Below are 70,057 nucleotides of genomic sequence, written 5' to 3'. Positions count from 1 at the left end.
CGGGCAAGGTGGCGGGTGCCTGTAGTCCCAGTTACTTGGGAGGCTGAGGCAGGAGAATGGCGTAAACCCGGGAGGCAGAGCTTGCAGTGAGCTGAGATCCAGCCACTGCACTCCAGCCCGGGCAACAGAGTGAGACTCTGTCTCAAAAAAAAAAAAAAAAAAAAAAAGCCAAATTATGGCTCACGTCTGTAATTCTAGCACTTTGGGAGGCCGAGGCAGGGGGATCACGAGGTCAGGAGATGGAGACCTTTCTGGCAAGCAAGGTGAAACCCCATCTCTACTGAAAATACAAAAAATTAGCTGGACGAGGTGGCGGGCGCTTCTAGTCCCAGCTATTCGGGAGGCTGTGGCAGAAGAATGGTGTGAACCTGGGAAGCACAGCTTGCAATGACCCAAGATCGTGCCACTGCTCTCTAGCCTGGGTGACACAGCGAGACTCCGTCTCAAAAAACAAAACAAAACAAAAACAAACAAACAAAACACAAATAAGCCAAATTAGTGTAATATCTCTCTTTTTATAAGGAGAGAAAATAAATTATTTTGAGATATTCCAGAGGCCCTCTAGAAGCTCCCAAATTTAGATTGAGGTCAAAAAGATTTAATTTAGAATTTGATTTGGGAAAGTTTGTCAACAATATCAAAAGGTGTAAAACTATTGATTAAATCAGGTTATTTGTTATCTATTTAATGAAAGTGGCAATAAAATATTTTAAAGGCAAGTACAGAAGGTTACATAGTTTTAAAAACAAATCCTTAGTTCTTTTAATAGAGAGAACTCCATTTTCTTAAGTAATCAAAGACCTAGTAGAGCCCATGTGAAGCACCAAAAATTATTTTGATAGCTCACAAAACCTTTGTTTTCTATACCAATTACTTAAAAGGTAAAGAAAAAAACTTTTCATAGTCTCTTATCAAAAGCAAACCAATATACCCCCCATCAAAAAACTTTGTGTTTAACAGAGGAGACCAAATTCTGGTTTTGCATCAGTGTACTATTAATGCTAAGGCTAATTTTAAAAATTTCTTCTGAATACATCTATCCAGCCTCGGATAGCTTTGATCACACCAGATAAGACTCCTTTCCTAAGATTTCCTTCCTCAAACCCATTACAATCTTTTAAAAATATCCATCAAGCCGGCTGTGGTGGCTCATGCCTGTAATCCCAGCACTCTGGGAGGCTGAGGTGGGTAGATCACAAGGTCAGGAGTTTGAGACCAACCTGGCCAACATGGTGAAACCCCATCTGTACTAAAAAAACACAAAATGAGCCGGGTGTGGTGGCACACACCTGTAGTCCCAGCTACTTGGGAGGCTGAGGGAGGAGAATTGCTTGTACCCAGGAGGTGGAGGTTGCAGTGAACTGAGATCATGCCACTGCACTCCAGCCTGGATGACAGAGTGAGACTCCATCTCAAAAAAAAAAAAATGTATATATATAAGATATATATGTATATATCTTTTATATATATATATGTGTAAATATCCATCGACATTTCTTTCCCTACATTTTTCTCTTTCTCATTCTGGGAAGATCAGTTATTCTACTTTAGGACAGAATTAGTTACTCGTTTTTCCCCTAACAGAAAAACACATTCTCCTGCCTTATAATTTTCCTTACCAAAGATGTATCTTATTTTCCTTGCATTATTTGCATAGAGTTTTTACGCTTTTAATTTCCAATAGTTTTAATTCCATATATTAATTTGAATTTTAAATTTTAGTATCCTCAATTTCTAGTGAAAACTAAGAAGTAAGCAATTGTGAACTGTCACATACCAACATTGTGTAGATTAACACCATTTCATAATTTCTAGAAATATATGCATCTCCATAATACAATTTTTCAAAGTGGCACAGGACATTTTTACTGAGACCCAAATATATTTAGTTCTTTTGAAATAAGAAGCAAAAGTAGATAAACTCATGTTCAGTGATTAATGTTTCAGCATTATATCTTACATAGAAATGACCCGTTTGATAAATATTTGTTACTCAATTTAATTTAGTATAACTTTAAGCTTTGAAGTTGCCAAAAAAATTTTGGAACTATTTTTAACTGGAAATGTTTTATAAAACATAATTGTTGTTGGAAAAGATTGTTTATAAGCTTTTATCCCACTTATATCTCATTTAATTCACTTGTTCTTAACAATTATGCTTGAATTAAATTGCTCATGAAAATTTCATGAGACATTAAACAAAGCTGGCCACCATCTTAAGTTATTTTTCTTGTTGACAAATTAGGCAAGTATCAAAAATACCACAGAAGCAAAGAAACTAAAAGTTAAATATATAAGTGGAGATAACATAAGCTTGTTTGACTAGTAAACCCAAGTGGAAAAAAATGTATGTGTGCATTATATTTAATGCTAACAGTTCTGAAGACATTTCTGATTTTCTTTCTTTTTTTTTTTTCGAGACAGAGTCTCGCTCTGTAGCCCAGGCTGCTGGAGTGCAGTGGCGCGATCTCGGCTCACTACAAGCTCCACCTCCCAGGTTCACACCATTCTCCTGCCTCAGCCTCCAGAGTAGCGCCCGCCACCACGCCCGGCTAATTTTTTGTATTTTTAGTAGAGACGGGGTTTCACCGTGTTAGCCGGGATGGTCTCGATCTGCTGACTGTCGTGATCCACCGGCCTCGGCCTCCCAAAGTGCTGGGATTACAGGCGTGAGCCACCCCGCCCAGTCGACATTTCTGATTTTCTTTTACCAACAATTTAAAAACGAATCTTATTTCTTGAAAATTTACCCAAGTCGGCCGGGCGTGGTGGCTCACACCTGTAATCCCAGCACTTTGGGAGGCTGAGACAGGTGGATCACGAGGTCAGGAATTCAAGACCAGCCTGGCCAATATAGTGAAACCCTGTCTCTACTAAAAACACAAAAAATTAGCTGGGCTTGGTGGCAGGCACCTGTAATTCCAGCTACTTGGGAGGCCGAGGCAGAAGCATCGCTTGAACCCAGGAGGCAGAGGTTGCAGTGAGCTGAGATAGTACCATTGCACTCCAGCTCCGGCAGTAAGAGTGACACTCTGTCAAGAAAGAAAAGGGAAGGGAAGGGAAGGGAAGGGAGGGGAGGGGAGGGGAGGGGAAGGGAGGGCAGTAAGAGTGAAACTCTGTCAAGAAAGAAAAGGGAAGGGAAGGGAGGGGAGGGGAGGGGAGGGGAGGGAAGGGAAGGGAAGGGGAGAAAGAAAGAAAGGGAGAGAGAGAGAAAGAGAAAGAGAAAGAAAGAAAGAAAGAAAAAGAGAGAGAGAGAGGAAGGAAGGAAGGAAGGAAGAGAAAGAGAAAGAAAGAAAGAAAGAAAGAAAGAAAGAAAGAAAGAAAGAAAGAAAGAAAGAAAGAAAGAAAGAAAGAAAGAAAGAAAGGGAAAGGAAGGAGGGAAAGGAAGGAAGGAAGGAAGGAAGGAAGGAAGGGAGGGAAGGAAGAAAATTTACCCAAGTCACGTAAACTCAAAAAAGCTTGGGGTTAGTTTCTGTTTCTTTCTTTTTTTTTCCACACAGAGAGAGAGAGGGATGAGGTCACTTTGTTGCCCAGGCTAGTCTTGAACTATTGAACTCAAGGAATTCTCCAAGAGATTCTCCTGCCTTAGCTTCTGAAGTAGCTGAGACTGCAGGATCATGCCACTACACTTGACTTAGACTCTACATTTCTGAGAGTTTTAGGAATACTTCATATAAGCACTCATTTATTTCCAAACCAATTTGAATAGAATTCCTTTAAGGAATTTTATGAATAAATTTGATAATACTATCCAGAGGTAGGAAAAATACCAGCTATGCATAACATACAAATACACATACATATGTAAACATAACAGACAGACAGCAAAGATCTTACAGCTTTCAACATGTTAGCCATGTGCCAGGTACAACAATTCAAAACACACTAATTTATAAAATAAATGGCTAGATCTAAATTGCATTTTTGGCAGGTATAACAAGTTAAGATTACCTTCTCAGTTGTCTAAAGTTTTTTTTGTTTTTGTTTTTTTTGACACGGAGTCTCGCTCTGTCGCCCAGGCTGGAGTGCAGTGGCTGGATCTCGGCTCACTGCAAGCTCCGTCTCCCGGGTTTATGCCATTCTCCTGCCTCAGCCTCCTGAGAAGCTGCGACTACAGGCGCCCACCACCTCGCCTGGCTAGTTTTTTTGTATTTTTTAGTAGAGACGGGGTTTCACCATGTTAGCCAGGATGGTCTCGATCTCCTGACCTCATGATCCGCCCGTCTCGGCCTCCCAAAGTGCTGGGATTACAGGCTTGAGCCACCGCACTCAGCCTAAAGTTTTTTACTAATATTTGTGGAAAAGACTTTTAAGATTTTTTACTCAACTGGTTTCCAAGAGCTTTTTTTTTCTGATGACAATTCCCTCCCTGAAGTTTGTATTTCCAAAAGGTAACTATTAGGTTCTAAAGAAGACAGGGTAAAAATTTGCAACTCGATGGCACAGAAGAAGAATGCAAGTTTTGGAGGCATATTTGTCTATTATCAGAGGTCAATCTTATGGAGGCTGTGGACTAATTTTAGGTGAGTGACTGAGGAGACATCTAGTGGCTATCGGCCTCCCAAGCCCATCTAAATAGACAAACATCCATTTTTGTTTCCAAATAGTATTTTTCTTTCTCTCTTTTAGCCTCAAGTGATTACTTTCAGGAGGAGTCTCTGAGTCCCTTGAGAGCCAGAGACCTAAAGTTCAAGTAATCGAGGTTCTGGAGAGGGAAGGGAGAAAGGTGTCATATCAAGAATTCAAGGGAACTGAAAGGAAGACCAAAGTAAAAGGAGGAAGGAAAAGCAGAAGTAAATGGAAAGAAGAGGTCTTAGAGGAGCTCGTCTGAGGGGATCTTCAACTTCCCAAAGAGGCAATGAAGCTCAAGAAAGTGGGAGACAGAGAGAGTTGGCAAAAAATATAGTCAGAAGGAGTTTGGCAAGAGGGTGAAGGGTCAGTCAACTGAGATGTTCCCATGAGAAAAGCAGGGTTCAATAGAACAGAAATGCCTGTTCAGAATATATATATTCTGAGCCAGGCACAGTGGCTCATGCCTGTAATTCCAACACTTTGGGAGGCTGAGGCGGGCGGATCACGAGGTCAGGAGATAGAGACTATCCTGGCTAACACAAACCCCATCTCTTCTAAAAATACAAAAAAAAAATTAGCCGGGCGTGCTGGTGGGCACTTGTAGTCCCAGCTACTTGGGAGGCCGAGGCAGGAGAATGGCATGAACCCGGAAAGTGGAGCTTGTAGTGAGCCGAGATTGCCCCACTGCACTTCAGCCTGGGCAACAGAGTGAGACTCCATCACAAACAACAACAACAACAACAAAACATATATATATATATATTCTGGGTCGGGCATGGTGGCTCACACCTGTAATCCCAGCATTTTGGGAGACCAAAGCGGGTGAATCACTTGAGGTTACGAGTTCAAGACCAGCCTGGCCAACATGGTGAAACCCCGTCTCTACTAAAAATACAAAAATTAGCCAGGTGTGGTGGTGCACACCTGTAGTCCTAGCTACTCAGGAGGCTGAGGTATGAGAATCACTTGAACCCAGGAAGTGGAGGTTGCAGTGAGCCAAGATCACGCCACTGCACTGCAACCTGGGCGGCAGAGCAAGAACTTTTCTCGGCCGGGCACGGTGGCTCAAGCCTGTAATGCCAGCACTTTGGGAGGCCGAGACGGGCGGATCACGAGGTCAGGAGATCGAGACCATCCTGGCGAAAACGGTGAAACCCCGTCTCTACTAAAAAATACAAAAAACTAGCCGGGCGAGGCGGCGGGCGCCTGTAGTCCCAGCTACTCGGGAGGCTGAGGCAGGAGAATGGCGTAAACCCGGGGGGCGGAGCTTGCAGTGAGCTGAGATCCGGCCACTGCACTCCAGCCTGGGCGACAGAGCCAGACTCCGTCTCAAAAAAAAAAAAAAAAAGAACTTTTCTCAAAAAAAAGAATATATATATATATTCTGAATATCAAATATCAACTTTCTTTTTTTTTTTTTTTTTTTGTGAGACAGTCTCACTCTGTTGCCCAGGCTGGAGTGCGGTGGCGCAATCTCAGCTCACTGCAAGCTCCGCCTCCCAGGTTCACGTCATTCTCCTGCCTCAGCCTCCAGAGTAGCTGGGATTACAGGGGCCCGCCACCACCACGCTTGGCTAATTTTTTTTTTTTTTTTTTTTTGTATTTTTCGTAGACACGGGGTTTCACCATGTTAGCCAGGATGGTCTCGATCTCCTGACCTCGTTATCTGCCTGCATCAGCCTCCCAAAGTACTGGGATTATAGGCCTGAGCCACCACGCCAGCCTATCAACTTTCAATGAAACCAATTTCCTACCATAGAGCTCTTTAAAAAACAAAATAAAAGCTTTCGAATATCCTTTTTCTTATTTTAATCAAAGATAGCAATCAAGCGACTCAGAACCAAAACCAATAAGTCTTTCTTTTTTCTTTCTTTCTTTCTTTTTTTTCTGAGAGAGTCTTGCTGTGTTGCCCAGGCTGGAGTGCAGTGGCACCATCTTGGCTCACTGCAAACTCTGCCTCCTGGGTTCAAGCAATTCTCGTGCTGCTGCCTCCTAAGTAGCTGGTACGACAGACATGCGCCTCCATGCCTGGCTAATTTTTGTATTTTTAGTAGAGGTGAGCTTTCACCATGTTGGCCAGGATGGTCTCGATCTCCTGACCGCAAGTGATTCACCTGTCTTGGCCCCCCAAAGTGCTGAGATTACAGGCGTGAGCCACCGTGCCTGGCCCAAAACCAGTAAGTATTTTATGACTTAACCATGGATGAAAGAGATGTCCTCAAAAGAGGATACAAAAAGATTCAGTCCTCACAAGATCCAGAACCACTCCCAAAGATAGCCTAAAGAAAACAAAGGCCTTCAGTGCCACAGGTGGTAAAGGATAGTGTTTATGAAAATGGTTTCTCCAATTTCCCATGAAATGTAGAAATGTAGGACACTTCTAGTCACATACCCACTAATCTGTGACACCAAAATGGTGCTGCTGGGATGGAACTCTCCCAGCAGTAACCAAACAATGAAGATTAAAATGAGGAAAGCTGGGCCAGGTGCAGTGGCTCACATATCTATAATCCCAGCACTTTGGGAGGCTGAGGCAGGTGGATCACCTGAGGTCAAGAGTTCAAAACCAGCCTGGCCAACATGGTGAAACCCTGCCTCTACCAAAACAATACAAAAAATTAGCTAGGTGTGGTGATACGTGCCTATAAATCCCAGCTACTTGGGATGTTGAGGCAGGAGAATGACTTGAATCCAGGAGGTGGAGGTTGCAGTGAGCCAAGATCGTGCCACTGTACTCCAGCCTGGGTGACAGAGCAAGACTCCATCTCAAAAAAATAAATAAATAAATAAATTAGGGTTTTTTTTTTTTTTTATTTAGGAAACCCTGGAATTAGGGTTTTATGGTGTACCTCAGGAGAAAAGGAGGAAGACGGTCAGAGGTTTTATGGCCCACTTCCCGTAAGAAGGGAGAGGGACAGGTGAGAATGACCTTCCTGCTTCTGCTGTTTTCTCAAATGTCAAGTTGCCACATTTTGGTGTAGTGTATCCTGAACCCATTACCAGTATGGTGATAGGTAGGAGGCCAGTTAAGCAAACACAAAAATACATTATCATAAATCAGCTTCTCATACTAACAACCAGTAAGCATTCCCATTCAGAATATAACAAAGACATCCAAATTCATCAAATCATACATATTAAATATATGTAGTTCTTTGTATATCAGTTATATCTCAATAAAGCTGTTTAAAACAACAAACTCCAAAGAGAGAGAGGCAGGGACAGAGCAGATAAGTAGGCAGGCAAAGAAATAGACTTGTATTTCAAGAGCTTAAATAGAGGGGATAGAGAGGCAAACAAGCACACAGTTCAAACGTAGGAGTTTGGAAGTCAGCTATAGCGTTACCGTTGAATGTGAATTAATGTGTGTGTTCCTCAGACACACACACACACACACACACACATACACACATACACAGCATGACAGAATTCTCTTTCCTAGTTTGAAAATTCAGCTCTTTTTTTCACTGTGATGGCCCCAAATGGGATGAAGAATAATGTAGCAGGTAAAAAAATATATGTGTGTTAGGAGGATAAGAATCAAAGTGAAGCGATAAGACATCAGTGAAAGAAGGAAAAATGGAGTGGGAACAATGCAGGAAGAACCAGAAGCCGGTGGGAGGGTAAAATGAGAGTGAACTTAAGTTGGAAGGAAGGAAGGAGGTAAATGAAGGGTGTTTGAGGAACAAATAGGCAAGAAAGTCAACTTCCTCACTCCTGGATAACTTACTGTCTATTGTACAGTACCTGCGAAATAGTAGGCATTAGATAAACATTGAACAGAAGAACAAAGTCAAGGAGCCTGGGGGAGGCAGGATCACACAGGGTAAGGTATATGTGTAGTAATAACTACTAACATTTACTGAGTTTTACCATAAGCTGTACACCCTGCTAACCACTTTACATGATTTATCACTTTAAATCCTCACCAATGCTCTATGAGGTAATTCATAGTACCCCCATTTAATAGATGAAGAAACGGAGACTCAGTTCAAGTAACTCATCCAAGGTCACCTGAGTAGTAAGTGGCAGAGTCGAGATTTAAATGTTGACTTGTCCGACGTCCAAACCAGTGTTTCTCACCACTATATTAAATGTATTCCCAACCAGGCACAGTGGCTCATGCCTGTAATCCCTTGGGATGCTTCTGAAGCGAGTGGATTATTTGAGGTCAGGAGTTCGAGACCAGCCTGGCCAACATGGTGAAACCCGTCTCTAGTGAAATACAAAAAAATTAGCCGGGCGTGGAGGTGCGCAGCTGTAATCCTAGCTACTCAGGAGGCTAAGGCAGGAGAATCACTTCAACCCAAGAGGCAGAGGTTGCAGTGAGCTGAGACGGCACCACTGCACTCCAATCTGGGCGACAGAGTGAGACTCTGTCTCAAAAAAGAAAGAAAGAAAGAAAAAATCCATTTTGAGTAAAGGGTAGGTCTATGCCCCTCTCCCTTACCACCCCATACACATAAAAGTTTGGCGAGCACCACAAAAGACATGGTCCCAAACCTAGCCTATTAGTGAGGAGAGTACTAGGAAAGGAGGAATGGGGGCAGGCTCCCGGGCTGAGGAAGGACCACATTAAAGCCTCATCTTCAACAACACAAAGAAAAACAATTTGAAACTTAATCATCTCCCAGAATTATGATCCCTCCTCGCAGCGGGGAGCACATTAGCAGAGCTGAGAAATGATAATTCAGCAGCCAGCAACCCAGCAGGGAGGGAAAGAGGAGGAGGGAGGAGAGCCGGAGGAAAACAGAAACAGAGACATAGAGAAAGATGGGAAAAGCGGGCAGAGGCAAGGCCTGACCTCTCATGACTCTTCTTCCTGCCCAAGTCTGAGACAGGGTTCCAGGAGAGTGGTCTGGTGGCACTTGGCCCTTCAATTATGCCCTATCTAGGGCAGGGGTCAAGGTGCTCCCTAGGTCACTTCTCAGCACCGATGGATCCCCACGTCCGGAGCTGCATTCAAGCTCATCCGGGCCAGGCGTGGTTTAGTGGTCTTAGCCTGGATGGGGGAAAGCTCCCGAGCCACCAGGGCTGGCTCTGAGCGCCCGCTTGTCCGATGGCACCTAGGCGAATCAGCGGTCCGTCAGGACCCGAGGTGCTGGACAGCTCCCGGTCCCAGAAATGGTTCTCCGGAGTCCACCGGAGAGGTGGGGCGAAGTTGCCCCCGCGCCGCGGCAGTCCCCACCCTCCGGAGAAGCGCGAAGGCTGCTGGGAGCTCCTGGGGAAAGGGCTTGGGGTCGTGAAAGGGTCCCGATGGAGATCTGGTGCGGGCCTTGAGACTGGGGCCCCGGGGGCAACTTCTCCAGACGCATTCCTTCCTTCTGAGTCGAGACCCCTTCACTTACTCCCCACACCACCCCCCGCTGGGGACAATGGCGCCTTCAGCCCCCAGAGATGAATGGGGCCTTTGAGAGCCGCACGCCACGGGGTCAGCGGCGGCCACCGGGTCCCCGGGGGCTGCCCAGTCTCCCGATCAAGGAGACTCTGGCCGGGGAGAGTGGGGAGCTCTTCGGGGAAGAAAGGAATCCCATGGTCCCTTTCTTAGAGACTAGTAGACCCCGGAGAAGAGATTCATCTGGCTCAGGCAGTTTCTGGTAAAGAAGGATTTTAAGGGGGTAGGGAGGGAGGAACCCCCACTACCTGTGGCAGAGAAGGGGAGATTCTGTGCTCCTTCCTCAGGAGGCAGCAAAGCCAGCTACCAAGTTTTTGCTACCTCTTCTCCCCCAATCCACCCTCCATCCCACCCGGTTCCCCAAATCGGGGTCCCACCCTCAGTTTGCATGGGGCCCCTCCCCGCTTCTCTTGGTGCCCTTGTCCCTTCATCTGGGGCTGTCCCTAAGGCTTGGTCCCTCCTTCCTGCTCCTGTCTCCCCTCCCCTTCTTGCACTGCACAGCCTACCCAGTTTCTATGGAAACAGGCTGGGAAGGCACTGCCAGGAGGCCAAGGCCACTACTGCTCTTGGGGGGAGGGGAAGATAGAAATGGAAAGAAAGACACAGGAGGCAAGTTCTGGCCATTCCTGGAAGCGGGTGGAGATCTGTGGGGAGTGAGACTTCACTGCCAGAGGGTTGGAGCAGAAAGAGAGGTGTGATTAAGTGATGTGACTGAGACAGAGTCGAGGGGCTCTTCCTCATTCCCCCAATTCCCAGTGCTCCAGACATCTAGACAAGCCTCCTCAGAGGGGAATGTGGTGGATGAAGAAGGAAAAGAGACAGGTAGTACCAAGAGCTCTCCCCATTCCTACCTTATGTGAGGCTCTATCCTTTTACCCTTCCTGGGGACATGCCCACTTGAGAGGAAGTCTCCAGGGAACTAGAAGGCTCCCAAGAAATGAGAGGGAAAATTGGAGTGAGTGGTCAGGGATGTTCAGGAATCTCCCCTAGGAAGGTGAGCTAGAGGTGGGCAGAGGCCTCGGAACATCAGCTACTTTTATGGTACCCCTCTCCAGCACCCCCACTGAGGAGTTGGTAGGGGCTGGAGACTGTCAGCTTCCTCCCCATTCTGTCCTTCCCATCAGTATGTTGGGCTATGAGAAAACAAAAGTGGCCTAGTGGGGGTTGGGTGCAGAGAAAGGGAGATAAGCCTAAGGCAAGAAGGGCCAGAAGAGGGGTGGGTGAGTGAGTGAGTGCAGATGCTTGTGGCTAGGGCAGGGAGGGAGCTTCTTAGAAGCTTCATCTGCCAGCACCTGGGAAGTGATCCCCAGCCCTCACCCTCTCCTGATGTTCCCACCTCAGGCAAAGCTGCCCCTTGGACAGGGACTATTGGAAATCTCAGAGTCCTGGGATATTGTGCTGTGGGGGATTCCTTGGAAAGGGGCCCTCTAGGTTATCAGAACCTTCAGTAAAGCTTCCCTGGGGGAGAAGGGTAGTGAAACAGGTACCCTCAAGCCTAGGGTTTCCTGAATCTGAGCCATCGACTCTCCCTCAACCATAGTCCCCAGAACAGTCGTCTTGGTGTTTGCTTATTTTGGTTATTTTTTGATCAGATATTTTGGCACTGAGCACACTGCCTCCTGTTGCCATAGCAGCCGTGACAGGGGCTAAGGCACCGTGAGAAAAATACCAAAATTAATGAGTGAGCTAAAGTGCAGTCGAGAGAAAAACAAGGTTAAAAAAAGAGTTAAAACAGTAATGAAAACAGGCTTTCCAGCTTCACAGCAGAGCAGCTGCTGAGGCCTCCCCAGAGCAGCAGCCCCCACCCAGCCTAGGGCTCCTGGCATCTCCCAGACCTCAAGGCAGGACTCACTTGGCTTCCCCCACCCAGCTCTCACTGACCCAGCAACATCCACTTGGGGACCACCCTAGGCACAACAGTAGATCAGCTCCAACAGTACATCAGCTTCCATCTCAGGTAATATCTTGCCTTCCAGAACAGTTTGTCATCTCCTAGACAATAGAGTCTCAGCCACAGCCCCCACACAATAATGGTCCAGCAAAATTACCAGGAAATGGCCTCCTAGCTACACCCAAGCTTTAAAGTTATAGCTGCAGGCATCCCAGCTAGAGTCCTGCATACAGCAACAGCCCATCCACAATCCTGAGCAACAGCATCTTAGCTATAGCCAATCCCCAGTATGCTGTCATCACAGCTACAGCTCCAGGACCAATAGCAGCTCAGCTACAGTCCTATACACAACAGTAGCTCTGCTCCTATCCCAGGTAACAGCCTGTCTCCCAGGTACAGGCTCCTAGCAACAGCCTCTCATCTCCTAGGACCTAGGCAATGGATCCAGCTACAGTCCCATCTACATCATATTAACAGGGAACAGCTTCTCAGCTACAGCTAGTCTCAGGTGTGCCAGCCTCATATCTATAGCTTCAGGCTCAACAGCATATCAGTTACAGCCCTCCCTCAACATGCACACACACGCCCATATACACACAGCTTGGTGATAGCTTCTTAGGTAATCTTATTGGCTATAGCCTAGGCACACCAGCATCAGAGCATTGCAAGTGTCCCAACTACAATCAGAGGCAGCAGGCTTGGTGTTACAGTTCCAGGTCCTACAGCATCCTAGTTCACTTAGCCACAGCCCATCCCAGGTACACAGATATCACAGCAAGCACCCCAACCATTCCCATACCCGGCATCACCTGGTTCCAATCCCTGACCACAGTCTCAGCTGGAACTCAGGCACCATCAGTTTCAGGAGCTACCCCCAATGCTTCACTTGCCAAGCAGGTCCTCCTCCCACTTTGGTACAGGGCCAAAAGTCTGACTTCTCTCCCTTCAAATGCCACCGCCCTTGCTCCCCAACCGTCCTCCCAGTCCCTGCTTGCTCACCTGCCCTCCTTCCTGGGGAAAAAAGGCCCCAATTCTCATATCTACATTGCCCCTGACTCAGGGGCACAGAGCCCAGCCTGGCAGCTGGGGTAGGAGGGGCTGGGGAGTAGGGAGAAGAGTAGGCACACCCTGGTGCTGCTTCTCTGGCCCAGTTCTGCTCCTACCACTTGGTGCAGAATTTGAGTTTGATGGTGGTGGAGCAGGAAGGATGGAGGAGAACATCTGGGAGATTAGCATTTCCTGCCCAGCTCTGCGGCTGCTGAGCCTGCTCAGCCCTGAGCAAGGGAGGAGAACAGAGGAGCCTTTGAATGGCTCCCAGCAAGCAGACTGGGGAGGGTTTGCTGCATTGGGCAGCGGGCACACGCTGGGGGCAGGGAGACTGGGGCAGCTCTTCTGTGGAAGATTTCTTCTCTCTGGGCCACTGATTCCCTCCTCGGAGCTGTGCTCAGTGATGTGGAGAGTATGAGCTTTGGTGAGACAGAAAGAAGCTACTTACAGGACAGACCCTCCCCCCTCTTTCAGCAGATTATCCCATCTCCCATCTAGAGCCCCGCCCCTGGGCTCCTGGGGCTGAGGGATAGAGCAGGGCCCAGGCCAGAAAAGGAGTCCAGTTAAGGGGGGCTGCTCTGGGAGAGATCTTGCACAGACTTTGCTTGCCCCCTTAGCTAGCCAGAGATTCCACTCTTACCCTGAAGAGCATCCCACCGAGAGAGGCCAGAGCTGAGAAGAGAAGGAAGTAGAAGAAAGAGGAAAGGCACAGAAGAGTGGTAGGAACAGGGAAATGGGGAAGGACAGAGATGGGGAGTCAGAGGCTATGGCAAAAAGGGGCCCAGCAACTGATCATCCCATAACGAGACCCTTTCCTCACGCAGCACTAGGCTTGGCTAGGGATAGCTTTCCTCATTCTTTTGATCTCGAACACTCTGCCTGGGCATGCAGGCGAAGAAGGCAGGAGGTCCTGTTGAACTGGGACACTTGGCAGCCTGGGTTACCAAACCACCAGCGCAGGAGAGGGAGTTCCCAAGCTGCTCGAAGACCTCTAGATGGCGCCAGAGAGCCAGATCTGAATGGGAGAAACCTAGTATTGGAGTGTGTGAAACACTGCGTGTGACACCGTGTGTGATTTGGTGAGTGTGAGTGTGATAGGGAGCGTGTGGCACTGCGAGGGCGTGTGACACAGGCCGTGACACTGCGCGGCCTCGGGGGGCAGGGACCCGGTGACTGTATAATGTAAGTCACTGGCAAATACGGGTGGCCGCAGCACTACGCCGCCCAGAGGGCAGGTGATCAGGGGACCCTCGAATAGCCTGAGCTCAGGCGCAGCACTTCGTCTTCAGCTTGTGTATCTTCCCCATCCTCACTCTAGAGCCCCCGGGTCCCATTAGCCTCCTCCTCCCACGGTCCCCTCCATAGCCCCACCCCCACGGCTTGCTGCGGCCACCTAGGCTGACCGCTCTGCGGCTTCGGCCGGAGGGGGAGGGGTGGACTTTCCCCGAGCGCAGTGGGAAGGGAGGGCCACACAGGGTGATCGGGGATCTGGGCGGGAAGAGGGTGGATATGGAGGAGCAGGTGCCCAGGGAAGAAGGCGCTGTGGGAGACACTTCCCTTGCCTCGACTTCCCAGGGGGCAGACAGAGCTGGGGACAGGTGTTTGAGTAGGGTAAGGAGGGGAATTCAGGAGCGGTCCTAGATGGAGGCTTGGGTGGGATAAGTGTAAGGTGAAGCGCAGAGGAGGGGACGGCCTGTGTACTGGGCGTCGGGTAGTGAAGAGATAGCAAAGGGAGGGGTCCAGGCTTTAGGGAGCGGTGCTTGGGGTCCCCTCCCAGCCGGACCGGAGCGGTCCCGAGCTCCACCTCCCGGCCGAAGGGGGGGCGGGGAGGCGGGCGGGCCGGGAGGGAGGAGGGAGGGAGGGGGCGGGCCGGGCTGTGCGCTCCGCTCTCTGCTGGCTCCGCCGCCGCCGCCGCCGCCGCCGCCGCCGCCGCCTCACACACTCGGGGAGCGGGAGCGCGGCGCGGACGCAAAGCCGCCGGGCTGCTGCGCCCAGAGCCAGCCGGAGCCGGAGCCCGAACCGCAGCGCCAGCCCCAGCCGTGCGGAGCCGCAGCCCGGGCCGGGGCCGGCGGCGGCTCATGGACAGCGGGGCGGGCGACCGGCGCTGCCCGGAGGCGGGTAAGGATCCGGTGGCGGTGGAGGCTGCAGCGGCTTGGGGCCCGAAGCGGTCATGGCCGGCGGGAGCTGAGGGAGGGGCGCTCGGCGGAGCGAGGCCGCGGGGGCCTAGCCCGAGCTCGGCGCGAGGGTGCTGAGGTTGGGGCGGCTGGGAGCCCAGAGTCGGGGATGCGGCCGAGGGATTCCGGTCTCCCAGGTCCGCGGCGAGAAGCCGAGGGAGGGGACCCCAGTCCCCGCGTCCCGAACCTGGGAGGTCTCAGAGAGACGGGGATAAGGAGACTCCAGGAGCGCGCGGCGTGGAGGATGGGTTTGGGGAAGCGCGCGGCCCCCAGTTTGATGGGGGGCTCTCGGAGGACGGAGCAGGCAGGGACCCTTAACCACAACACATACATACACACTTGTTGGGCAACTAGCTCGGCTCACTCAGCCGCTTCCAGCTTCCCGCGGGCACCCAGAGGGCCAGACCGTGGACATATATACACACAGACATACATCCGTACATATGTGCACACAGACATACCTCCCGCACACCAGCGCCCACTGGGGCACCGTCACCAGCTCAGAATCCGCTTCAGTGTCTGCACGATCAGCAGCACGGACACGCAACCCGTGGCTTTACAGAGCAACAACACAACCGGGTGTGACACCCCGCGACGTGGACACACAAACACAGTCTCGTGCCCTCATGTACGAGTGTCACAGCCACCGTTGACTACACGAACCCTCCAAAACCTAGCCACCCCCCACATTCCTTTAAGGAACACACCCTAACATATATTATCTCACCCACTTCTTGGCCAGAATATAGGTACACAGCACAGGTCTCCTTGCACCCCTCTACTGCACCCACACAAACACACAACCCAGTATTTCAGCACAAGCTTGACGGCACACACCCTAACACAGGAAGTGGCACCAACAGCAGAGCCTCACAGCCACAAACACAGAATCCACTGCTTCACCCATCTTAACACTGGGTGTCACACACACCTTAAACCAACAGTGTCACATTACATTACACCCTGCAGCTCATACACACAAACACACACACTCCGTTCCTCTCCCTCGGAGTCCAGATTCAGGCAGAAGCCGCCGGGGTCGCTCGGCGAGCCCCAAGCGCCCCGCCACCTTAATCGCGACATTGTTATTGTAAATATCGGCACAGCGGGAAGCCTGGTTCCCTGCCGGCGCCTCCCCAACCCCCACTCCCGGGCCGAACCGGCCGGTGTTCCGGGAACAAACTGGACCTGGATGGCCCAGCCATCCCGCCTCCCCAGGGCTCCGGGGCCCCAGGTTCATTTGCAGAGGGTGCTAGCCTGGGACAGTGACTGCGACCCTCTTCCGGACATTTAGCTGAGTTTTCTGAGCCATCTGGGTCTCCAGCACACCTGGGTCCCACACACCTTGGTGGGTCCCGCACACCTTGGTTCGTCTCACACCTGGGCGCTCCCTCCGCCTAGTCCGCGCTGTAGGCCAGTGTGTGCGCGGGCAGGCCCTGGAGCCAGAAGGAAGATCGCGGCAGGCACAGGAGCAAAATTTGTAGGCGAGGTGGTCTCGCACCCTTTCCCCCCCAGCTACCCTCTGTAAGTCAGACTTATGGCCTCAGTTTCCCCAACAGTGGTCGGCTACTATTTCTTCTGCCAGGAAAGACTGAGGGCGGCACTGAGGCCTTGGAGGATTGAGCGTAGGGTAAAATCCCCCCTCCGCTCGCCACGAGAGGGTCGGTTTTATGAGAATGTCCCCGCCTAGCCGGGTTCGCGGCTTTGTGATTCCAGCGCCGGCTCCCTCCCCGCCCCCTCCCGGCTCCTGCTGCGCTGCTCGCGCCGGCGCCGGCTTGCGGGGACCCCAGGCCGAGGCCGGAGAGGAGGGATTCCCCGCGGTGGCCTGGGTGCGGGGGGCTCAAGGGCTCCCCCAACTAGCCGAGGCGCGTTCTCAACACGCCGCGCCCTAGTCTTGCCTTGGGTTCCTGGAGGCCAGTTGCTGCCAGAGTGGGGGTGGGGCCACCAGAGCCCAAGAAACTGCCGCCGTCCTCCGCCACCCCCCAATCCCCGCAACACACACACACACACACACACACACACACACACACACACACAGAGTCGGCGTCCTCTGGGAGGAGTCGCTCCGCGCGCTGGGTGTGTGCTGGGAGCGCCCGCTCACCAAGGCGGTGCGGACTGGGGCTGCTGGGGTTGGCAGAGTCCAGGACTTCGTGCAGGAGGACGCCGCGAGCCTTCTAGCACCTGTTCTGGGTCAACCCTCGGGAGCTGCCAGGAAAGGGGGCCACCCAGAAAGTTTTTATGATAACCCGGATGTCTAGCTGTGTTTGGGAGGGGGGGCGCGGGGGTAGTGGTGTTACTTTATTGACGTGAAGGTCTGGGGGTATTGGAACCTGTAATTACAACTAGACTAGGGCATGGGGTGGAATCGAGGGGAGAGGGAGACGGGCCCCCAGAGGTGGCCAGAGGCAGTGTGATAGGGAGGCAAGTCTGGATTCAGTTCTGGCCGCATTTAGTTTTTACCCCTTTTCCTACCCACCTCCAATTCCCAATTCCAAAAGGGATTGAGCTGGAAGGGGGTGTCTTGCTGGTCTGGCATATTCTTAGCAGAGAGGCTGCTGCTGTGGCTACTTCTGCAGAGGAGCTGGGCAAGCGATAGTAACCTTACTGCTGGGAAGAAGGGGGTTGAAGGGCCAGGAGGGGGCCTACGAGGGTGGGGGAGGAGCTAAGTGGGAATCAAGGTTCAGGGAGGAGTGTGGGGAAAGAAGGAGAAGGTGAGGGCTGCCCCTTCCGTGAGCAAGCATAGTTGGTGCAGAGATTCTGTTCAACAATGTATTGAGCACCTTTTATCTGCCAGGGCCCATGGTGGGTGGTGAGGATGCAGTAGTAAGATGCCTACCATCATTGCCTTCATAGGACTTACAAAGCAGCAAGGGATTGGCTTGTTTATTCATCCAACAAAGGGGCACCCACTGTGTGCCTGATGCTGGAAATAAAATGGTCTATTCAGCAATTGGAAGACTTAGAAAAAAATGATTTGTCCTTTACATGTGATGTAAATAGACCTTAATGTAACAGACCTTATAGGCATGAGATCTCATTTAATTCTCCCAAATAATTTCAAGAGGCAGGATTCATTATTTCCATTTCACAGTATGGAAACAGGTTCAGAAAAGTAAATTCACTTGGTTAACGTCACACAGCTAGGAAGTGGTGGAGCGAGGGTTCTAACCCCAACAATCTGACTCAAGCATGCAGGTGCCCAGAAGCCCTGCAGAGGCTAATAGAGGGTTGTGGGAGAGAGGGGAGAGGAGCTGAGGTCTGCACACTTGCTTTCAGTGGGAGGCTTCTGTTCAGCTCCACCCCACACAGCCCCATTTGCTTCCCCTCTTCCCCCAGACAGTCCCTTTGTCCCTTGGTGTTTTGTGCCCGCGGCATTGACCGTTGTGTAACAGTGCTGGAGTGAGGGTGGGGAGTCAGAGCTGACCTGGCTACTGGGACAGTCGTGGCTGCCTCTGTGTGTGTTTTTTCTCTCTGGCCACAGCACTCAGCAAAATGGACCTTAGTCCCCAGGGTGGGCTGGAAATGAAGTTTCCGGGTGAACCCTCACCTCTGTTCCCATCCCTTCCCAGATGTTGACATAGATAGTATTTCCTTTGGCTTTTCTGGGACTCTGTCCCCTTCTTATCCCTTACTCCTACACCCGTGATGACACTTCTCCTCCTCTATCTGAGGGACATGAGTCCCTGTGCCTGTTCCCCCTGAGGCTTCTCAGGGTCCTGGGTGCCCACGTCACTGGGGGGAGGTGGGGCACCGTTGCCCAGGAAGGCAGTCAGGGCCTGGGGAAGGGCAGATAAGGCACTGCATGTATCAAAGGCTGCTGTGTGGGACTAATGACTCCCAGTGCCCAACTGCTGGGGACAAAGTTCAGAGATGATGGGGGCAGGGGTGAGGGAAGGCCTCCTTATTGCTGCTCCTGCCCTTCCAGGCCACCCTGGCTCTCTCCCTGCATCTCTACAGGCCCCTGTGTGAACAGCAGCAGCCTAGGAAGCCTGGGCTCATCCATTCCTTGACCCTTAGGCCCACTCTTCCTTATTCCCTACTTACTGGGCAAGGTTGGCAGTCCAAGAATGGTGGGGAGGTGGGTGTGACATAACAAGCATCAGATTCTAGCCTCAGATATTTCTGTTCCTTTCCCCCAGACTCTGGGATGTGAAGAGGCATTCTTATTTCTCAAGTCCTGGCTCTTCCACATACTACTTCTGTGACTTGAGACAGTTTATTCTTTCTCAGCCCGCATTTGATCATCTGTAGTATGGGAAGGAGTGTAATAATAAACAGTACCCATTTCAGAGGGTTGGGAGGAAAGAGATCATGTGTGTAAAATGCTTAGTACTGAGTAGAATCTTAGTGTTTGCTGAGATGATAATGAGTGATGATGATGGCAAAGGTGATGATAAGAGTTTGCAGGGGCTGGGTGCGGCGGTGGCTCATGCCTGTAATCCCAGCACTTTGGGAGGCCCAGGCAGGCGGATCACAAGGTCAGGAGATCGAGACCATCCTGGCTAACATGGTGAAACCCCATCTCTACTAAATAATACAAAAAATTAGCCGGGCGTGATGGTGAGCGCCTGTAGTTCCAGCTACTCGGGAGGCTGAGGCAGGAGAATGGCATGAACCCGGGAGGCAGAGCTTGCAGTGAGCCGAGATTGAGCTACTGCACTCCAGTGCGAGACTCCATCCCCCCACCAAATAAAAAAAAGAGTTTGCAGTACCCAGCCTGGCGCGGTGGCTGACGCCTATAATCCTAGCACTTTGGGAGGCCGAGGGGGGGGGGGCAGATCATAAGGTCAGGAGATCGAGACCATCCTGGCCAACATGGTGAAACACCGTCTCTACTAAAATACAAAAAAAAAAAAAAAATTAGCCGGGTGTGGTGGCACGCGCCTGTAGTACCAGCTACTTGGGAGGCTGAGGCAGGGGAATTGCTTGAACCCGGCAGGCAGAGGTTGCAATGAGGCCAGATCGCACCACTGCATTCCAGCCTGGCAACGGAAAGTTTGCAGGACCTCAGGCCCTTTCTTAACTCCCTGGAATTATCTTAAAGTTGTACCCAGATGATCCGACCATTGCATTACAATTGCTTGGGGGTTTCTCTAGGTCCCACCTCCTGAATAAAGATTCCTAAGGGTGGGGCCAGATAATCCTCATTTTGAAGGAACTCTCCAGATGCTTGAAGGGCCTGAGCCTCTTCAACTCCTTTCCCCACTGTGAGCAGCTCTCCCCCAGCCCTGTTTTCCCCACATTCCTCCTACTTTCTGGGACCTTTCCCCAGCTCCACCATCCTATACCTTCCTTGAGTTGGATATTTTCCTGTGGTTCTCCTTCTCTTTCCAATTCAGAGGTTAGATACCACAGTCCTTAACTGGTTCTTTTGCTGGCTGGAGGTAAGGCAACTCCTAAGGGTGAGAAAGAGCATGTGGGGGGCGGAGGTAGTCTCACAAGCGTGTGTGCCTGTTCTGCCTAGGAGGTTTGAAAGGTTATAGGGCCTCAGGGTTGTGACTGTGAGATGGAGGAGGCCTGAGGTAGGGGCTTCATTTGTAGCTCTTGGAGTGGCCACACATCATTCGCTCTGACTGCCGGATCATGGCCCCCTGAATTAATTAGCAGCTAAAGTTTGTGAACAGTCATTTTTCCTGGAAAAATCTGCACCATGGTTTTATAAAATTCTTGAAGGAGGATGTGACCACAAAAGATTAACTATCTTAAATATCCTTGATCTGGAGAGAACAGAGGCAAACAGTGACTGCCTTATTTATTCTCTTGGTCAGGTTTAGGGTAATTCCTGTGGGCTTCCCACATAACGCCTCACCTGCCAAGACTTACGTAGAGAATTGGGGTGCACAATGATACCACCTTGTATATGCAGAGGAGGGTGGCAGCAGGACTCAGTCCCATAAGAAAATGAGGTTCTCTGGTGATGGTCCTTTGGGGATGTGTTTGGATTGGGGTTGAAGTAGTCAGATGAGCCTTGTGTCAGGTCCATGCAGGTGGAGGGGAGGTGACTGGAGGCGGGGTGGATCCAAATGGAGTATCAGATAAATTCCTGCTTCCTTTAAAGAGATTAAGATTGCAACGGGAGGCCGGGTGCGGTGGCTCAAGCCTGTAATCCCAGCACTTTGGGAGGCCGAGATGGGCGGATCACGAGGTCAGGAGATCGAGACCATCCTGGCTAACACGGTGAAACCCCGTCTCTACTAAGAAATACAAAAAATAGCCGGGCGAGGTGGCGGGCGCCTGTAGTCCCAGCTACTCGGGAGGCTGAGGCCGGAGAATGGCGTGAACCCGGGAGGCGGAGCTTGCAGTGAGCTGAGATCCGGCCACTGCACTCCAGCCTGGGCTACAGAGCGAGACTCCGTCTCAAAAAAAAAAAAAAAAAGATTGCAACGGGAACAAACATTCACACCAATCTGATAACGGCTGGCTGGCCGGAAGCGCACACACTTTAGGGAGGGGCCTGTGCTTGGGGAAGGCCACACAGAGGAGGGGAAGTGTTTGATTTATCTAAGGACTCTGTGCATTCAGTGAACATTTGCTGAAAAGTCTGCTATGTGCCCTAAACAGAGAAGACTTACATTTTACCCCAGGAAGTTCTTAGTGGAGTAGGGGAATGGGGTAAGTGAGCAAGTGAAAGAGCAGTGGTCACACACCAGGAAAGGCTAAGCCTAGAGAGCCAAAATAACAACAGTCATTCAAGAGCTGCCGAGTGCCCACTGTATGCCAGGTCCAGGGCTAAGCCCTGAGGAGGTAGGAGCAAACAAAATAGAAACTCTCCTGCTTTCTGCTCACCATCTTGTAGCAAACACAGACAATTAACACATTTTCCAAACAGGTACACAACTACAATTGTGCTAAATGCTTTGAAGGAGTCCTTTGTTGAGTACCACATTTAGCCCACAGTATCTCAAACACCCCAGGAAATAGGTAGTATTATCCTCATTTTACAGATAAGGAAACTGAGGCACTAAATCTTTGCTTCAGGTCATGCAGCCAGGAAGTGAGCAGCTGGGTTTGCCTCAGACCGTCTGATGGCACAGCCCTCGCTCTTCCCCACCCTGCTGCCTTACATTTGCCGAATGGTATACAGAAGCAACCAAAATAAATGAACAAATAGTCATTGAGTTAGAACCACTGTCATGGCAGATTGGACCAGTCTTGTTCACTTCTGCATCCCAGTGCCCAGGACAAAGCCTGGCATATTGTAAATGTCCGATAAACATTTGTTGAATGCATGACTGAGTCCCTACAGTGTACCCAGATGTGCAAAGGTACATTGTTGGGGGGCAGGGGATGAGTGAGTGTACAGAGTACTTGTCCCTTCATGGTGCTTTGTGTCTGCCTGGAGAGGCAGATAACTCAGGAATAGGTGCACAGTACTGAAGCTGAACAACACAGGCGGGCGGTGTCCCAGTCAGCCCCATGATTCATTGCCTTGGGATTGGAGCAGACAATAAGTGGCTGTGAGTTGGAGGAAGGAGAGGTCACTGTGGGCAGGAGAGGACTGTGAAGGCTTCCTGGAGGGCCAGAGCCTGCCCTCAGTGAGATTATATGGGGTGGGTATTCCAGGTGTGGGGAAGGTATTCCAGGTAAAAGTGAGGAAGTGGGGAAAGGAGACTGAACCAGAAGCCTCTAAAGAAACTGCAGATCCAAAGATTTTGGATTTGAATAGAGGAGGGACTGGCCGTGATTTCGTTGGAGAGGAGGGGGCATTCAAGACAGAGACAGTAGCTGGGTCTAACTGGGATCTGCAAATGCATGACCTCAAAGCCAGGAGAGATGGGCAGAAGAAGGGGGTTATTGTGGTGATGGGGGTGCAGCTTGTGGTTGGCTAGGGCAGAGGTTGGGAAACGCAGGTGTGAAGTAGGGGCTGGATATATGGGGATAGATGTCAAATAGGAGCCAGATGTTCATCCAGAGACCAGAGCGTGTGGGGTGGGGGAGTGGTCAGGGAAAGGCTGGTGGTGTCATAATCACTGGCAGCTCTGTCCCAGTTAGACCTGCTGGGCTCCCTGTTGCTAAGGACAGGCCAGGGCAGTTCCCAATGCCAATTCCAGGGCTAGTCAGCCCTGACCACAGTTCTGACCCCAATCTTGACCTGTGTTCCCTTGTACGCACCTGCCCATGGTAGCAGGAGGGGGAGGAGAGGAGCCCTAGCAACTGTTCATGTGCTTGTGTGCACGCTCTGGGGAATGTGTGCACACTCTGGGGCCTGTGTGCGCACTCTGGGGCCTGTGTGCACACTCTGGGGCCTGTGTGCACACTCTGGGGCATATGTGTTGGGGGAAAGTCAGGAAGGCTAACACCTACTCCTCAAACCTAACCATTTTCACAAGCTTTGCCCAATTCAAGCTGGCCTTTTATGGGGATGGCGAACACTGGGCACCGTGGGTGATTGTCAGAAAAAGAGGATTTGAGATATCATACCTCATACATATGCACTGACTTGGCATCTCATAATAAAGAGAAATGAGACATCATCCCCTCTCCCTCCAGCCAAACTTAATGGGGCCCAGTGTGAGAAGTCATGGTCCCAGGGTCTGGGGTGTGTAAGGAGGTACTTGTGTCTCTTTCCTACCATGCATGTGGGGAGGGGTGCTCCAACTGGGGATGCTCGAGGCCTCACCCTTCCACTGGCTCTCTCTCCCTATCTCAGTATCAGGGTAATTACCATCGGTGACTAAGGCAGGATGCTCGTGAGAAGGAGGTGTTGGGTGAAGCACAGAGCAGAGAGCAGGGAGGGAAAGAAGGAAAGAGGGCGGGCAGCCGGGCTCAGGCCCAGGGAGCGTCAGGTGGGTGAGGGTGTTCCATGGGCGGGAGCTGCTCTAAGCATGCCAGGCCTCTTACTGCCTCCTCCAGCTGGGGCAGACACTGCTGCTACACCCAGCTGTGGATGAGATTCAGGGATCTGAGTTTCTGGAATTGGGGTTCTGTGCTGGGACTGACTGCTCTTGTGGAGAATCGTGTGTCAATGGGAGAGGGTGAGTATGGGGCCAGCTCTGGGCAGCTCAGGGCCAGGCTTCTCTTCCCAGCTCATGGCCTCTGTTTTGCCTCTTCCTCTTGCAGCCCTCCTGATTCTGGGGCCTGCCAGGATGGGGCCGCTGAGGCACAGCCCAGGCCCTGGGGGGCAACGGCTACTGCTGCCCTCCATGCTGCTAGCACTGCTGCTCCTGCTGGCTCCATCCCCAGGCCACGCCACTCGGGTAGTGTACAAGGTGCCGGAGGAACAGCCACCCAACACCCTCATTGGGAGCCTCGCAGCCGACTATGGTTTTCCAGATGTGGGGCACCTGTACAAGCTAGAGGTGGGTGCCCCGTACCTTCGCGTGGATGGGAAGACAGGTGACATTTTCACCACTGAGACCTCCATCGACCGTGAGGGGCTCCGTGAATGCCAGAACCAGCTCCCTGGTGATCCCTGCATCCTGGAGTTTGAGGTGTCTATCACAGACCTCGTGCAGAATGGCAGCCCCCGGCTGCTAGAGGGCCAGATAGAAGTACAAGACATCAATGACAACACACCCAACTTCGCCTCACCAGTCATCACTCTGGCCATCCCTGAGAACACCAACATCGGCTCACTCTTCCCCATCCCGCTGGCTTCAGACCGTGATGCTGGTCCCAACGGTGTGGCATCCTATGAGCTGCAGGCTGGGCCTGAGGCCCAGGAGCTATTTGGGCTGCAGGTGGCAGAGGACCAGGAGGAGAAGCAACCACAACTCATTGTGATGGGCAACCTGGACCGTGAGCGCTGGGACTCCTACGACCTCACCATTAAAGTGCAGGATGGCGGCAGCCCCCCACGCGCCAGCAGTGCCCTGCTGCGTGTCACCGTGCTCGACACCAATGACAACGCCCCCAAGTTTGAGCGGCCCTCCTATGAGGCCGAACTATCTGAGAATAGCCCCATAGGCCACTCGGTCATCCAGGTGAGAGGCCCCCTCCGTATAACTGTCAGGGTGATCCACCATTAGAAATGGGAGCCCACCCAACCAGGTGAGCGTTCCCTTCACTTAGGGGAAAAGCTGCCAGAATACTGTAGTGAGACCCCTTCTCCCCAAACTCAGCCAGGGGAGCCTTTCCCACCCCACCCCAGCAGTGATATTACTTTCCTCTATTAGGCTACTTAAGTGACAGTGACGCAGCATATGAACAGTTTCCCCCCACCCCTAAGCAGACTCAAGCTGGGGAAACCTCTGAGAAGTGAAACTCCCGCCCTAGTCAAGTAGACCTTCTCTGCCAGCCAGGTGAGCTGAGTTGGAACAAAGGAATCACCGTTTATCCAGGTAGAATCTCTCCTGAGATGAGAGTATCTTCCCAACCAGGGACAGTTTCCCTTTAGCCAGATGAGGTTTTCCTGAAGCTGAAGGAAATAGCCTCATTTTGCCTCTTCCTGACAAAATCAAATGAGATCATTTTAGCCAGGTGTTCTAAAAACACATACTGGGGTGTCTGTATACCTGCCTCCTCCCTTAGGCATGGGGTGCCCATAGGTGTGGGGTGCTTGGCACAGTGGGGTTCAGTGGAGGGTCAGTTTCCTCTGCTGAAGTTCTCAGCACCCCTCCATGGGAACTGCCCCAGGCGCTGGGCAGCTTGATGGGGCTGGGGCCTGGGAGGGAGCAAAGAAAGCGTCCCTGCAGACAGGTGGGTGTATCTCCTGCTGTCATCTCAGCTCTGGCCTCCTGCCAGCCCCAGCTCCTTTCTCCTTCCCCATGGGCTGAAGATGCCTCTCTCTTTGATGTGAGGGAGCTGAGGAGGCGCGGCCTGCCCTGGACACCGTTACCCATCCTGGAAAACCCTTAGTCCTAGGTCCTCAAGTCGAAGTGGGAGATGGGTGGGAGTTTCAGCCTTTTTTTTTTTTTAAGAGCCTGGTAGACTGGGACCTGGAAAAAGACTGAAAAACAAAAGGGAGACAGACAGTTGGGGATGGCAAATAATAATAGCCTATGTGCCAGGCACCGTTCTAAACACATGATGTGTATTATATCATTTAATCCTTAGAGTACAAGGTAAGCATTATCCCCATTTTGCAGATGAGAAACTGAGTCCATACAGATTAGAAAACTTGCCTGATATCCTACAGCTAATGAGTTCAGAGTCCACCTTTGCCGCAGCCAAGAGTCTGGCTTCATAGCCTAGGTGTGTAACAGCTTTACCACCTCCCAGTGAGGTGAAGCGGGAGAGTAGGGCAGAGAGTAAGCAGGGAGGTCAGCAGGGCTGAAAAAAGAGGATGGAAGAAAACGGGCTGTGGGAATGGGGCAGAATCAGAACTGAGCAAGGATAGAAAGGAGACAGAAGCCAAGAGTCACAGACAGAGACAAAGGGAGGTGAGACAAGAGGTAGATAAGCTGGAAGACCAATCTAGAGGCAAGGGAGACTGGGGATCCTCATCATAAAGTTAGTGACAGGTAAACTGGGGTGAGGGGAGGAGAAACTGTTAAGGTTTGGCACCCAGAGATGTGAGCAGAGACCAGGGTACCTGGGGAACCGTTGCCCAGGAGTCTTCACTGTAGCAAAAGCCCAGACAGGAATAGCTGGAGTTCCCATTCCCAAGGAGGAGAGGACTGGCAGTGGCTGGAGGGCTCACTCGGTGCAGTGCCCACTACTGCATTAGCACTGATTTTTCAGAGGCAGGCGGGTAGGAGGGTAGAGGTTGGACAAGCAAAAAGAAATAAATGCTATTTAGGGAGCACTTTCCCTGTGTCAGGCATTTTTACCTGTATTATCCCATTTGATACTCACCACAGTTCTGTGAAACAGGTTACATTATTATCCCCATTTCACATGTTCCTAGACTGAGGCTTAGGGAGGTTAAATAATTGGCCCAAGGTCACACAGTTACTTGGGAAGTGGTATAACTGGGATTTGAACCCAGGACTCTCCTGTTTTGTTACCCCAGAGACTCTACCAAGTTATGCTTATTCTCCTCTCACTCCCCACAGCCATCACATTCTGTCTGGCTGTGACCTAACTCCAGCCCTCATGTTTCTCCCTGCCCAGTAGTACCCCATGGCCATTCCCACCTGGGTCCTCTTGCCCCATTACCAACCATGTTTGTATAGAGATGGGTCGAGTGCGCGTCGGAGTTGGCGTGGGAGGGCGTGCCCGCTGACTGCAGAGGGACAGACAGTTCATTGTTTGATGCTGGGAGCCCAGCCCACTGCCAGCAGGCTCTGTGGCCTGCATCAGCCCCTCCCTCCTGGCTGCAGGCTCAGGCCGGATTCCTCGCATTGGTGCCTCGCCAGCCAGTGCCAGCCAGGAGGAGAAGTTGCTGCTGAAACAGGTTTCCCCGGTTTGACAGAGCGGTGGCTGGGGCCCGGCCTGGAGGGCTTCTCTGACCCACAACGCTACCTGACTTCTTTCAAAAGAAATACCCCAACCTGGGGCCTTCAGGTGGGCATGTGAGTCTTTACTCATGTGTGCAAACACACATATGCACAAACACATATACCTTCTCTCAAAAATCACACATAATCACACATTCTGACACAGTCATACACATACAAACATATACCTTCTCATACAAAAATATCACACATAATCACACATTCTGACACAATCATACACATACATGTGTGCAGGTGTGCATGTAGTGCACATTCACACGGGCACACACACCACCTCTACTACTCACACCTCTCCATCTCTTCAGGAGGGTTCAGGCAGGGTTCATTGGTGAAATGGCGTCCCTAGTTCTATTGGATCCTCATCCTCTCCTGGTATTTTTGTGGACCCACACAGCAGTGACAAGTGAAGTTTAATTCTGCCCTGTCCCATCTCCAATAGTTGCCTGTAGCACTGTTGAGGATTTGCAGGCTGCATTTGGGCTCTTCAGGAAAATAGGTTAGTAATGCCTGCCAGAGTGTCCGAATTGGGAAAAGGCAGTACACACATGGCTTCTGGAAAGGGAGCGATGTTGGATTGGCTGTGTCTGCCATGCTTGTTGGAAAGGACATTGGCAGCACATATGCCCCTTTATTTGCTCTCCCTGATCTAAACCGTCTCTGTTCTCCTTGTTTTTCTCTCCTGTCCCATAGGTGAAGGCCAATGACTCAGACCAAGGTGCCAATGCAGAGATTGAATACACATTCCACCAGGCACCGGAAGTTGTGAGGCGTCTTCTTCGACTGGACAGGAACACTGGACTTATCACTGTTCAGGGCCCGGTGGATCGTGAGGACTTAAGCACCTTGCGCTTCTCAGTGCTTGCTAAGGACCGAGGCACCAACCCCAAGAGTGCTCGTGCCCAAGTGGTTGTGACCGTGAAGGACATGAATGACAACGCCCCCACCATTGAGATCCGGGGCATAGGGCTAGTGACTCATCAAGATGGGATGGCTAACATCTCAGAGGATGTGGCAGAGGAGACAGCTGTGGCCCTGGTGCAGGTATCTGACCGAGATGAGGGAGAGAATGCAGCTGTCACCTGTGTGGTGGCAGGTGATGTGCCCTTCCAGCTGCGCCAGGCCAGTGAGACAGGCAGTGACAGCAAGAAGAAGTATTTCCTGCAGACTACCACCCCGCTGGACTACGAGAAGGTCAGAGACTACACCATTGAGATTGTGGCTGTGGACTCTGGCAACCCCCCACTCTCCAGCACCAACTCCCTCAAGGTGCAGGTGGTGGACGTCAATGACAACGCACCTGTCTTCACTCAGAGTGTTACTGAGGTCGCCTTCCCGGAAAACAACAAGCCTGGTGAAGTGATTGCTGAGGTCACCGCCAGTGATGCTGACTCTGGCTCTAATGCTGAGCTGGTTTACTCTCTGGAGCCTGAGCCGGCTGCTAAGGGCCTCTTCACCATCTCTCCCAAGACTGGAGAGATCCAGGTGAAGACATCCCTGGATCGGGAACAGAGGGACAGCTATGAGTTGAAGGTGGTGGCAGCTGACCGGGGCAGCCCTAGCCTCCAGGGCACAGCCACTGTCCTTGTCAATGTGCTGGACTGCAATGACAATGACCCCAAATTTATGTTGAGTGGCTATAACTTCTCAGTGATGGAGAACATGCCAGCGCTGAGTCCGGTGGGCATGGTGACTGTCATTGATGGAGACAAGGGGGAGAATGCCCAGGTGCAGCTCTCAGTGGAGCAGGACAATGGTGACTTTGTTATCCAGAATGGCACAGGCACTATCCTCTCCAGCCTGAGCTTCGATCGAGAGCAACAAAGCACCTACACCTTCCAGCTGAAGGCGGTGGATGGTGGCGTCCCACCTCGCTCAGCTTATGTTGGCGTCACCATCAATGTGCTGGATGAGAATGACAACGCACCCTATATCACTGCCCCTTCTAACACCTCTCACCGGCTGCTGACCCCCCAGACACGTCTTGGTGAGACGGTCAGCCAGGTGGCAGCTGAGGACTTTGACTCTGGTGTCAATGCTGAGCTGATCTACAGCATCGCAGGTGGCAACCCTTACGGACTCTTCCAGATTGGGTCACATTCAGGTGCCATCACCCTGGAGAAGGAGATTGAGCGGCGCCACCATGGGCTACACCGCCTGGTGGTGAAGGTCAGTGACCGCGGCAAGCCCCCACGCTATGGCACAGCCTTGGTCCACCTTTATGTCAATGAGACTCTGGCCAACCGCACGCTGCTGGAGACCCTCCTGGGCCACAGCCTGGACACACCGCTGGATATTGACATTGCTGGGGATCCAGAATACGAGCGCTCCAAGCAGCGTGGCAACATTCTCTTTGGTGTGGTGGCCGGTGTGGTGGCCGTGGCCTTGCTCATCGCCCTGGCGGTTCTTGTGCGCTACTGCCGGCAGCGGGAGGCTAAAAGTGGTTACCAGGCTGGTAAGAAGGAGACCAAGGACCTGTACACCCCCAAGCCCAGTGGCAAGGCCTCCAAGGGAAACAAAAGCAAGGGCAAGAAGAGCAAGTCCCCAAAGCCCGTGAAGCCAGTGGAGGACGAGGATGAGGCCGGGCTGCAGAAGTCCCTCAAGTTCAACCTGATGAGCGATGCCCCTGGGGACAGTCCCCGCATCCACCTGCCCCTCAACTACCCACCAGGCAGCCCTGACCTGGGCCGCCACTACCGCTCTAACTCCCCACTGCCTTCCATCCAGCTGCAGCCCCAGTCACCCTCAGCCTCCAAGAAGCACCAGGTGGTACAGGACTTGCCACCTGCAAACACATTTGTGGGCACCGGGGACACCACGTCCACGGGCTCTGAGCAGTACTCCGACTACAGCTACCGCACCAACCCCCCCAAATACCCCAGCAAGCAGGTAGGCCAGCCCTTTCAGCTCAGCACACCCCAGCCCCTACCCCACCCCTACCACGGAGCCATCTGGACTGAGGTGTGGGAGTGATGGAGCAGGTTTACTGTGCCTGCCAGTGTGGGGGCCAGCCTGAGCCAGCGGTGGGAGGTGGGGCCTTGGTAATAACACTGCTGCCTCACCCAGGCACAGGGATTAGGCTGAGTGAAGATTAAGGGAGGGTGTGCTCTGTGGTCTCCTCCCTGCCCTCTCCCCACTGGGGAGAGGCCTGTGACTTGCCCTGAACCAGCTGCTGGGCCTTGTGTGTTGGGGGTGGTGGGCAGGTGAGCAGAAGTGGGGAGGGAAATGGGGAAGAAGTCTACTCCAAACCTAGGTCTCTATGTGAGACCAGCCCTAGGTGCTTCTCTAGGAGGGAAACAGGGAGACCTGGGGTCCCGTGGATAACTGAGTGGGGAGTCTGCCAGGGGAGGGGACCTCGCCATTGTGCCTTCTGTGTGTATTGTGCATTAACCTCTTCCTCACCACTAGGCTTCTGGGGCTGGGTCCCACGTGCCCTTGACCCTGACAATAAAGTTCTCTATTTTTGGAGTTTTGGTTTCTTATTTTCTGGAACTGAGAGAAGAAGCGAGAGAGACTGGAAGCAGCCCTTTGTCCTCAGGTCCTACCTCAATTTCCCCTTCCTTTCTCTTTGCCTCTTGCCATATCCTAGACCTGCCCACTGTACCCCACACTATCTTAGCCTACCATCTTGCCATCCAGCCCCATGTCCCTATCCACCTCTGGGAAAGTGGCCTTCCGATCAGCCTTCAAATGGAGGTGTCTGGCAGTGTATCCCCTTGCCCCATGTCTGTAGGGCTTTCTTCCTAAGAATGACCCAGAAAGGGTGGGTGGAGCTGTACCCAAGTCCTGCCCCATCTGAGGCTTGATTCTTCCAACCTGCTCAAACAGTTGCCTCTGACAGACCTCAGACTGGAGCACCTGGCAGGGAATAACATTCAGCCTTCCTGCCTTGGGTGAAGGCAGAGAACCTCTTGATTACACCAGCCACCTTCCCCCAGGGCAAGTCCTTCCCTCAAGTCCCTTCCCCAGCCCCTTCATCCCAACAACACTCAACACCCAGCAATTAGCTGGCTCTCCCCTGTGTCTCCCCACCATGATCACCAGCCTGGCCTGCAGGGAGCGGGGCCCAGGGGGAGGCAAGGGAATTCCTAAGTTCTTTTCATTGACCTGCCCTGCACCCCTGCTCTTAGGGGGTTCCCTGCTCATGAGCAGAGGCTTCCTAGTTCTGCCTTCTGCCTGTGATGCTACCTCCCTCCCCTCTTTCCACTCCTTGCTTTGGCCACCCTGGGTTGCTTGCTCTCACTCTCTCTCTCTCCGTCTCTCACTTCTTGCTCTCCTGGGTCTGCCCTGTCTCTGGTTGTGCCTGAGTTGGAGGAAGGCTAAATCATGGCTGAGGGGCCTCAGGCCCTAGGGGAGTCTCTGAGGCCAGAGGCAACCTATCTCCATGGTGACTAAAGAGGCTTGAGACACTCCCAAGAGGACCAGGCGCCAGCTCCCTCCTCTGATTCCATCCACAAACTCCCCTAATGTCCTGGGGGGGGCCCCAAAGTAAAAACTCCTGGGGTCCTTGGAGGAGTGGGGCCTGGGGAAGTGAGATCTAACCATGTCGTGACCTCCAACAACTCCTGACCTCCCATTCTTTCTCTTCCTTTTCTGTCCTTGCTGGCATTCCTTCCGTCTTTCTCCTATTCCTTTAGCATCTTCATCTCTTTTTCTTTCCCATGGTCTGAGGGATTGTCTCTTACTCAGCTCTAATCCAACCTAACCCATCCATGGAGCCACATTGAATGTCTTCTCCCAACATTCAGATACAACCAAACCACACCACCTGTTGTCAGCATCAACACACATAGGCCAAGTTTCCACCGAGTACTCAGCATGGTACTAGACCCTGATAAAAAAAATGGCCATACTTATACAAGACAGACAAGTGAACGCTGAGGCAATTGAGAGCCTTAAGAGTCGAATGAGAAGTGCCCTACTAAAGCTTTTCCTAACTTATTCCATGAAACTACTTATACTACTACTCACTTCCTTTTTTTTTCTTTTTTTTTTTTTTTTTTGAGATGGAGTTTCACTCTTGTTGCGCAGGCTGGAGTGCAATGGCACAATCTCGGCTCACTGCAACCTCTGCCTCTCGGGTTCAAGCAATTCTCCTGCCTCAGCCTCCCAAGTAGCTGGGATTACAGGCATGTGCCACCACACCCAGCTAATTTTGTATTTTTAATAGAGACAGGGCTTCTCCATGTTGGTCAGGCTGGTCTTGAACTCCTGACCTCAGGCGATCCACCCACCATGGCCTCCCAAAGTGCAGGGATTACAGGTGTGAGCCACTGCGCCCAACCCTCACTTCCATTTTTTTGAGTCCTTACTAGGTGTGAGGTACCATGCTAAGCACTTTGTGTGAATTAGTTCAATCAGTGCTCATAACTCTTTATGATATGGGTCATTTTAATATTCATTTTGCAGAAGTGAAAACTAGTGATGCAGCCAGATTCAAACACAAAGCAGGCGGGTCTCCTATTATCTATTATGCTATAAAAAAGGGGTTCTGTGGGGAAGTTAGTTTTGGTAGTAAGAAATTCATAATCACATTAGCCCATTAAAGGCTCTGCAGAGTCCTCCAAAAAAGGGGGAAACTGCTAGACATTTTTTTCTTTTTTTTTTTTTTTGTGGCAGGGTCTTGCTCTGTCACCCAGGCTGGAGTGCAGTGGTGCAATCTTGGCTCACTGCAACCTCTGCCTCCTGGACTCAAGCGATCCTCCTGTGTAGCTGGGACTACAGGCGTGCACCACCGCATCTGGCTAATTTTTGTATTTTCTGCAGAGACAGGGTTTTGCCATGTTGCCCAGGCTGGTCTCAACTCCTGGGCTCAAGCGATCTGCCCACCTCAGCCTCCCAAAATGCTGGGATGACAGGTGTGAGCTGCTGTGCCCAGCCCCAATTTTGTTTACCTCTTGAGTTTTCTGAATTTATTTTACCATATTGCCCCTCCCTTCCTTTGACCAGCACAGTGTGGGAAAACTTACACAAGACATGGAGATGGGCTTCTGGAAGGAGAAAGTCAGCTTGTCAATGATGAGCAGGATTAGGGCAGGGTCCTAATCACAGGGTCTCCTCACAGGGTCACCGTGTGAGGAAACTCCTGTGGCAGGAGTGAACCAAGTTGGAGGGAGGGAAGGGCAGAAAAAGGAATATTCTGGCAAGAATGGAAGGCATAAGAGAAAGCTGAAACAAGAGACTGGAAGAACTGTAGGTTGTAGAGGACATAGGTGCTTTACCAAAAGTTCTTCAGAAGGAAATAGTCCCTGAAAGCTCATGAGTGTTTTAGATGAACCGAATTTTAGAAAGTTCACTGGAATATATGGTGGGCTTAAAGGGCATAGAGATGAAGGTACAGGACTGAACCTCTTAATTTGGACTATGATGGTGGCAATGGGGGTGATGGATGGACGGATTTGGCCAAGGTTAGGGATAAAGGACCCACAGGATTCAAGGGATAATTGGATATGGGGTAAGGATGGGGAATGAGGGGAGAGCTACCAGGATTCCCAGGTAGACATCAGCCTTCTGAGTCTGGGTGATAGGATAGTGATGAGATCATTGACCATACAGAAGCTAATTGAAGAAGAATTTGGTTTCAGACATGTTGAATCTTAAGGGCCAGTAGCCAGAGCCAATTGGAAATAATCAGTAAGTGTCTAGAGCTTCAGGACTCAAAGAGTTTGAGAGAGATTTTTTGATCTGGGCTTTTATAATTTGATAGTCATAAAATTAGAGGGAACATTAAGTGTTGGGTATAACTCAACCCTCCATTTTACGGAAAAGAATCATGGGAAAAGAGACCAAGCAACTTGCTTAGTAGGCAGGACTGAAGCCTTCAATTACCAGATATGGGTTCTGCAGGGAGGTGAGACTGCTGGCCAGTATCTTGAAAGAAAACTGGAAAGAGAAGCACCAACAACCATATAGCCCCATGCCTCCCAGACCTCTCCTGGACCCTGTTCACCTCTACACCAGGTGGGCTACACTCCTTTATGGCCTCCCGGCCCCAAATGTCCATATCAGTTTTGGGGACCTTATCAGTCATCACCCAGACCCTTCAGTGTTTTAGATCAATACAAGGATTCCAAGAACGGTCGCTTATTCCTGAAGATGAGGTGGGAGCCATCTTCAGGAATGGGGATAGTGGGGAGGCAGTTCTGGGCTACCTTCCCCACAGCTCCAAAACTCCTGTCCTGACAGCCTCTTCCACCCTAGCTGCCTTGAATGGGGCTGTTAGGAGGGTAAGTCTACAAAGCCAAGGCCACCTCCCCTGGCCATCTTCATAACCTCCTATCCAGAGTTATAGAGTAAGACAAAGCACTGCCAAAGTCTTGGAGGATGGGAAGGAGCGTGGAGACTCATCAGCAGAGCCCTGGGCTTGGCTGTTTTCACCCCTGGCCTCCAGGGGCCCTGGGTCTGCGCCCTCCACAACTCCTAATTTCTGGTTGGCAGGAAAATCTGTGGCAGTCCCAAGTGGGTATTTGGGTGGCTGGCTGCTTGTGCCAAGTGCCAAGTTGAGGTTGCCAGGTTCCAGGGCTGATCGTTAACCTGTGGCAGGCATACAGGGCTGCTGGCTGGGAGCAGCCTGTAACGGTTCCACTCCCCTGACCCCTAGTCCCCAGTCCCCAGTCCCCAGTCCAAGCCTCCAAGTCTGGCTCCTCATGCCAGCAGCCCTCCCAGAAGCTACTTCCTATTTCCTGGAAGGAGTCTCCCTTTGAGACCAGCTTTCCTAATCCCTAATGGGTGCCATGCCCTCCCCCCATGTCCAGGCTCCTGGCAGAGCCCTACCCTCTCCAGTGAATATTCTATTTCCTGATGGGAGGATTGGGTAGTTTCCATTGTTCTGCTTTGTCTCCTTCCCCCAGGTGCCCTGGTTTGTTATCAGGCTCCTCCCTCTTTTTTCCACTCCCAGGCCTCTCTGGAGGGGAGTGAAGTGGGGATGGGGGGCTGAGTGGGAGGGGCCACAGCAGGGAGTCTTCAGACTGCTGCAACATCGCAAACCAGGGATGAGGAACAGAGGATAAGAAATGAAAGGTTGTCCCCTCATTTGGAAGGAGGCAGTGGCAAGAGCAGTGAGACAGGTGAGGAGCTGGAGTTTGGAGGGTGCTGTTTGGAAATGAGGGAACTAACTGTTCTGGTATTGGTGAGCTGTTTGGGAGTTAGGAGTCTGCTGCTTTTAGGAAGCTGTTCTAGAAATTGCAGGCTATGCTGGTGTTTAGAGGCTGACCTGGAATTAGGGGAGTCGGGTGGTATTATGCTACTCTGGTATTGGGCTCTACACTGTATTACAGGCCATTCTGGGATTAAAGGGAGACTTTGCCAATATTGGGAAGCTGGGTTAGAACTAGAAGGGTTGTGCTATAACAAGTGGTTGCACTGGATGAGGGTCACTGGGGTGGCATAGGGGCTATAATAACACTGGGGCCTGCGCTGTATTGGGACTTCCAGTATGTGGACTTGGCTGTACGAGGAGCGGTCCTAGAACTCAGGAGCAGTCTTTCACGGAGGCCTGTGCTTTCGGGAGGAATGTGCTATGCTAGGGCCTGGGTCTCTGTCTCTGTTGGTTGCTGTTGAGGCCTGAGTAGGATGGTGCTTGGCTTGTACTAGGGCCTGGTATGGTGGTGGGCCCTGTGGGCAAGCTGGCTGGGCAATAGTGACAATCTCTCTCCCTGCAGTTACCTCACCGCCGCGTCACCTTCTCGGCCACCAGCCAGGCCCAGGAGCTGCAGGACCCATCCCAGCACAGTTACTATGACAGTGGCCTGGAGGAGTCTGAGACACCGTCCAGCAAGTCATCCTCAGGGCCTCGACTCGGTCCCCTGGCCCTGCCTGAGGATCACTATGAGCGCACCACCCCTGACGGCAGCATAGGAGAGATGGAGCACCCCGAGAATGGTGAGGCACAGCACCATGGTCAGGGCACCCCAGGAGTGAGTGGAAGCCTGGGAATGGTGACAAGGCCTTAAACAAATCCTCTGTGTATTGAGTTCTTGTGTACTCAGTCATCATCACCGTGCTGAGGGCTTTCAGGTATACACGCATTTAATCCCCAGAACCACTCTGTGATCTGAGAACTTTATGGCACCCACTTTACAATGGAGGAAACTGAGGCTTAGAGAGGTTAAGTCACTTGCCCAGAGTCATACATCTAGAAAGTGACAGGTTTCTCTGACTCCAAAGCTATTGCATTCAGCACCATGTTTACACGGCCACTTGGGAACAGGGACCCTGAGTGTGTTGACCAGAAAGCTCACATAATGGTGAGGAAACCTTGAGAAGGTGGGTGGCGGTCCTCTGAACGGTGGGAAGGCCTTGAGAATAGAGATTGGGCCCTGGATGCTACGGGGAGGGGGGGATCAGAGAACAGAGTGACAATCTGCTGGGGAGAGGAGTGGGAGAAGGTTTGGCACCTCTTTGAGGAAGAGCAGCAGGAGGTCTGGTGAGGAGAAAGGCCTGTCTGGGAGGGATTTGGAGGGTGATGGCAAAATGGAGATGTGAGCTCGAGCAGAGGTCGGCATGGGAATGGATGGTGAGGTGTGCCGTCAGAAAGTGTGTGTGCAGTGCGTGTGCATGTGTGAAGGCGTCCATGGCAGCCTGTGGAGGGGGAGAGTGAACGAGCTAAGCCAAGATGGAAAGATTCTCTAACTTGGAGCTGTCCTCAGGTCTCACCCGCTCCCTCAACTCAAAGCCTCCCCTACCCACAAAAGATGGGAGGTTTCCCTCCCCTGCCTCAGGTACAGGGCCCTTGTCTAACTTCCCAGGCCCTAGGTCTCAGAGTGTCCTCCACCCCCACTCCGCCCCTCCATGCGTGATCTCATGCCCGTCTCGTCCTTTTTGTGCCCGCGCAGAGCCGGCTGGCCGGAGCAGGCCCTGAGGCAGAGTGCCAGGTATGTGGGAGCTGCTCTGGGGTCTGGGGTCTGTGGGACTCTGCCCAGCACCCAGCCTCGCCCACCCAGTGCCCATGCTCTGCTCTGAGCCATGTTGGGTCCTTCAACTCTGCTCTGAGCTGTAGAACCTTGGCACTTTGAGGGTTAACAACAGAGCTGTCCCCTCCTCACCTGGCACTGGCAGGAGGCCAAGCCAGAGTGGGTGGTGCCAGGGGAGCCCCTGTCCCAGGCAGTGTTGCTCAGCCATGTCCCTGGGGGGTGGGGGGGGCACTGCCTGGTGCTGTCCCTGAGCAAGGGCAGGACAGGGACAGCTGTGACAGGAAGTGCTCATGGCCCAGCCGTTCCCATGGAGATCCCCGCTGCCCAGCAACTACACCGGCTACTGCTAATGTCAGGCAGCCAACTCCTGTTCCCGTGGGTGTTCTGGGCAGGGAGCCGGGGCAAGGCCAGGGGTGGTGGCTGGTTTAGGGGCCAAAGTGAGGTGGGGAGGGGCTGCATGAGCGTGCTTGTGGATGTGAGTGTGTGCTTCTATGTGAATACCCCACATAGAAGCTTGTCCCTTCCCCCTGGGTTTAAAGCAAGGCCTTGCTGGAGGAGGGTGGGTTCAGGACCACCGGGAGCATGTGAGGCTTGAGGGGGTTCTGAAGGAAGTGATGTGCCCAATTTCATCTGAGGATAGGGGTGCCCAGTATAGTAGATTTGTGCATCCATGCCTATCTGTGTGTGTGAGAGAGGGAAAGAGAGAGAGAGATTGATTGTATCCATCAATTCAGTGAGGATGGGGGTTTCCTCAACCCCCCCTGAGGATAGATTTGCACGTTTAAGCCTGTCTGGAGATCGATGAGGCAGTATGTTTGTGCACCTGTCTGAGGACAGATTTGGTGGGTGTGTAAGAAGAGCACTGTGGGATAGGTGACGCTGGAAGGAATGTGTCTATTTAGGGCTCTGTGGCTCATGCCTGTAATTCTAGCACTCTGGGAGGCTGAGGCAGGCGGACTGCTTGAATTCAGGAGTTCAAGACCAGCCTGGGCAACATGACTAAACCCCATCTCTACAAAAAATACAAAAAATTATCCAGGCATGGTAGTGCATGCCTATAGTCCCAGCTCCTCGGGAGTGTGAAGTGGGAGGATCGCCTGAGCCTGGGAAATTGAGGCTGCAGTGAGCCAAGATCACACCACTGCACTCCAGCCTGGGTGACAGTAGTGAGACCCTGTCTTGAAGGAAAGAAAGGATAAGGCCGGGTGTGGTGGCTCATGCTTGTATTTTTTTTTTTTTTTTTTTTTTTTTGAGACGGAGTCTCGCTGTGTAGCCCAGGCTGGAGTGCAGTGGCCGGATCTCAGCTCACTGCAAGCTCCGCCTCCCGGGTTCACGCCATTCTCTGGCCTCAGCCTCCCGAGTAGCTGGGACTACAGGCGCCTGCCACCTCGCCCGGCTAGTTTTTTGTATTTCTTAGTAGAGACGGGGTTTCACCGTGTTAGCCAGGATGGTCTCGATCTCCTGACCTCGTGATCCGCCCGTCTCGGCCTCCCAAAGTGCTGGGATTACAGGCTTGGGCTCATGCTTGTAATCCCAACACTTTGGGAGGTCAAGGCAGGTGGATCACCTGAGGTCAGGAGTTCAAGACCAGCCTGGTCAACCTGGTGAAATCCCATCTCTACTAAAAATCCAAAAATTAACCAGATATGGTGGTGGGCGCCTGTAATCCCAGCTACTTGGGAGGCTGAGGCAGAAGAATTGCTTGAACCCAGGAGGTGGAGGTTGCAGTAAGCTGAGATCACGCCATTGCACTCCAGCCTGGGTGATGAGAGCAAGACTCCATCTCAAAACAAAGAAAAAGAAAAAAGATAGATTGGTGTGTGTGCATGTGTGTGTGCATGTGCGTGTGTACAGTAGGCCAGTAGGTCGATGGTGGGAGGGCATGTGTCTATTCGAGGGTGTGTGTGCCTGTGAGTTCAGTGGTCAGGAAAGGGCGCATACTCCTGTCCTGAGGCGGGGTGTAGATGCCAGTGGGAGGCCATGAAGCAGAGCTTTGCAGAGGCTGTATGTCTGACAATTGTTCTTCCCCGCTTGCTCCTACAGACCTTCGCCCTTTGCCTGATGTCGCCATGACAGGCACATGTACCCGGGAGTGCAGTGAGTTTGGCCACTCTGACACATGCTGGATGCCTGGCCAGTCATCTCCCAGCCGCCGGACCAAGAGCAGCGCCCTCAAACTCTCCACCTTCGTGCCTTACCAGGACCGAGGAGGGCAGGAGCCTGCGGGTGCCGGCAGCCCCAGCCCCCCGGAAGACCGGAACACCAAAACGGCCCCCGTGCGCCTCCTGCCCTCCTACAGTGCCTTCTCCCACAGTAGCCATGATTCCTGCAAGGACTCGGCCACCTTGGAGGAAATCCCCCTGACCCAGACCTCGGACTTCCCACCCGCAGCCACACCGGCATCTGCCCAGACGGCCAAGCGCGAGATCTACCTGTGAGCCCCCTTCTGGCCGGCCGGCCCCCCTCCCCCAGCCGCCGGCCAGCTCCCAAATGGGCCCATTCCAGGGCCTCACTCTTGACCCCTTCAGCGTGGACTTCCTGGCCAGGGCCCCAAGTGGGCGTATCACTGGCCTCATGACCACGCTGGCCCTTCCCCCATGCAGGGTCCAGGTCCTCTCCCCTCCTTTCCATCTCCCAGCCCCCAGGGGCCCCTTCCCCTTTATGGGGCTTCCCCAGCTGATGCCCAAGAGGGCTCCTCTACAATGACTGGGCTCCTTTCCTTGACTTCCAGGGACCACCCCCTCGATTTGGGCAGATGGTGGAGTCAAGGGTGGGCAGCACACTTCTAACTCATTGTTACCCTCATGGCCGACCAGGGCGGGGATAGCACGCCCAATTTTAGCCCTGAAGCAGGGCTGAACTGGGGAGCCCCTTTCCCTGGGAGCTCCCAGAGGAAACTTGACTGCCAGGGGCTCCCTGAAGGGCTTTTGTTACCAAAGGTGGGGTAGGGACGGGGGTGGGAGTGGAGCGGAGGCCTCGTCTTCCCGTGCTGCTCCTGGGCTGGCCCACCTGCCTGCCACATGCCCACGCCTAGTCCCATCTGGGCCCCCCTTCCCTGCTGGTCATGCAGTGTCTGTATATAAGGACCTTGGAATGACGTCCCCATTTCTGCCTGATTTGCAACTTTTCTTGTTGATGTTGTGTTGTCTTGGGGGACCCCTCTGGGGGGGGGAACCTACCCTGTGCCCCCTCCTCCCTGCCGCAGTGCCCCCCAACCCAGGCCTCTATTGTTCCATGTTGTAAATACCCCTGGGGCCATGGTGGGATGGGGGTGCAGGCCAGGGAAACAACGGGTGGGTGGGGGTGGGGACGGGGGGAACATTTGCCTATCAGCAGAGCTGGGCTTTTATTTAATTTTTTTTAAAAATACAAATCTCTATTTTTTTGGAACTGTTGCGCTGTGCCCTGGGGGGGCATCCCCGCTCAGGCTGGCCTCCCACATCCAGATGAGCATCACAGAGGGGCCCTGAGGCTGTGGGGGGCAGCTGGACAGGGGTGGGATGACTGTGCCTCTGGCCTGGTTGGGTGAGTTGGGAGCAGGAAGGTTTGCTCAGGGGGTGGCTGGGTGCTGCTCCTGATATAGGGGGCCTGCATTCTGCCCCCTCCCTGCCCTCCCCACCCCCAGCCCCTGCCATGACTGACCCGTCAGCCTGTAAAACCACCATTGCCTTGATCTCAGGGGGTGGGAGGGCTGCCTCAGGGCACCCTGGGCTCCAGGCCCCCTTCTTCCAGTTGGGCTTCCCTTTGCCAGGGTCAGGGGTCCCATAGGGGAGGGGGTAGGGAGGTTGGGGGGCAGAGAAGCCCAGTCAGCCATGATGAGGTGGAGTTCTCTTCTTCACCTCAGGGGGCCAGGGTGTAAGGGGCGTCCTGCAGAGCCCCCATCTCCCGCTGTGGCCATCTCAAAGCCTCAGCCCCTCTTCCTTCCAAACCCCCACTGCCTTGGCCCATACCTCTCCAGCTTCCTAGGGGCCCAGGCTGGGAGGCTGGAGACTCAGGGTATGGCCCTTGCTTGACTTAGTCTAAGCTTGGGGAGGTGGTCCAAGATTGGGAGGGGTGGGTACAGGCTGCGGGGTCGTCTGGTGCCTTTGGGAGCTGTGCTGCTGGGGTCTTGACTCCTGTACAGAGACCCCACCCCCACCCAGGAAACGCCAGGGGGCTGAAGAATCACCCTATTTATCTGCCCCTTACCCCTAACTTGGTTTGGGGTGACAGTGCTAGGAAGAAGAGCATTGTTAGGCTGGTAGCCCTGGCATACGCAGCCCTTCTATGGAGGGGAAGGGGTAGAATGGGATGGGGTGACAGCAACCAGGTCTAGGGGTTGGCCAAAGGCTCCTTTCCCTTGGGGAAGCCCAGGAAATGGGCTGGGGGCTTGTTAAAGAGACAGCCCCTTTCCCCTGCACAAATGGGGCAGGTGCAATAGTCTTGGAGTTGGTAGTATTGGGTGCCCTGCTGGTCGAACAGCGGCCTCCAGGATTGTCCTGGGTCCTGGAGGTCAGGATTTGGGCAAGAAGATTGTATGAGGCCCATTTGCTTGGTGGAGAAGGTGGTCCAGACAGGCGGCTTTCCTGGGGTCAGTGGACTCCCACTGGAAGCTCCTAGTGGCCTGGGTACCTTGCCCTGGTCTTAGAGACCCCTGAGCACTGAGCGGAAGAGCAGAGGAGCATTTTGCACAATGGAGAAGCCAGAAGAAAGAGGGTGGCCCAGATGGCTGGGAGGGCTGAGAAGCCCTTCCCACAGGCAAAGAGAGTCCCCAGCCCCCTGGTTGGGGCCAGGGCACTGGGTCTGTCACTAACTGGGCACTGGAGAGATGAAACCAAAGGTGGGCAGGGGATGGCGACAGCACTGGGGACTATCCCTGTGGGTCCTAGGTCTGTGAAGCCCCTCCCCAATGCCTGTGTCGCGTACAGTTTTATGTACCAATAGGCGACATTTGGCCAGAGGAAAGCCCCCCTCAAACCCAGCCTGACCCAGTCTGTGTCTTCCTAGAGGGGACCTAGTCGGTCCCCATCCCCCTACTTCAGGGCATGTCTCTTGGTAGGGGTAGGGTATATGGGGACATATTTCTCTCCTAGCGTCCCTGAAGCATGTCTCACATCCCAGGGTGGGGAGAAGTTCTCTGGGCATCCCTCACCTCTGGGGGCTCTCTAGGCCCTATCTCTCCCCTTGGGAGCCTCTGGGGCACATGTGTTCCCGCTGAGGACCACAGGAGCATGTCTCCCCCCATTACCCAGGCTCTCTGGGGAGCCTGTTTTCCTCCCAGGGTTCCTGGGGGTACTTAAGGCAAGTCAGTCTGGGGCCATCTCTCTTCCCAGGGAAGGGGGCTATCTCTGAAGCATGTCTGGGAAGGGATGTTTCTGGCCCTGCCCCCATCTCTTCTATGGGGGTTTCTCTGCCCTGCAGCACTTTAGGATGAGGCTGGGCATCTCTGAGTTGTCTTTTCTCCTAGGAGCCCTGGGATACCTCTCTCTCCCGAGGGTAGGGCCTCTGGAGCCATTTCTTCCCTGGGTCGGGGCTGTCTCCGGGTGTTGGGAGGGCTTGTGTTGGCCATGAGAAAGTCTCTTAAGGGGCGTCTCCACTGGGGACTTCTCTGGGAGGGGGGACTGTGTCTCGCCCGTGGGGTTTCGGGCGGGTGTGTCTGCCCATGGGGAGGGGAGACTGTGTCTCCTCTCCTCAGGTTATCTAGTGGGGAGGGGGGCCGTGTCTCTCTCGTGTGTAGGGGGGTGGGGGTCGGGGTGGGGGGTTTTGGGCGCGTCGGGTGCCCACATTGGGGTCGTGTTTCTCTTGGTTCGTGCCACTTCCCACCGCCTCGCTCCTCCCGGGAAGGGCCCCCGCCCCGCTCCACCCCATCCCTGGCGCTGCGAGCACAATCCCGTTGATTTGTAATGATTTCTGTCTCTTTCCGTCTTTCTCTTTCTCTGACCCCCCCACCCCCACCCCCACTCCCACTCCCACTCCCACTCCTCCTCCCCATCCCCGCTGCGAGCATGCGCAGGCACCGCCCCTACCCTCTCCGGTTCGGTTCGTTTCCGGTTTGTTTGCTGAGCTGTCAATGAAAGACCCGTGTAATTATTCCCGAGCTTTACAATAAAAGTGTGAAAACCGGAGCCCACTCCGCTTCTTCCGGGTCCTCGGGCCTGCGTCCCGTGGAGAGTGGGAGCTAAATCTGGAGACCTTGGAAAGGGCTGGGGGACGCGAGGGACAAGAGACTGAGACCCGCACTGGTATTAATCGGGGATGGGGTCGAGCTGACGCGTTCTGAGGACAGACCCCTAGTCCATACACCTCAAAGAGACCCCTGCCGGATCCTCTGGGCCCGATCTGCTGTGGGCACCCCCTCCCCCAAGAACTCAGGTGCAGGACGGGGTGGGAGGTGACCGCCGGGGAGGTTTTGTGCTGCGCTGCCTTCTTCCCCGGGCGACCCCAGGACGTGCAGTCGTTCCCGGGTGTATCCATTACCGCTCCCCACTCTTTGGCAACGAGTGTGAATTGCGGAACTGGATGGGATAAGGGGCGGGAGACATCTCTCTGTCTGTCGCGTTCTCCCACGCTCAGGAACGAGGGTTGGAAGTCGATTTAGGGGAAAGGAACAGAAAAGGTCTCAGCCTTGGTCTCCGACTGCGCTCCCCTCCCCCCTTCCGGGCTCGACCGGCCCCGGCCTCCCCCGTCCGGCTCCCGGGTAAACACCGGCTCCGGAGAGGTCGGAAAACAGAGACCGGATCAGCCGGTTCCTGGCCCCGCCTCCCAGGGCGCTGCTCCCTCCTCCGTCCCTCCCCCACCACCCGCTCCGCGTCGCGCGCTTTTGCTCGGCCAGCGTCCTCGCTCCCTAGGCCGGTACTGTGTGGGCCTCGCTCCGGACCCCGAGGTCGGTCCAGCCGCTGGGATTAGCCGACCCAGGGACTAATCCCGGATGAGCCTCGTGTAAACCCGGATCGACCGCGGGGACGGCGGGGGTTGCTGGCACCCCTTCATCCGTTCCCAGACGCGGAGCATCGCGGGGCCTAGAGCCCACCCCGAGGCTCCTTGCTGCTTTCGGAGAGACCCGAGTTGTATCTGCAGTTGGGGGCGGAGCGGGGCAGGAGATGAAGAAGGCAGGGCCGGGATCTGACGCGCCGAGAGCCTGGCCGCGGGGTGACCGGGGTGTGGGGCGGAAAGGCAGAGATCTCTCGGGCAGTATTTGAATCTACGGGGTTAACTCAGCTCCCTAGCTCAGTCTGCAACCGAAGCTCCCTACCTATCCTTCAGTTACAGAATCACAGACCCTCCCCCTACCAGTGGCTGTGGCAACCCTTTCCTAAACCTGAAGCCTCACCTCATTAGAAGAGGCGCTGAATCAGCGGGGGAGGGCCCCGCATTGTCTCCACCCCTGACTTGACCCTACAGTGGAAGGTGAGGAGTTCCTTCTGTTAAGGCCTAGCCCAGGAAAAGGTGTCTGAAGTTAAGGAAGTTGGAGGAGATGTGGTGGCCGACTGGGTACCAGAATCCTGTCACTGGTTGATTTACTCATTCTACAAACATTTCCTGAGCCCCTCCCATGTGCCAAACCCGCACAGGGTACTGGACCCCAAGAATGACACACAGTGTCTGTGGGAAAGGCAGACAGGTAAACAATGACCACATCTTGTGTTTGGCCCTGCCTTGAGCCGGAAATTCTGGCAGGAGACCCAAAGGCGCTGTCCTCTCCAAAGTCTAGAGGCTTCCTGGAAGGGGTGGTGCCAGAGCTGAGTTTCAAAGGGCAAATGAGGGATAGGCTACTGAGGAAGGGGTCAGCCTTGCAAGCTGAGGAGGAGTGTGTGCCAGGGACTGGAGGTGGAGGAGGAGGTGAGGTGGCTCAGGACAGGAGAAGCTGGAGAAGAAGGCAGGGGCCACAACTAACGACCTGCTGGTCAATTTAAAGTGCTTGGATTGAGGGGTTGGGGAGGAGCCACTTACAGATTTTAAGCCTATAAAAGAAAAGGTCAGATTTACATTCTTCCAGATTCTGTGTTCCTCCCTTCGCTGCCCCAGGTTTCTCTGGGTTTGCTTGGGTTGGGAGTGGAGATACACAGGCAGACAGACAGGAAGAGGAACCACGTGCAGTTTAGACTGGTTAAGAATGGTGCCTGGCTGGTCAGGGTGGCTCACACCTGTAATCCCAGCACTTTGGGAGGCCAAGCTGGGCAGATCACGAGGTGAGGAGTTCAAAACCAGCCTGGCCAACATGAGGAAACCCCATCTCTACTAAAAATATCAAAATTAGCTGGGCATGGTGGTGCGCACCTGTAATCCCAGCTACTTGGGAGGCTGAGGCAGGAGAATCGTTGGAACCCGGGAGGCAGAGGTTGCAGTGAGCCGAGATTGCACCACTGCACTCCAGCCTGGGCAACAGAGCAAGACTCCTTCTTGGAAAACAAAAGAATGGTCCCCATTTTCTGTCACACTTAGAGTCAGGGAGACCTATGTTAGAAATTTGACTATACTTCTTTCTAGTGGCATGACCTTGGGTAGGTGGCTGAGCCTCAGTTTCTTCCTCTGTAAGGTGGGAATAATAGTGCTTACCATCACCAAAGGTTATTGTGGGGCTTCAATGAGATAATTTGTCCACTTTTTTATCACACATCTAGCACCTACTAAGTGGCAGGCACTGTGTCAGGTGCTAGCATTATGGTGCTGAATAAGACAGGCATGATGCCTACTCTCTCTCTGGGAACTTGCATTCTAGAGGAAAAGACAGACAATAAACAAATAAATGAGATAATTATAGATTGTGTTAAAGTGCTGTGAAGGAAACAAACAGTGGGACATGAAGGAGGATAACTGGAGGTGGGGGAGGGGAAGGGACTGATTTACCCAGCCTAGCCAGGGAAGCTTCCGTGAGGAAACCTGAAGGTTGGCCAGTGTACTCCAGCCTAGGCGACAAGGTGAGACCCTGTCTCAAAAAAAGAAAAAAACCCTGAAGGTTTAGAGCTTGGCAAACTGCAGGGAAATTGCCTTCAAAGGCCCTGAGGTGGGAGAAAAGAGCATTGCCGCAGTACTCTAAGATGCTAAGCTTCCTGAGGGCAGTTACCTGGGTCTCTTTTCTTCTAACCTTCTGGGCAAAGTGAGTAGAAATGGAGGGGAGTTGGCCGGGTGTGGTGGCTCACACCTGTAATCTCAGCACTTTGGGAAGCTGAGGCCGGCAGATCACCTGAGGTCAGGAGTTTTTGATCAACAGGAGCCTGATCAACATGGAAAAACCTCGTCTCTACTAAAAAAAAGAAAAACAAAAATACAGCTGGGCGCGGTGGCTCACACCTGTAATCCCAGCAGTTTGGGAAGCCAAGGCAGGCGGATCACAAGGTCAGGAGAGCGAGACCATCCTGGCTAACATGGTGAAACCCCGTCTCTACTAAAAATACAAAAAAATTAGCCGGGCGTGGTGGCGGGCACCTGTGGTCCCAGCTACTGGGGAGGCTGAGGCAGGAGAATGGTGTGAACCCGGGAGGCGGAGCTTGCAGTGAGCCGAGATCTTGCTACTGCACTCCAGCCTGGGCGACAGAGCGAGACTCCGTCTCAAAAACAAAAACAAAAAAATTAGCCGAGCATGGTGGTGCATGCCTGTAATCCCAGCTAATCAGGAGGCTGAGGCAGGAGAATCGCTTGAACCCAGGAGGTGGAGGTTGCAGTGAGCCGAGATCACACCATTGCACTCCCGCCTGGGCAGCAAGAGTGAAACTATGTCTCTAAAAAAGAAAAAAGAAATGGAGGAGAGTTTCCATCCTGCTGGGCCAACCCACTTCCCCTCCAACCTCATCCCCTGGAGTAATATTGGGGAGATGCGGGCTTCATAAGTCAGCCCATCTGTCCAGCTTAATCTTCCAGCTGTTCTATAGCTGCCCCCAACCCCCCTCCCAGTTTCAGGACAGGTCTCAGCACACTTTTTCCCAGTGGGTTCTGGAGTTCCTAGTCCTCTTGGGCAGGAGGGGCAGGTTAGGGCCCCTCCAGAATCTGCCAGTCCAGATCCTGGATGAAACAGAATTTAGTATCCGACTTGCAGGGGCCAAGGGGAGGATGTTTCCCAGATGAAGATGAGCAAGGGCTTTAGGGGCTTAGGCCTTTTGGAGTTTCCCCTTGGCCTGGGTCTTGCTTCAGGGAGGTGGCCTGGATCCCTGTCTGGTTCACCCTCAAAGAATGTTTCCTGGAACATGGATGCATTTCACATACAGCCGCCCGCCCCTGCTGCAGAGCGCACACAGCTCCTCTCACACACACTCACCATCCAGCTGCACCGTGCATCTCCATGGCAACCAGTAGGCCTGGTCCATGGATGTTAGAAATGAGTGCCAGAGGAAGAGGAGAGAGAGAGGGAGAGGGAGAAGGGGAGAAAGAGAAATAAAGAGACTTAGAAAGATAACCTCCCAAGGAGAGGCCTACCCTTTCCTTACACCCCTCGCCAGGAAGACGTGATTCGGGCCCTGAGGATGGAGGAGCTCAGGGTGGGGACTAAGCAGTAGATTAGGGGCTGTCTGGACACAGGTAATAGGGCACAGTGGGCAGTGAGGAGCGGGCAGAATAAAAGGAACTTTCTTGACGGTCTGGAGTCTTGGGATAAGAATACTTGGTCTAGGTGAAAAAGGCAGATGGGGGTGGGTGGGTAGGGGTGGGAGATTTGGGGAAGCTACTTTCTCTTCTTCCCGGCCTAATTGACTGTTCAGTCCAAAACCACCTCTTAGTCACTTAGTCTAATTAGAATTGTTCTGGAGAAGACAGTGGAGGAGGGGAAGGAGAAGCAGGGGTGTGAAGGGGGAGGGTGGGTGGAGACAAAGCTGGGTGAAGGTGGGGGTGGGAGTTCCTTCCACCACCTGCCATCCATTCTATCGCCACCCAATGGATGGGGTGGGCTGTGACAATACAGGCTGATGGGTCACTCTAACAGCGCCCCAGCTGCCACTAGCACCCCCTCACGCCCACTTGCTTTTTACTCTGCCCCTTCTCATCTGTCTCCATGTATCTCTGTCTCTAGCTCTAGCTCTCACTCTCACTCTCTCTCCTGCTCACCCTGTCTAGCTCCTCACCTTCCTGTCTCCCCTTCCTGGGAGTCTCCTGACCTCTAGCCACCAATATTTGTCTATGGAACAAATAAAGGATATAGGATTGCTGATCTGGGCCGATCCACTGGGGAGTGGAGGAGGAGCAGGGGGAGGGGATTATACTGAGAGGAGCCCTGTCTTTGGGGAGAAAGAGAGAGTAGGGTGGATGCTGGCCTGGCATGAGTCCCCTGGCCACCCACCCACACAGGTCAGGGGGTGTGTATGTGTGAGTTTGGTCTTGAGCTGGAGGGGCTGACTCTCTCAGACAAGTTACTTAATCTCTCTGTGCATCACTTTTTCTAACTATGAGATGAGGATAATACATTCCAAAAATGCAGTGTGGATTTAAGGTGAGAATGCACGTAAGTTGCTTAGCATGGTATATTGTAAGGGCTCAATAAATGGCAGCTTTTATCATCACTCCAGACTCCTGTCCTTTCTCTGGGGTCCTTCTGGAGCCAGGACATCTGCATCTTCCAATCCCCTCCTCCTGCTGCTGCTTCTCCATTCTTGGGGGGCCCAAATTGCCTCTCAGTTCCCGGACCCATTGCCCTTGCCCGGCTCCCAGGGCTACTCACTACAGTGTCCCCATGCAGGGGATGAGACTGGGATCCTGACCTCTGCCTACAAGGTCTGGAAGGACACACCTCTCCTCCAGCTTAGGGTCTGTTTTTCCCTTCTCTGCAGGCCTCAGAGGGGAAGAAAGGGGACAGCCATACATGATGTAGGGGAAGCGTACTTGCTGAGAGGGACAATAAGGGATGAGCAGCGTCCAGAAGCCTAAATATTTCATGGGGCTGCAGCACTGGGAAGGGCAAAGTCCCTGAGCTGTGTTTGTGCATATGCGCGTGACTCCACATGGCTTGGAGCGGTTCCATATGCCCAATGCCCTCCTTACCCCCCAACCCTCAAAATGCTACACTCAGGAAAGCTGCTCTCGTGAACCCTTTCCTGGCCAAGATCCCTCCAAAACCTTCCCAGCACATGTATATTTCATTTCCTATCGCTGTAGTAGTTCCTATGGCTTTTAGGCTGTTTACACAGTCATGTCTTTTTTTGCCCCTGTGTTCAGTGTTCCGCCCACCCCCCAGGGATAAAAAAAGACACGACTCCCAAGGACTGGTACCCTTAACCCTCCTTCCCTCACCCTTATCAGGAGACCCCTGTAGCTGGAAAAAGCTGGTGGGTTGGGAGCAGGGGCAGAGGTTGGGGTGGTAGGGGGGAGGCCGAGGTCTCCTGAGTTTATATCTCTGTCATGGTTGACTAAGGAGGAAGGTGTGCAGCAGAACAGGTGGGAATGAGGGGGACAGCTTCCGAGTCTAGTGGCTTCCATGCCCCCTGCTTGCAGATGAGCTGGGGGACTGCCTCTGCCAAACCTCTGCCTCAGGGTAGTCCCTGTAGGGCTGCTGTCTATGACCCTTTCCTGACAACATATCTAAGGGAATAGAAGGTGTCTCTTTCAATCTTGGTCAAAGGCCCCCCTTGTCCCTTTCCTTGACCATATTCCAATCTATGATTATTTAATCTTTTTGTACATTCAATTTCTGCCTCTTCCCACTAGAATAAAAGTTTGCAGGAGGCAAGAACCTTGTTTAACTTATTTACCACCACCAAAAATATTTGTTGCATGAATACATGAATGAGTGAATGGAAGGAATTCTGCTTGGAGATTCTGTAAGCCAGAGCAAGAAAAGGGAGGGAGAAGGAGGGCAGGCCCCAGATGAGTAGGGCTGTAGGTGAGAACTGTGGTGAAAAGAGGGAAAGAGGGTTAGAAGGTGAAGAGAGTGGGTGGGATGGGTTGGGAGGAACAATGGGGAAGAGGAGGGACCTGGGATGGAAGTAGATGGAGCTAGAACCAGGAGGCATGGACTTTAGGGGAAGGGATTCAGGTCCCCAGAGGCCCCAGAGGCAGGGGCTTTGGGTAGGAGGAAGGCAAACCTGGAATAGGGAGCCAAGGACAGGGTGTGTCCTTGGCAAGGGCAAGGGGAAACCTGAAATTCAGGTCGGGGCCACAGTGAGTAGAGTGCAGGGACCCACCAAGAGCAGCCGAGTCATAAGGATTTCCCAGGGCCTGCTGGCACTACCAATGTCCCTACAACTCACTCATCCCCAGATCTCCTCCCCTTGCCCTTCTAAGCCCATAAACAGGAAATGCCCCAGGCTGGGCTGGCCAGGCTGCTCTTACAGAAAGAGCCAGGGATCTTCCTCTGGCTGGGAAGGGTGCACAAAGCCACAGGGGCTCCTGACCCTTTGATTACCCATGCTTTACCCCGGGAGGCCCCTTCGGAAGCCTCGTCTTCCCAAATCAAAGGTGATGACAATATTAACTCATTAGCACTAAGCCCCTAGAGGAAACTGGATTTGAGGGGTAATCTTTTCACAGGGCCCCACATTGTTCCTTGGCCCTCTCCCCAGCCCAGGGGCTTCCTGAGAAGGCAGGCAAGGGACAGGGGAGATAGCCTGGAGGCTGCGGGGTGGGGAGATTCACCTGAGAAGCAGTGTCTCCCCGGGAATTGGCCAGAGTGGCTATGTGTGCAGGGATGGGGGTGAGGGAGCAGAGGAGATTGGAGGTGTGCACCTGCGGTGGTTGTCATGGTAACCTGGCCCAAGGGGGTGGCCTCTCCCCCAAAGCCCTATAAAGCTTGGAACACAAGAGTGGAGACACACATACATACATACACACACACACACACACACACACACACACACACACACACGGTTTTGCAGAACTCTACTCCTGGGTTCTCTCTACTCCTCAGCTGCCCCTCTTCTCTCTACTTCTCTGGGTGAGGCTGACACGAGGGAGGGGGCCTTGGGAAGAGGATGTGTCAGGGTGCCAGCAAGGGGGAAGCCCTCCATAAGGTGGGTAGGGGGTGTGCTTCGCAAATGTGTGGGTTCGTGTGGGATTATGTGTGCAGCGTAGCTGGGTGGTGTCCCCGTATCCGCAGAGGACATGTATATACCCAGGTGACCCAGTCCCAGTCCTGCAGTCAGACCACACAGGAGAGGGATTTGGGAAGGATGATTATTAACAAAGACAACACTAATCACAGTTATCTTTATTTTTTTTTTTTTTTTTTTTGTTTTTGAGACGGAGTCTCGCTGTGCTCCCAGGCTGGAGTGCAGTGGCGTGATCTTGGCTCACTGCAAGCTCCGCCTCCCGGGTTCACGCCATTCTCCCGCCTCAGCCTCCCAAGTAGCTGAGACTACAGGCGCCCGCCACCACGCCCGGCTAGTTTTTTGTATTTTTAGTAGAGACGGGGTTTCACCATGTTAGCCAGGATAGTCTCGATCTCCTGACCTCGTGATCCACCCGCCTCGGCCTCCCAAAGTGCTGGGATTACAGGCTTGAGCCACCGCGCCCGGCCATCACAGTTATCTTTAATTGAGAGTTTATTAAGTTCCAGCTATGTGGTTGTGGTAAACATTTTACAGGCAGTGTCTCATTTGATTCCCACAACAGTAGTACAAGGTAGAAACTATTAGCCCCATTTACAGATGAGAAAACTGAGATTCTAAGAGGTTAAGTAACTTGTTTCAGGTGAATGAGCTGGAAAGAGGCCAAGACTCTGTAGGAGGGGAGGAGGCACAAGACAGGGGTGCCAGCTGCTGAGGCCACTAGTCCTGTCCCCAGGCTCCAGGGGTCACTCATGCCCATGTGTCCCCATGCTTCCTGGCAGGACTGATCTGGTGCCATGCCAAGAAGCAGGGCTTGGGAACTTCAGATCCTGGTGCCTGCCTGGACTGAGCCAGGCTGGTCTGGGGCAGCTGAGGGCACCTGTGAGAGTGCAGGGGTACACCAAGCAGCGGGCATTGTGATTGGCACGAGCCAGGGGAACGACTGGCAGCCTTGTTCCTGGTAAACACGAGGAGAGGTTACTTCACAAGGAAACAGTAATTAACTTTAATTAGCACCTTGCATCTCAGAATATTATTAACATCTCAATTTCTCTAATCAAGACAGCAGGAGAGGGGCGGCATCTGCTTTGCTGACTCCTTCCTGGCCATGCTCCCTGGCTTGGTTTGGGTTCCTGCCCAGCCCCCACCCCCTGGAAGGTGCCCAGGAGTACCTCCTCAGAGGCTAGTTGCCAAGGGGAGCCTGGGCTGAAGGGCAGAGAGCAGGTACGGGCCAGGGACACACCAGCCAGCCCCAGCAGATGCAGGGCAGCAGGGCAAGGGCAGGGCTCTTTACCTGCCATCTTATCTTTCCAAATAGACTCTAAGCACCGAGGACAGTGAGGCTTCTGTTCCCAATCCCAGGAATACACATGGCTGCCTTTCTATTTTCCCTTCCTCTCTTTCTTCCTTACCCCTTTCCTCCCTCCCTTCTTTCCTTTCTTTGTTTCTTCTCTTCGCTCCTTCTCCCTCCCCTCCTCTCTCTCTCCCTTCTTTTCTTTTTCCCACTCTCTCCCTCACGCTCCCTGTCCTCTCCACTGGAATTCTCCATTTTAACAAGCATTTATTAAGCAGCCCTTATAGGACAAGGGCCCTGCTCCCACAACTGGGGGTACAGTAATGGGCACAGGATAAATCCTGCCCTTGGGGAGTTTAGAATCCCACAGGAGAGATAAGGCTTGGGTATAAAGAACTCTCATCGGCCGGGTGCGGTGGCTCAAGCCTGTAATCCCAGCACTTTGGGAGGCCGAGATGGGCGGATCACAAGGTCAGGAGATCGAGACCATCCTGGCTAACACGGTGAAACCCCATCTCTACTAAAAAAATACAAAAAACTAGCCGGGCGAGGTGGCGGGCGCCTGTGGTCTGAGCTACTCAGGAGGCTGAGGCAGGAGAATGTCCTAAACCCGGGAGGTGGAACTTGCAGTGAGCTGAGATCCGGCCACTGCACTCCAGCCTGGGCAACAGAGCAAGACTCTGTCTCAAAAAAAAAAAAAAAAAAAAAAAAAAAGAACTCTCATCTGGGCTTCTTACTGACAGGCATCATAATGGCAGGGCAGATAAGGGGCTGAGGGGTTGTAGGAGGGAGGGGGACATAGGAGGGACCAGGGCCCTAGTTGTGGGGCACCAAGGCACACGGAGGGCAGCAGGATCCAGAGGCAGCGAGGACATTTGGTGCTGTTCAGCCCTCTTTAGAAGGCCATCACAAGGGAAGTCCCTGAGGGTGCAGAAAGTAACTCTCTTCATTATACCCACCCTCAATGGCTGTTAACCCTGCCACGTGTCTGATATTAATAACTGACTGTCCTCCTTTGTCTAATTACAGCGGCCTGCTGCTTGCACAATTTGTTATTTATTTGGCAGTGTCCTCAAGGCTATCTCCCTAGTCCATCCAATTTGTATTTATTGAGCACCTACTATGCCTGGAGGGCTGAGTCTGCCCTGGAGTAGGCTTCCAGTGCTGGAGCTCCTCTCTACAGAGACTGGAGGGATCAGGAGAGAGCTGCCTACAGGCCTGGGCATTTCAGAAAAAAAACAAAAAACCACAATACATACACACACACACACACACACACACACACACACACACCCCACACACAGAGAGAGGAACCTGGCAGTATCAGCAGGAGGTTCCCCGTAGGGAAGAGTCTGGTTCCACATTGGCCTCATCAGCACCCCTGCCCTGCTGCTGTACTTGTGCCCACAGTGTCGTCTTTGGGCACCCTCCCACAACTCCATGTCTATTTTTATACCGTTTAGAGGATAGCGTCAGAAGACTAAAGTCCAACTATAAATCTTGTCCAACATTAACCCAGAGGGCAGGTTAAATGTTCAGTGGAGACCCCAATCTCAAACCCATCTAGCTGGGACAGCACACACCATTTGATTTTGTTATTTACCTTGGTTCAGAAAACTGATCCCACATCAAGTTGCCAGGTGCAAAGTGGGACGGGTTATATCTGACCACTCAGCTAATGTGGGCCATAGAACAGGGATGGGCATTTGCTTTTCCTTTGCTGTCACTCTATTCCCCAGTTATGATCGACTTTCCTGGAGGCCTACAAGATTTTACTTATTTAATTCTCATAGTCACCTTAAAAAGTGGGAATTATTATACCCATCTTACAGTGGGGGAAACAAGACAAAGAGATGAAGTCACATAGCTGGTAAGAAAGTGAAAGCATGGTGGGACAAGAACTGCTGGATCACTTCCTCAGTTTTGATCTCCACACTTCATTGGGGGACCTCCGTCCTCCTGGAGCTTGAGTGCTGTGGAGGGGCGATGCTGGGCATGGCCCCTGCCCTTAAGGAAAATCACTTGCCAGTTAGAAACTCTAGCTCTTGGCCAGGCGTGGTGGTTCATGCCTGTAATACCAGCACTTTGGAAGGCCAAAGCAGGTGGATCACCTGAGGTCATGAGTTCGAGACCAGCCTGGCAAACGTGGCGAAACCCCATCTCTACTAACAATACAAAAATTAGCTGGGCATGGTGGTGGGCACCTATAGTCCCACCTACTTGGGAGGCTGAGGCAGGAGAATCACTTGAACCCAGGAGCAGAGGTTGCAGTGAATCAAGATCGCACCACTGCACTCCAGCCTGGGTGACAGAGCGAGACCTCGTCTCAGGAAAAAAAAAAGAAAATTTTAGCTGTCCTTCTCCCTCTCTCTCTACAGTTCCTCCCCACCTCCAGCCCCAGCTCCAGCTCCAGCTCCTCAGGGCAGGGGGCTGGGCCTCTATAATTGTAGAGTAGTCCGCACAGGCGGGGAAGAATCTGAAGTTTCCAAAGGCCTTTTTGATGTTGATGATTATGGTGATGACGAGGCTGCACGTCTCCTTCCAAGACTGGGGCCTTTCTTTGTTTCTCTCTCCGTCGAGGTCTCTCTCTCTCTGCCCTGAGGACTGGTGTTGTCAGAGGACCAGCATTTGCTCCTCTTTTGGGGAGGAAGGCGAGGGACTTGGCCAAAGTGAAAGCTGGGGAGTCAGCCCTGCGTCACCTTCCCGGCGCTGGGCTCGGGGTAGCGCGGATGTGATCATTAGCATAACATTTGCATAAGGAACAATTGAGGAGATTGGAGTTGAGCCTCAGAGGAAACACCTGCAAAGAACAGTGAATGAAAGCTTCTACCCCCACCCTGAGATGTTTCCTACAAAACCCCCCAGGATTGGGGAGGAGGGCAGGAACCCAACGCGACTAAAGATGATGATGATTGGTTGGAATTCCCAGAGGGCCTACTAAGCGCTAGGCACTGAAGTGAATGTTCTATTTCTCTTGATAAAATGTACTACCCTGGGTGGTACATTTTGTAAGCCCCATTTTACAGAGGAGGAAGCTGAGGCTCAGCTTCCCACCCCAGTCATATAGACTATGTTAGTGGTATGGTTGCGCTTTGGAATCAGGTCATGTGACTCAGTGCTTTCCACCTGTCACAGTGGGACAGGGTACTCTGGGCTGACCTTCAGGACCAAGATCCAGTCTCCACGGGTTCTGGGGGATCCTGGGAGGCTCCGAACCAGAGCCCAAAGACAGGCTCCAGCACACAGACACACATGGTCGTGCACACATGCCCAGCCGCTTTGCCTCTCCCCGACCCTGCTTCTAGAGGCAGAAGAGCTGGCTGACTTGGCCCATAACCAGGTTAGCCAAGATCCAATTAACTAGTTAGCGCAGGCAGAGCTGGGGGCAGGCAGGGCGCAGAAGAGCAGGACGGATGGGTTGGGTAATGTGCAGAGACAGCCAGAGACAGTGGCTCCGCTCTAACCTGATAAGCAGCTCCCAGCATCAAGGTGCCCCGCCTGGCAGGCTGAGCAGCCTCGATCTGGGGTGGCTGGTAGGGGAGCTGGGTCAGCCTCTGATCCTCGTACCCCATCACACACACAGTTCACAGCCGCTCAGCCTCTGGCCTCCCCTGAGCAACCCTCACTCCTGCTCTGTCTCCTTCCAGGGCTGGGAGGCAGGCAGCTTCTGGGAGATATATTTTCATCCAAATGAGGTCAAAGTAGAAAGCTGGGAATATCTGTCATCGTGCAAGAATGGTATGGGTGCAACAACCACCTCAAGGCGGAAAGGTGGGGGCAAAGCTGCTGGAGGAGTTAATGGGGGAGGTGAGGATAACAATAGCCACTATTTATGGAGTTGGCTGAGTCAGGCATGCTGCAAACCATTTATGTGTACTATCAGGTACTATTAGAATCCCCATTTTGTAGATGAGACAACTGAGGCTTAGAGCAGTTTAGAAACTTGTTCAAGCTCATATATCTGTCACGCTGCTGCCTCAGGCTCAAAAGTGCCACACTGCAGACCACCCCTGAAATTAGGTCTAGGACTACCAGTATTACCGATAACAGTCCTACTTGCTTTTGTATCTCACCTTAGAGTTTTCAAAGGCTTTTTGGATTTATGCTGATGACAGGCCCATAAGGTAGATGCTTTCTTTCTAACGTCCATTTTACAGATAAATGAAATTGAGGCTTGGAGAGGCAAAGTGACTTGTCCCAAGCCTCACAAGTGGTAAGTAACAGTCAGAGCGTGAACCCAAGGCTGGGTCTGTCTGTCTGTCTTTTTCTTTCTTTCTTTCTTTCTTTCTTTCTTTCTTTCTTTCTTTCTTTCTTTCTTTCTTTCTTTCTTTCTTTCTTTCTTTCTCTCTTTCTTTCTTTCTTTCTCTCTTTCTCTCTTTCTCTCTTTCTCTCTCTCTCTTCCTTCCTTCTTTCTTTTCTTTCGTTCTTCCTTTCTTTGTTTCTTTCCTTTCTTTCTTTTTTTGTGAGATGGAGTCTTGTTCTGTTGCTAGGCCAGAGTGCAGTGCTGCAATCTCAGCTCACTGCAACCTCTGCCTCCCGGGTTCAAACGATTCTCCTGCCTCAGCCTCCCGAGTAGTTGGGACTACAGGCGTGCATCACCACACCCAGCTAATTTTTATATTTTTGTAGAGATGGGGTTTCATCATGTTGGCCAGAATGGTTTCAATCTCTTGACCTCGTGATCTGCCCGCCTCGGCCTCCCAAAATGCTGGGATTACAGGCGTGAGCCACCGTGCCCAGCCTTGGGCCAGGTCTTTCTAAATTCTAGTCTAGTACTCTTGAGAAGACAATGGAAAAAAAAAAAAAATTCCCATCCCAAAGTCAAGGTGGGCCATGTATCTGTTTAGCTGCGTATCACAAGCTTATTGGAAGCCAACTGTGTGCAAGACACCATGCTGGGCATGGCCATTCAGGGGTAGAGAAAGCAAATGGCTTCTTGCCTTTATGGAGCAGATGGAGAGGAAAGCCCTGAAATTCAGTGTGTGGGGACTTGGGGCTGCCTTGGTCAGGGGATTCCAGGGAATGAAAGGCCAAAGAAAGATATCCTTTCTTTGCCTCTTACGGCACCAGACCATCTCTGGTTTGATTTCCTCGTGTTTTTCAGAAGCTGCACCTAAAGTCAAGAAAGTTAAGTAACCTCTCAAGGTCACACACAAAGACAGAAATGCAAGCCAGTTCTCCTGACTTTAAGGCTCCTTTCCTGTCAGCCTGGAGCTCCCTATTAATGGCAGGATGGGGACTTCCTAACTCTACAAGCTCTAAGTTCTGTCTGATGTCTTCTCACTACCCAATAGTGAAGGAACAGATGTGTGCCACCCATGCCCAGGTGAAGGCTCTCCATTTTCCTCACTCTGTGCCCTGGTAGGAGAATCAGCTGAATTCTTGCTGCTTTGGGTAATCTGAGGCTTTGGGGTCAGGAGCTGGGAGGTGCACATTGAACACAGCAGAACAAGAGGAAGGCCTACACCTGTGTGGGACGTAGCATTTGGGCCATTCTGCAAGAATGTATGTGCACATCTGTGTTGCTCTCTGTTTCTCTGATACCAGCACTAGAAGGGTTAAGACGTCCTAGCCCAGGGGATGGAGAAGTTGTCTGCACAGGAAGCTTCTCTCGGAGTCCCAAAGGCCTGGGGGAGGGGGAAGGGGAGCGATTTTCTCGTCTCTTTCCCAGGCTCCTCAGCCTCTCTGGGGACCCAGCTACATGCCGGAGAGGTGGCCCTTGACCCGTCCCCCTCCAGAGGCCCTCCCTAGCCCGAGGAAAGTCTGATCCCGCACAGGGCGCTGGGGCACTGGGAGGGTGGGATCCCTCCCAACTTCCTCACCTTGTTTTTTCCCACCATCTCACTTATTCCTTATTAGTGCCTACCCCACTCCTGTCCCAAATGCACCATATTCAGACCCTGAACTTCTTCCCCCACCCCAGTTCCAGGCCCTCAGTTCTCTCTTCCAGCCCCCGCATTTGTAATCTTCTAAAAATAAAAGCCTGTGATTCAAGTAGGCAACTCCGGAAATATACAATCCAGCCCAGGCATCCGCTGGGTGGGGGACAAGGAAGGGCCCACATACAGAGAAATACCCAGACCCAGTTCACCCCGCCCAGGTAAACACAGGAACACAGTTCCTGAGGAGAAATGTGGCAGAGGGAGGAGAATACTGCCAGGTGGGGCTCTTGAACTAAGGTCCCTAGCAAAAGAGCCTGGGGTCTCCTCGTGGCCTCCTGTCTGTCATCATAAGCCATTGCTCCCTCCTACTTTCTCAGCAATGGCTCAGAGAAGTGGGGGCTGCTTCCCCCAGCCACCAGCCCTCACCGTCTAGAGTCTGTACAAAATCCTTAGAAATCCAGGCAGCTTTGGGCCCTATCCCCTTGGAGGGCGTCCTGTTCCCAGGGAGGTGGAACTTCCTGAAGTGGAGTGTACCACTTCAGGCACAGCTGTTCAGAGGCATATATTCCCCATCCCCATTGCCTCCTTCCACACCCTGGCCAGGCCTGAGGGCAAAGGGAGTCCAGGAGCTGTATCATCTAAGATTCCCCATGTATTTCCACAAAAAGGGAGGCTCTCCAGTGGTCTGAAGGGACTCCAGCCCTGACCTGGGCCACATCCTCAGAGTGACAGAAGAACTGGGATCAAATCACACTGAACTTTGGAGACAATCATTCCCATACTGGGCCATATGGACTTCCTGGCTGGAATTTGTGTAACTACTCATAGTACATTTGGGGACCTCATGAACTATAGTAATAATTAATTAGAAGAATTATGGCTAACATTTTTCAAGCACTTACTATGCGCCAGACCTGGGCTAAGTACTACACATGCATCATTCTCACTTGGTCCTGTCAGGAACTTACTTTTATCATCCCTAACTTCTGGGTAAGGAAACTGAGGCCCGGATCACTCACAGAGCTGGCCCTAGGTCACACCAGTAAATGGCAAAGCTGAGACTTGAACTCAGGTCTGCTTGACTCCACAGCCTTTTCCCCTTAACCTCTGTGCCTGTGCCAGGGCGTGACAATGTGGAACCCTGCAGAGGGACATCTGAAAAGCAACTATTGTCTCAGGCTCAGGTGGGCACCACTCATGTGCTGGAGATAGAAGCCTACTGGGAAGCTGAGGTTTCTTTCTGTGCCACGTGGAAGAGTCAGCGGGCATGACACATGGGGTCAGACGATCCCTGGCTCCTTCCATACCCCACTGCACAGCCTCAGGAAGGCAGCAGCGGCCAGCTGCAGGGTCTCTGGGAAGTTGCCCCGTCAGCCTCATCCCTAGCTCCTCATCCCCAGCTGGCTGGCATCCTGACTGCCGGCCTACAGGCCTGACTGGCCCTTGCCAACCCCAGCCATGCAGCCTTCCAGACAGCAGAAATCCCATTTTCTTCCATTTCCTTCTTGGGGAGGAGGGAAGGGGTGCTGGGCAGGGCAGGCAGCCTGGACAGGGCCCCACCCACAGCATTGTCAAGGAGACAAAGAACTGACCAGAACCTGCCCCTCTTGTCAGCATCTTTGGGTCTCTTCTGAGCCTTTGTCAGCCCAGCACTTCTGCTGTTCCCCCACATCTGGCTTTTGCATCCTGGGGAAGAATCAGCTCCTCCTCTTAGGCCCACGGGAGCTGTCCAGCTCTTCCTATACATGAGCAATCCCTGCTCAAAAGCAGACATTTTGGATTACTGCCTTTTTTGGTTTAGACAAAATTTATCACATGCAATTAGGTGGTGTGCCTGGAGGATCCCACCATTAAAGTATGTGTATATATGTTGAGTGTAGTAGGGATCACTCAAGGGACCTCTTAGACATGTTGCCCATGATAATAATAATGCTAACATTACTGGCTACCATTTATTATCAACCACAAGCCTGACACTGTGCCAAGCCCTTTACATGCATTTTTTTTTTTTTTTTTTTTTTGAGACGGAGTCTCACTCTGTTGCCCAGGCTGGAGTGCAATGGCATCATCTTGGCTCACTGCAACCTCTGCCTCCCAGGTTCAATTGATTCTCCTGCCTCAGCCTCCCAAGGAGCTGGGATTACAGGCATGCACCACCACGCCTGGCTAATTTTTTTTTTTTTTGGTAATTTTTGTATTTTTAGTAGAGATGGGGTTTCGCCATGTTGGCCAGACCAGTCTTGAACTCCTGACCTCAGGTGATCCACCCACCTCAGCCTCCCAAAGTGCTGGGATTACAGGTGTGAGCCACCGTGCCCGACCTACATGCATTCTTATTTAATACTCAACAACCTTATGAGTTAGGTGCTGCTTGTCTTCACTTCACAGAGGAGAAAACTGAGACCAAAGTCTCAGTAAGTAGATGAGCCAGGATTTGAACCCAGACCTGTAGCACATAGGGCTTTCTCTTTTCCCTCTCTTCCTTCCTTCCTTCCTTCCTTCCTTCCTTCCTTCCTTCCTTCCTTCCTTCCTTCCTTCCTTCCTTCCTTCCTCCCTTCCTCCCTCTCTCCCTCCTTCCCTCCTCCTTCTTCTTATTTTTCTTTTTCTTTCTTTCTTCTCTCTTTCTTTCTTTCTTTTTTCTTTTTTTCTTTCTCTCTTTTTTTCCTTTCTTTCTTCCTTTTTTTTTTTTTTTGAGACAGGGTCTTGTTCTGTTGCTCAGGCTGGAGTGCAGTGGCACCACCATGACTCACTGTAACCTTGACCCTCTCCCAGGCTCAAGAGATCTTCCTGCCTCAGGCTCCCAAATAGTTGGGACCACAGGCATGCACCACCACACCCAGCTAATTTTTAAAATTTTTGTAGCAAGACAGAGTTTTGCTATGTTGCCCAGGCTGATCTTGAACTCCTGGACTCAAGCAGTCCTCCTGCCTCAGCCTCCAAAGGTGCTAGGATTACAGGTGTGAGCCACCATGCATGGCCACATGGGCTTTCTTGTGGTCATTCTGCTCTTGGCTGGTTGGCCCTTGTGCATACCCTACTAGTGCACATGCCCCTCTGATAAAGTTGGTAGCATTTCCTGAAACTCTAAAACTGCTCCAGGCAGTTTTGACGAGATAAGACATGTCCTGCAACCTGGGTTGGGCTTTGCTTTAAGTCTCTAATTGGCTGCTAGCCAGCACCCACCTGACTTTACCAGACTCTTCTGATCAATAACTAGTGGATGCTTTTACACTCGTGAAGCATGGTTAAGTCCATCTCATTATGGCAACTCCTGATAGTTTCCCCCACCAAAGAATCCCTTCACCTCTTTCATGTTTGTCAGTTGAGCTACTAATTTATATGCTCCCTTTGTCCTTTGCTTTTAGGTCCTCCCTGATCCTCCCTCCCACTGTGACCTTGGGGGTCCAGGATAAATTCCATTAAAATTCCTGCTCCCTGTTCTTACCAGGATGGCCTTGATACATAAATTTAACTCTAGCCCCACTGTCTGTCTATCCTGTTATCTCTTTCTTAATATTTCTTTGGTCTTATTCCTCCTGCTCCTCCTCTTACTGTCTCTGGTGTCTTGATCACTGCCTCCCTCCTCTGAGCCAATGCCACGGAACCGCCCAACATGTGTAAGTGTGACTGCCTGGAAAATGTAACCCTCAAAGAGCCTGAAGTTGAGTGACAGTAAACAGAACCTTGGAGACCCAGACATCATCTAGGGTTTACATGGACTCAGCGGCAGAGACTTGGAAACAAGGCAAGATGAGAGAGAGGGAGGGATGGGGATGATCAAAAGAATGAGCTGGAGGGAAAAGTGGGAACTAGGGAGAAGTAATATTGATTCAACCAGGCCACAGAATCCTTGCTGTCAATGAGATAAGGGCCTTCGGAGATCAGCTAGTCCAGGAGTGGCAACGATGTTTCATGTCATGAGCTAATGTTGAATGATGAGTAGCAGCTGCCTGGAATGCATCCTGAAAAGAGAGTGCCGTAGTTGATTAGCAATGTCTGCCATGGGCATTGGATGAGAAATGGTGGCACATGTGCTAGGATTTACCTCCTTGATCTAGTTTCAACCTCTTTATTGTAGCACAACCCAGGAGTCTGCAGGGAAGGGACTTGTCCAAGGTTTTCACAGCGAGTTGCAGGCAGATCTCAAAGCTTTTGCGATCTCCTGAAACCCAGGTGGAATTTGCAAAACTAGATATCGACAAGGGACTCAGGGAGAGTGGTGAGTTTCAGAAGCCCTGAGTGCGGGATAACTAGAAAAGGAGCTTCCACTCTGGAGCTGTGGAGAAGAATGTGGATGCATTGCAGACCAGACACGGGTGAGTGCTTGATTCTCATGGAGTCATCAGTTATCTGGATCTGCCCAGCACCCTGGATACCTTTTTCACCTTTTTCCTCCCAGGGAGAAAAAGGAAACCCCTTAGAGCAGAGGCTTTGGCTCCCTCTAGACAAAGGGTAGAGAACTCAGTGAGGAAGAGAAGAGGAGGGAAAAATGGGCCTGGGCTGCGATGGCACCCTTAGGGGCAGAGCCACTGACTATGAGGCAGTGGAAAGGGCCCTGAAAGAAGGTGGCAGTTAGGAGGAGCTGAAAGCCAGGCAGGAGGCACCTGTGTGTTGGTGTGTGGGCCAGAGAAGAAGAAAGAACCTCCAGGTGACAAGAGCTGCAGAATGGGGATAATGATACCCTGACAAAGCAGCAGAGCTTGGAGCCCAGCCCAGCCAGGGGTCTGGAACAGCTAAGCCGCGATGCACCACTCACAGGTGGAGGATGTGGGCCAGTGGGTGGGATGGAGGTGGGGGCTGAGGTGGCCCAGGATCTGTGCAGCCTTGGAGGTTTGCTCCAGAGCTTTTGTCTCTGTTGTTCTTCCCTTCTCTTTCTTTCCCATCCCATCTCTTACTTTCTCTTTTCTCCCTCCCTCACCCCTCTGTACCACAGAGTCTCCACTGGGAGTTGAAATAGGGGAATAGTGAATAGTGAGAGTGGTGGTGACAGAAAGATCTAGAAGCTGCTTTAATTCAGATCATCTGCCTAAGGCTATGAAAAGAAACTAGGCTGCAAGTGTCCCAGCAGCAGAGAATCAGATCTGGATACCACACCCAATTTTTCACAAGACCTAACTGAGATCTAGAAGGTGAAGACCTCCCCATTGTCAGTGTCACGTCAGTCAAGTCTCCCATCTTCCTTCCCTGTCTCTGTGACCTAACCTGATCTTACCCCAGGATCCCAGGGTGGGCATGTAACTGGACCTGGTCAATCTGTGCCCTCCATCTCCAGGACATGGTGACTCATTAAAAGTTAATCTGGCTGGGCGCTGTGGCCCACCCCTGTAATTCCAGCACTTTGGGAGGCTGAGGCGGGCAGATCATGAGGTCAGGAGTTCAAGACCAGCCTAACCAACATAGTGAAACCCCGTCTCTACTAAAAATAGAAAAATTAGCTGGGCGTGGTGGCGGGCTCCTGTAATCCCAGCTACTAGGGAGGCTGAGGCAGGAGAATTGCTTGAACCCAGGAGGTGGAGGTTGTGGTGAGCCGAGACTGCGCCACTGCACTCCAGCCTGGGCGACAGAGTGAGACTCCTCAAAAAAAAAAAAGAAAAGAAAGAAAAAAAAAGTTGATCCAATAACATTAGCAGCAGATCTTTTGCTGAACTATTGAAAGATGAGTGGGTTCTTTCTGTTGGGTTTGCCATACTGGTCAGTGTAAGACTAGAGCTTCTTTTTTTTTTTTTTTTGAGGCAGAGTCTTGCTCTGTCACTCAGGCTGTAGTGCAGTGGTGCCATCTCGGCTCACTGCAGCCTCTGCCTCCTGGGTTCAAGCGATTCTCCTGCCTCAGCCTCCCAAGTAGCTGGGACTACAGGTGCCCACCACCACGCCCGGCTAATTTTGTGTGTTTTTAGTAGAGACCGGGGTCTCACCATGTTAGCCAGGATGGTCTCAATCTCCTGACCTTGTGATCCGCCCGCCTCAGCCTCCCAAAGTGCTGGGATTACAGGCATGAGCCACCACACCCAGCCTAGAGCTTCTTAAACTGCTTGGAAAGTGGCTATCAGAGAGTAAAGCTAACACAATGAAGAGAGACCCAAAAGCTGGAGTGAGGCAGATGCCAGGTGACAATGTCTGAGCGCCTGGATTCAGCTATGCCTGAAGTCTATTCCTGTGCTTTTCAGTTATGTGACCAAAAAAGCTTAAGCCAGTTTGAGTTGTATTTCTGTCATTTGCATCTAAGAGACTCTAAGTCCACTTAGAGAAACAGAGGGAGAGAGGCCGGGTGCAGTGGCTGATACCTGTAATCCCAGCACTTTGGGAGGCCGAGGTGGGTGGATCACCTGAGGTCAGGAGTTCAAGACCAGGCTGGCCAATATAGTGAAGCCCCATCTCTACTTTAAAAATACAAAAAAAGTCGGGCGCGGTGGCTCAAGCCTGTAATCCTAGCACTTTGGGAGGCTGAGACGGGCGGATCACGAGGTCAGGAGATCGAGACCATCCTGGCTAACACGGTGAAACCCCGTCTCTACTTAAAATACAAAAAAATTGGCCGGGCGAGGTGGCGGCGCCTGTAGTCCCAGCTACTCGGGAGGCTGAGGCAGGAGAATGGCGTGAACCCGGGAGGCGGAGCTTGCAGTGAGCGGAGATCGCGCCACTGTACTCCAGCCTGGGTGACAGAGCGAGACTCCGTCTCAAAAAAAAAAAAAAATTAGCCGAGCGTGGTGGCACATGCCTGTAGTACCAGCTACTCAGGAGGACAAGGCAGGAGAATTGCTTGAAACCAGGAGGCGGAGGTTGCAGTAAGCCGATAATCGTGCCACTGCACTCCAGCCAGGGCAATAGAGTGAGACTCTGTCTCAAAAAAAAAAAAAAAAAAAAAAAGGGAGAGAGAGAAATGGAGGGAGAGAAAGAAAACCCAGAGAGAGACACAACTACAGGGATGAGGACTGAGTCTGATGGGAAAGCAGGTGTGCATGGGGGTGGGGTGGTCATTTAGGATCACTGAACTGACATTCCACAGTGGAGTAGGGATAGCAGAACTTATGGGAAAGAACACACAGCCAAAGATGATTTTCCAGATGGGCCAATCTGAGGTTTCATGAAAGTTTTTTTGCGGCTACATAGGCTGTCTGTCTGTGTAATGACAGTAGTCCATCTGAGCTTCCAGTCTGCACAGGGCGTAGGTCTACTTGGGGTGGGGAGGAAGACAAGGTCATTGGAGTTTATCTGAACAGTCAGCAATCAGTTGCAACCAGTGTCTCTACTAACAACTCATCATGTAATCCTTGCTCCAAGACCAATCTTTATCTGTCTATCTATCTATCTATAGACAGGGTCTCGCACCGTCACCCAGGCTGGAGTGCAGTAGTGCGATCATGGTTCACTGAAGCCTCAAACTCCTGGATTCAAGCAATTCTTCCACTTCAGCCTCCACAGTAGCTGGGACTACAGTTGCCTGCCACCATGGCTTGCTAATTTCTTTCTTTTTTATTTTTTATTATTTATTTATTTTTTGAGATGGAGTCTGACTTTCTCACCCAGGCTGGATGCAGTGGCACCATCTCAGCTCACTGCAACCTCCGCCTCCTGGGTTCAAGCAATTATTCTGCCTCAACCTTCCAAGTAGCTGGGATTACAGGTGCACGCCACCATGCCCTACTAATTTTTGTATTTTTAGTAGAGATGGGGTTTCACCATGTTGGCCAGGCTGGTTTGGAACTCCTGACCTCAAGTGATCTGCCGGCCTTGGCCTCCCAAAGTGCTGGGATTACAGGCGTGAGTCACCACGCCCGGCCACCTCCGGCTACTTTTTGTACTTTTAGTTGAGACAGGGTTTTGCTGTGTTGGCCAGGCTGGTCTCGAACTACTGGCCTCAAGTGATCCACCCACCTTGGCCTCCCAGAGTGCTGGGATTATAGGTATGAGGCACCACACCCGGCCAATTTCTTTGTTAATTGTAGAGACGAGGTCTCCCTATGTTGCCCAGGCTGTTCTTGAACTCCTGGGTTCCAGCAATCCTCCTGGCTCAGCCTCCCGAGTAGCTGGGATTACAGGCATGTGCCACCATGCCCTGCTAATTTTGTGTTTTTAGTAGAGATGGGGTTTCTCCATGTTGGCCAGGATGGTCTCAAACTGCTGACCTCAGGCGATCCATCTGCCTCAGCCTCCCAAACTGTTGGGATTACAGGCATGAGCCACTGCACCCGGCGCTCCTCCTTTTTTACAGCTACATAGTCATTCAGTTTATTTATCCAGTCCCTTACTGATGGACATTTGGTTTGTTTCTGATATTTTGCTTTGCAAACAAGAATATCTAATACACTTTGTGCACATGTATGAGTGTTTCTTGAGGATTTATTCCTAGAAGAGAGATTGCTGGCTCAAAATATGTATGAATTTTTCATTTTGAAAAATACTGCCAAGTTGGAGTGGAGAACTTTTTTCTGTGAAGGAGTCCTCCATCCCTAGGGCTGAACCAGTGGTGAAAGTCACCCCAGGTAGAAAGAGCATAGCCTTTCCATTCAGATGTATTTGGGTTCAAATCCCAGTTCTGCCACCTCTTTCCTGTGTGACCTTGGTTAAGTCACTTAACCTCTCTGATTTTCTGTTTCCTTAACAGCCCAGTGGAGATTGTAACAGCTGCCTCACAAAGCTGTTGCAAGGATCCTATGGCATCTTGTAGGTCAAGCCTCTAGCATGGGCCTGGTATGCAGTAGGCTCTTGGCCCATGTTGGTTTCCTTTCCCTGACTGAACCATTTTCTGCATCCATCATGGAAGACAAGCTCTGGGGAGTGGCTGGGGAAGGTGATTTATTAATGAATGTCACACAGAAGTCAGGACTCCACGGTAGCCCCTTCTAAAGCCCACCTCTAAAGGCAACTCTTAGAGTTAAGGACCATTTCAAGTAAAGTTGTAAGGATCTGCTTTTGAGGAAACAGCGTAGGGTACCGACGGAGATCAGACCTCACTGGAGGACCTCTTCCTAAATGATCCCTTCACCGCAGACACTGCCCTCCATGCCTCAGTCTCTGCAGAGGAGGAGGAAGAGAATCCTCAAGAAGAGGAGAGTGGCTGGCTTTTACACAGGGAGTGGCTAGACTTGTCTCTTCACAGAGAATAGAACCAGAAAACAGACATCGGACAGACTGAGGTTGGGCAGCACGGTGGGATTTCTGTCTTGGCACACAGCATGAGTGTGAGGGGAGCGGCAGGGTGCCCCACCGGAGGTCCCCACCCAGGATGGCCTATCCATCTCCCTGTCTTGGTTCAGGGGGAGAGGTCTGGAAATCCTTTGGAGGTAGTGGCCAGATTGTATCCAGCCAGACCCTCAGCAATGCCAAAAGCCTCTTAGCTGCAGGTCACTGTGCTCCACTGTCTCTAGGCCACTGCCCCACCTTCAGGGCTTCAGTTTCTTTCTTTTGGAAACTATATGGGGCATGAGAATCCCAGACTGGGCTGCCATTCCTGGAAAAGGATGTGTGTGTGAGGCTAGCAGCTGCTGTGATGGAGCCTGAGGTGGTGATATTGGCAAAAAAAGGCGGAGCTGAGCAGCATGGTGACAGCAGTGGTGACAAGGCCTCCAGTACACGTAGCCATGATGAGTGACACTCGGTAGGGTAGGCTGTGGCGCCTCTATCCAGAGTCTAAATGCTTGTTTTCAGTTCCATCTCCATATATTACATGCTGTGTGGCCTGGGGTCAGTAGCTTGCCCTTTCTGACCTCGGTTTCATCGTCAGTAAAATGAAGATGCTAATACCGCCTGTCCTGTCTTCCTCAGTGTCTCCAACCAGCAGTGCCTTGAACATGCCATGAGGCAAGAGTGAATTCAGGTGGAGGTACTTTGCTAAAAGCAGCCCAGGTAGGAGGAGATGACTGAGCAGAACTGGCCGTGTTATCCTCAGAATGATTTCTTACTTCCCCAGGAGACTCCTGTTGCTGTGACGATTTTTCCTGGTTCTCAGTCCCTGGACTCTGGGGTAGCTGAGATCTTCTGGCTGTTGCCTCACATAGCATCTCACAGTGATGTCCTGGCTTCCTGCCCAGGCCCCACTCACCAGTTCTAGTGCTGACCCTGCAGGTCCCAGGTCCCTCCCAGCCGGCCTAGAGGCAGGGCCCAGGCTCGCTGGAAGGAACAACAGGAGACTTGCCTGAAAGCCAAATGTTCTACCCAGCAGGACCTGATTATGGTGGCCAAGGGGCTGGACCTGGGCAGTCTCACCCAAGGCACACTTCTCAGGGGTCAGGAGAGTTTCAGCTCTGTGTTTACACATGATTCTAGGCTGAGGGGGAGAGAAAAAGCAGGGTGCGGGGGGTGGCAGATTAGGCAAGGGAATGTGTCCCGTTAGCTCATAGTGGAAGTGGGCTCTAGAGTGCCTTGCCCATGCCCTCTTCATGCTCTAGAGAGGTGGGCAAAGGACAAAGTATGCGACTACCCAGGAGAACCAGCCTCCAGATGGAGACTGGAGATGAAGGCCACTCAGTCCCCTCCATTGCAAAAAGAATAAAAGAAAGGAGTAGGATTGGCCAGTGCTTGCAAATAAACAGGAGGGGGCAGTATTGGGGCAATGACCTCCATCAGGGAAGGTCAGGAAGGGACCTGTCTTTTACTGAGCACCCAGGAGATGCACCTGCACAATTTCATTCATTCTCACAACCACCTTGTGAGGTAGGCACTATCTCCATGGCTCCATTTGGCAAATGAAAAAGATGAAGGTCTGAGAGGTCAAGTTACACTGCTGGGAAGAGGTTGACCTGGAGTGGAAACCCAGGACTGCCTGTCTGACAGCTGAAGGGGCTTTTCGTTCCTTACCTGCCTTCCCAAGGCTCCAGACCATCCCTCCTGCACCTCCGCCTCTCCCAGGCCATGCATCTATGTCCCCAGCCCCCTCCAACAGCTCCATCTCCCTAGAGCTCCTTGCATCTCCTCATTCACTCCTCACTTTTGCTTCCTCTTTGGAATCCAGCCACAGGCTTTTTTCTTCCATCTGAGGGAGAGAAAATGGTCTCGTTCCCCACCCCCAGGTCTTTCCATCCTCTCATCCATCCAAACCTAAGCATCTCTCTCTCTCCTCCCCTCCCCCTCTCTCTTTTTTTTTCTTTCTGTTTATCCATCACTAGAATCCACCCCTCTTCCCTCTTGCCTGTAGGTTCTGTGGCTATAATCAAATCATAACTTTTATTAAATTTAAGATTACTTTTTAATGGAATCAATTTCTTGTGTGGTGCTTCTCTGCCTGCCCGCGGGCTCTGCCGGCTCTGCGCTCAGCATCCCCACCCGCACAATTGTCTCTGCCGCTGGCGTTTCTGGCTAAGCTGCCTCTGAAGGAGGGGCAGGTCTGCCATCCCTAAACACACACAGAGAAACACAACACGCACACTCCTGCACACACACCAAGATGCACCTTCCTGCAAGGCCCAGACACACAGCCGCCAAGCCCCAGGTGCCCATGCTGAGCAGCGGAGAGTGGGAGAGGGGCAGGGGCAGGAGGAGAGAGCTGCAGAGAGAAAGACTGAGGGTGCAAAACAAACACGGAGCCGAGCAGACATTTCTCAGCCTGTTAATTTCCTACAGTTCTGTTTTCCAGCCTCAGAAACAAGCTGGTTTCTGCCAGTCCACCCCCTTCCC

At 52.3% G+C, this 70,057-nt stretch overlaps 1 protein-coding gene across 4 annotated transcripts; it reads left to right on the top strand.

The window, feature by feature from the left end:
- The first annotated feature begins 14,847 nt into the window (after positions 1-14,847).
- PCDH1 (protocadherin 1) lies at positions 14,848-40,697 on the top strand. 4 transcript variants are annotated; one of them, XM_025389207.1, is made up of 5 exons: positions 14,848-15,023; positions 24,140-25,002; positions 28,111-30,306; positions 36,078-36,297; positions 39,372-40,697. In XM_025389207.1, exons 1-5 carry the CDS (start codon positions 14,984-14,986, stop codon positions 39,764-39,766), a joined length of 3,714 nt encoding a protein of 1,237 aa, XP_025244992.1. In that variant the 5' UTR covers positions 14,848-14,983; the 3' UTR covers positions 39,767-40,697. The 4 variants fall into 4 exon arrangements, with proteins under 4 accessions (XP_025244992.1, XP_025244993.1, XP_025244995.1 ...); XM_025389208.1 differs by lacking the exons at positions 14,848-15,023; positions 36,078-36,297; positions 39,372-40,697 and adding an exon at positions 23,950-24,054 and having other exon boundaries at positions 28,111-30,885; XM_025389210.1 differs by lacking the exons at positions 14,848-15,023; positions 36,078-36,297; positions 39,372-40,697 and having other exon boundaries at positions 24,996-25,069; positions 28,111-30,885.
- The last annotated feature ends 29,360 nt before the right edge of the window (positions 40,698-70,057 follow it).

This window comes from Theropithecus gelada, chromosome 6, assembly GCF_003255815.1.
Source record: "Theropithecus gelada isolate Dixy chromosome 6, Tgel_1.0, whole genome shotgun sequence".
Taxonomy (NCBI): domain Eukaryota; kingdom Metazoa; phylum Chordata; class Mammalia; order Primates; family Cercopithecidae; genus Theropithecus; species Theropithecus gelada.
This window is presented reverse-complemented; position numbering and strand designations above follow the sequence as displayed.

Excerpts from the sequence above, each read along its gene's own strand:
- PCDH1 (XM_025389207.1), top strand. The coding sequence starts at position 14,984 with ATGGACAGCGGGGCGGGCGACCGGCGCTGCCCGGAGGCGG. Across the intron at positions 15,024-24,139 it reads CCGGCGCTGCCCGGAGGCGG|CCCTCCTGATTCTGGGGCCT; the intron begins GTAAGGATCCGG and ends TTCCTCTTGCAG. Across the intron at positions 30,307-36,077 it reads CCAAATACCCCAGCAAGCAG|TTACCTCACCGCCGCGTCAC; the intron begins GTAGGCCAGCCC and ends CTCTCCCTGCAG.